Genomic DNA, 72,089 nt, shown 5'->3' with positions numbered 1-72,089 from the left:
TCAGAAAAGGGGCCATTAACAAAGTGTTAAAGGATATTGCGAAGATTCAGCCAGGCTAGTTCAGTACTTTATGAGTTGTGAACAGGTCCCTTGAGTGAATTAGAAAGGGAGTGATGAGATAGGATGAAAAATCATAGAGCAAGCTCACAGGCAAGGGGGGAGACAGAGACAGAAACAGACAGATGCAGACACACACACACAGAATTCAATAGCTTTTGATACAACTTCCTAGAGCAGAGGAGGAATGTTGTACTGGGCATCTGGGCAATAGATCAATAATAGTGATTCTGTATAGGCTATATTGGCTCCCTTGAAGATATTTTACTTGTTGACCTTATGGATTCAACTCACACCTCTATTGCAGATCATTCTCAGATCTATTGTTCAGCCCTAAACTTTCTGCTGATTTTCAGTCTTTCATGTCTAGCTACTTATTTGACTACCTAGAGCTGGATGTCTTTTAGACATCTTAAGCTCAGCATATCCAACACAGAATTCATTATCTTTCCCCTAAACCTTCCTCATTGCTACCTTCTTGCTTACTTTAGGGGGTAACGCCACCCTCTCAGTCTCCCAAACTTACCCCTTAGGAGTCATCTTGCACTCCTCACCATCTCTTACCCCTATATCCAAGCTGTTGCCAAGACTTGTTGATTTCACCTCTGCAGCATCTCTTGTGGATTTCACCCCCTGCAGCATCTCTTGTGGATTTCATCCCTGCAGCATCTCTTGTGAATTTCACCCAATGCAGCAGCTCTTGTGGATTTCACCCATTCAGCATCTCTTGTGAATTTCATCTGTTAAATATCTCTTATAGATTTCACCTCTGCACCATCTCTCCAACACACCCCCTTCTTTCCTCTGACACTGACCCTACACTGGTGCAGTCCCTCATTACCTCACAGTTGGACTATTTCTATAGCTGCTGGGGGGTGGGGAATCTGCCTGTCTCATGCCTCTCCCTACTCCAGTCAGTCCATGCTCCATTTAGTTGTCAGATTGATCTTCCCAAAGTGGAGGTTTAACCATGTCACATTCTACCCCAAGCTGATTAACTCCTGTGGCTCCCTATCACCTTCACCATTAAATATAAAATCTTCTGATAGGCTTCTAAATCCCTACGAAACCTGGCCCCTTCCTACTCTTATGGTCTTCTTTCACTTTCTTCCCCTTTATGCACTGTACTATGTATCCTGGCCTCCCCATCTCCTAACTCCAGGCATTCTCTTTGGCTTTCGCCTAGGATGTTTTTCCCTCTCATCTCCACTCCCTAGCTTCACTGGTTTCCTTCAAGTCTCAACTAAAGTCCCACCTTCTACAGGAAGACTATTCTGATCCTCCTTACTTCTAGTATGTTAATTACTTCCAATTTATTCTGACTCCATACTTGTTTGTATGTTATCTCCACTATTAGACTGAGCTCTTTGAGAGCAGAGACTGTCTTTTACCTTTCTTTGTATCTCCAGTGCTTAGCACAGTGCCTGGAACACAATAGGCACTTAATAAATGCTTTAAACCCCAATATTCCCAACTACAGATCCAGCAATCTAGCCATTGTACTGCATTGTCTCATTTGTGTTTGTGTATATATTATGTGTATATGTATATGCACACTATATATACACATGTATACCATACATGGAGATATACATGAACATGTATGTATACATAATACACTCTCTATCCACATAATGTATATATGTATATATATATATATATGTATATATATATATGTATATGTTTATATGCACATATATAGTGGATATATGTGTATACATATGTGATTGTTTTATTCCAAACTTCTAATTTTATAGGTATAAGGAGATGCCTACTCTGCTACTTACAGTTTTAGAGAGATTTGGGGGGCATTGAGGGTTAAGTCTTTGCCCAGGATCAGAAGGCCAGTATGTTCCAGAAACAGAATTTGAATCCAGGACTTCCTGAATCTGAATCCTTATCCACTATATGTTGCTTTTGTGGGGTGAGGGTAGAGTGAGTGAAGGAAAAAAAGAGGAAGAAGAGGAGGAGGAGGAGGAGAGAACAGGTGAAAGAGGAGAGAGAGAGAGAGAGAGAGAGATTCAATAAGCTTATAAGAAAACAACTAAAATTAAAGTCAGTCCACTAATGTTCCTCCTCAAGAGTCTGGATTATTCACCATTTTATTTCAATTATTCCAAGGATGACATACTCCTACCATTTGTTTAGGAGTTGTGTTTGGTGTTGCGCCCCATTGGTTTGGAATCATTTCCACTAACAGACAGAAAAGGAGCAGTGAACCCTATTGGAGTACTTGTTCTCAATCTGGGTGATTTCCCTCAGAGCTTTGTCTGTTCCTACTGTACTGGGCATCTGCTGCCCACCACAGACAATGGGACTCATTTCTCCCTACAGAAACAGCTCCATTGCTCTTATTAAAGCACCATTTTTTTTTTACACAAATGAATGCAGCAAAAACCACTCAGCTTTCTGCCCTCTGCCTGCCAGACAATGCATGATTGGGATCCTTTGTGCGAGAAGTTGCTGAGAGGTATGGGGATGGGGGTACAGGCCTGGCGAATTAGATCAAATGACTGTGCTCCACCCAGGCTTTCTTAAGAGGACAGGCCTTGGTCCAAATGAAAGCTGCAGAACCAGAGCCACAGTAGAAATAATAGGGCAGGGGCCTCTCCGGAAGAGGATGCCTGCTCAGGGACAAGAATGTGTTCCGTGTTATTGACCTTCCATGCCAAACCTGAATGAACCCTGCACAGATTATCTTATGAAAGCCAGCACCTTTGCTGAGGCAGCAAGAAGGAAAGAAAGAGTCATTTCATTTTGGGTGGGCGTTACCTGGAACTTGGAATCATTTGGAGACTGATTGGGCTTAATGAAATTTAGGAAAGGGACCCTGAAGACAGCAGCAGTTATACACAGAAAATAGGTTAAGAATCATAGTAGTTACTCATTTGTATGTCATACTTTAAGGTTGGCCAAGGATCTCGTGATCCTCATGGCAACTCTGGAACAGAGGTGCTATTATGATCCCCATTTTACAGATGAGAAAACTGAGACAAATAGGAGTCAAATGACTCAGTCAAGGTCACATAGCTAGTGTCTTAGAGACATTTTGAACCCAGGTGAGCTATTTATAGCTCACATTATACTATGTTATGTTAAATTATAGATTGTTTATTGACTGACTACTTATGTGCCCATTTTACAGATGAAAAAACTGAGACTCAGAGAAGCTAAATGAGTTGGGCAGATTGTGTATTGTTATGAAATAAAATGACAAAAGAATTTAGCCTCAGGACAAGGAAGATTGGCAGATTTGTCAGCATTTTACTCTTATTTTCTTGTGAGATGCTGTGAGGTCTTTGCTTATTTGTAGGGGTGAGAAATTCCCCCACAATGCAGATCAGGGTCCATCTAACCTTCTTAGATAAAGCATGAAGAATTTCCTGCAGCTGAGAGATTAAATCACTTCCTCATCGTCACGTCCACAGGGAGATGATGTCAAAGGGGGATCCCAGCCCTTGTCTTTCTGCTTCCAACTCCAGAGCACTACCCACTGCACCATTCTTACTCCTTGGGGTTTGTTCATACACTTGTACATTGTGTGTGTTTGTGTGTGTGTGTGTGCACACGTATGTGCAGGTATAGGAAAGCTCCCATTTGTGTAGACTTGTAAAGTCTGCAAAGTGCTTTAAATGCATTATCTCAGCAGATAGGTATGTGATAGATGGATATAGATAGGCAGATAGAAGCAGATAGAGACAGATTGATAGAAACGGATGATATATAGATAGGAAGATAGACAGGTAGGTAGGCAGACAAATAAAATAGTAGTTAACATTTATACAGTGCTTCCTATGGGCCAGATAGGGTGTGCTAAGCTCTTTCCAAAGATTATCTCATTTGATCTTGAACAACCCTGAGAGGTAGGTGCTATTATTAATTCCATTTTACAGATGAGTAAACTGAGGCAGATAGAGGTTAACTTGCCCAGCTAGGGTCAAACAACTACTAGTAAGTATCTAAGGCTGGATTTGAACTCAAGTCTTCCTGACTCCAGGTCCATCTAGAAAGTTAGACTGATAGATAAATGGTGAAACTCATAATCAATCTTGTCCGAGGCAAGACAGGAATCCAGGTTTCCTGAGTCTAAGCTCAGTGCACTGCTACTATGCTTCTCATGCCATTATCAAAAGAAGGCAAAGAAGATGCTTCTCTTTGTGTAAGGACTGATGTGTCAGACGGAGCCAGATTGTCACATATCTGACCTTGGTACCTTTCCTCCCTGATCCTTCCTCTTTGGGGTGTCTTTCCCTGTGAGTGCTGGGGCCTCTGGGTATTGATTCTTCTCTCCATCAAAAGCCTGGCACTAGGGCTATGCTAGGCCACTCCATTTCTGCTGCTGTCACTTTGTGGCTCTGGATAGCAGGGGAATGTTGTCAAGGTGCATGCAGGGGAGTCATTGTCACATCCTTTCTGTCAGCGCGCACTGAAGGAAGCTTTCATCTACCCAAAGCAATAGAAAACCTCAGTGGCTGGGCAAAATGTGAAGGAATTCTTATATGACTTCTCTCAAATAAATAATATGATTCCTCAACTCCACCTAATGGCTTCTCTTAAGTCCCAATCCAAATCCCACATGTTCGAGGAAGCCTTTCCCAGCCCCTTAATTTCAGGCCCTTCCCTCTATTATTTTTTTTCTATTTGTCCTCCATATAGCTTGCTTTGTAACTGACTGTTAAATACACACACACACACACACACACACACACACACACAGAGTGCTTTTTTTTTTTTAGTTTCAATACAGTATTTCAAGATTTATTTCATTTTCAAACTTGTGGAAGAGAAACTTTGACTGGCCTCTTGCCTCTTCATACAAATGATGAGTATTAAACATTTGTTAAATATTTACCAGGATACCCTGATGGCATTCCTAAATAGGAATCCACCATTTGATTTCTGGCATCTCTTTCCGGCTCTGAGCTTTGGTGTTCTGTGAACTGATCCATAGCACAAAGACAACAAAAGGCAGCCTGGTGGAATGAAAAGGACACGTATGTGAGATTTAGGAGGCCTGGCCTCTTCTTATGGCTCCACCACTCAAGAGCTGTGTAACCTTGGGAAGTCACTGGGGCTCTCTGGGCTTCTGAGTCCTTGCCTGCAAAATGAGAAGGTTGGGCTAGAGTTGGTCTCCAAAGACTCTGCCAGGTTTGATGTTGTATATTCCTATTTCTTGTGATATTCCTATTTCATTGTGAGATTCTGAAGTGCCTTTGACTTGTCAAAGAAAGATTAATTAGGTTCAGGACAGATCTGTGCTTCACTGGTAGTGATTAAATATTAAAAGAGCAAGAGAAAAGATTTCAGCTCATTGGAGGATGTTCAGTTTAACACAATTTGATTAAAAAAGAAAAGTCAGTAAAGGGCCTGCTCTGTTCAAAAACCGTGTGCTAGATCCTGGGAACACCAAAATGAAAAATGATGGGGCTTGCCCTCGAGGAGCCTGCTGCCTGCTTGGAGGCGTCTGACATGGATCCAAATAAATACAAAGGGCAAAGGAAAGGGACATAAAAGCAATCTGGAAAAATTGAGATTAGATAGAGGATGCTTTTTTTGGATGCAGGGAGAAAGGGCAGAGGGCAGGGGAGAATCAAGGAAGCTTTCACGGACCTGATGGTCCCTGAGTTTGTCCTTGGCAGTAAAGAAGGAGTCAATGGCTGGGGCCAAGGAGGGAATGCATGCTGGGGAGGAGGAATAATCTTTGCAAAGGTGCAGAACTGGGAGAAAGCATTTTGGGTAAAAATCTCATGGTCCAGTTTGGCTACAACATCAAGTGTGTGGAAGGAATTAATAACTGATTGGATGTGGAAAATAAGGGAATAGGAAAAGTTAAAGATGACCATGGTTTTGCTGTCAATAAAAATAGTGAAGATGAGGGGTGGGAGGCATTTATGAGCCCACTCTTGGATGTGCTGACCATGAGACATCAAAGGAAGTCATCTGCATGGAGGTCACAATAGAGTCCATGAGAGGAAATCACTCAGACAGTAGGGTAGAGAAGCAGACCAAGTAAAGATAGCACTGCCTTAGGGCAGGGCTTCTTAACTTCTTTTGTGAACTGAACTCCCATTGGGCAATCTGATTAGTCCTCTGGCTCTTTCCCAGACTAATGCTTTTAAATACACAAAATAAAATGTATAGGTTACAAAGAAAACCAATTATATTAAAACACTTCAAAATAAAAAAAAGTTCATGGCTCTTAAGTTAAAAACTTCTGCCTTATTCACATTTAGGAGGTAGGGCAATAGCAAAATACTGAAGGAAACGAAACAAGAAGGAGGACATAGCATGGCTACTGCCACCCCCAAAAATTAAAAAGTTAATTCAACAGACTCAACATTCACAGAAAGGTCAGTGTCAGTGATGGACTGAGAAAAGGCCATTGATTTGATAGACCACTGGTGACCAATGAGAACCATTTCAATAATATGGCAGGGCTGACTGGAAGCCATATTGTAAGGGGCTGAGAAGTGAATGGATGGGAAGGAAGCCTCAGAGAAAGATGGGAGCAGGGGTGGCAATCATATGGAATGAAATATGGATAAGTTGTGTGCTGCTCTGATGAGGAGCTTACCCACACTTGCAAGATCAGTGCTCAGCTGCAGCACTGAAGGATAACACTTGTGCTAACTGTATTTTAATTTTATTCTCACTCTAAAAATCCCTGCTCAGTTTTTGGCTTATGTAGTAACTCTTTTCACCCAATTATGTGATTAATGAGTATATACTATTACATAGCAATGCCAAAGAGTGGGGAGTTTATTAGGGTGTGTTTAGGGAAAAGCAGAAAGTACATATTTTTGTTTCAGAAAAATCATGGCACCATGGGAGAAGCTTAGGACATGTTAAGACTGCTTTTCTTGGCTAAAATGAGAAAGGGCAAGGGACTTATGAGGGCTTATAAATTAGTAGCAACAACCTCACTTTAAAATATGTTATCAGATTGCCTTTGTTTAAACATCACAAATTCTGTACCAATGAAAAATGTATAGGACATATGCTTTGACCCAAGTTATAAAGGATGGAACATAGGAATGTTTTTTTCCTCCCAGTGTTTTGTGGAGGATGCTAAAGGTCCATTACTTTTCTTTGTGTCCTGTGGAGCTGATCTAACTGAATAACTCTAATTGACTTCAAAGGGAAGCTTTGAACTCATAGCAGCACTGCAGAGAATGGGGAAAAAGATGAAAAATAGGTTTACTCCTTGCTTATCAACATCAAAATAAGCTATACTATAACACATCTTGAATTCCATCTTAACATTCTCCTTACATCATTTTCACTTTGGATCATCTCCCAAATTTCTTTCTTCTCCCTTCAACCTTAAGAAAGAAAACAAGTATTGAAGGCCCCTTCTAGAATTAAAATCCTCTCACTTCAAAAGAATTCTGTAAATTCCCTATTGTAGAATTGAAAGTCAAATGAAAACCCTTCACATAACTGAAGAAAGCAATCATGCATGTTCCCATTGCTTCTCTTCTACAATCTAAACATTCCCAGTGCTTTCTTTGTATTGTATAATTTCTAGTCTCCCATTATCCTAGCCACCCTCTCATGAATGAACTCAATTTTTCAATGCTCCTGCTAAAGTATGGCTCCCAGAGCTCGATAATCCGCTAGAACAAACAAAAACATCGTTTCTTAGTCTTAACCCTATAACTTCTATTCATACAGCCTGTGTTTGAGAGACAATGTTGCACGGGGAATGGACATCTAGTCTTGGTGTCAGGAAGACTACAATTCAGGCCTTGCCTGTGACATATGCTAACTGTGTGAACTCAGACCACTGGACCTCAAGAGGTGCCCCAAGGCAACTTCTAAGATAAGTAGCTGAGCAGGTATTGTCATGCATTGATAGAGAGTCCTCCCTTGAAGTTCTGTACACCAGTGAAATAATAGATGTAGTCCCAACTCCCCCAAAATGGTTGAATTAACTTTTTAATTTTTTTGGGGGGGCAGTAGCCATGCTATGTTAAAAAACCATATATTGTACTTATCAAACCCATAAAATCTTCAACTTTTCCTAAACTTTCACTTCTGCTTTTTTTCCACAGGCCTTTATGTTCATCTCTAATAAATACAGTTATATGAGATCCTTTGTTCCAGTCTGGCACTGCCTCCTTGCTTTCTGATTCTGTCATTGACCGTGTTAGTTACCCTTCCTTGCTTCATGCCCTCCATAAATTTGATAAGTATGTCATTTATATCTTCATCCAAGTTGTTGATTAAAAAAAAAAAGAAACATTGGACAGGACAATGCCAAAGACAGAATTCTGCAGTGGCTACATCACTCAAAGATTGCATCAATCCATGAATAAGCACACCCTTTGGACATAGTCATTCAACCAGTTATAAATTCACGGCATTTCCTGAAGCTTAGCCACAATGATATATCAAAGGTTATTCAGTTCTTTGCCGAAATCCAGGTACACTATTCCCACATACTTTCTTCATTTTATCTTATTATTTTCCAATGGTCTGTGCCAAGGAAAATGATTTTTGGACAGGAAAGACTAGAATAAAAGTAGTTACTAGGGAATTGGAACCTAAGAGAAACGAAGAGCACCTAGCTGCCCTCAGTGGTTCAAGTCACCTGCTGAATTTCTCCCAAACCATTAAAAGGTCTGGCAAGTGTGATTGCTGGCAGTCACTGATCTTTGAAAAGATATAGGAGAATAAGAGAGGTTTTATTGTTGTTTTTCCTTCATTTTTGAAGAGGACCAATGACATCACAGGGTGATGTCTTGACTCTCACATAAATTGGGTTTAACAGAGGAAGAGTTGCAGAAAGTCATTAGCTTTACTCTCTCTTCCTGAATCACTGAACTCTAGTGGCAAGATAAAAGTCAGGAGGGCAGAGCCAAGATGGCAGAGTGAAAGCAGTGACTTGCTTGGGCTCTCCCCCAAACCCCTCCAAATACTCACAAAAAATGGCTCTAAACAAATTCTGAGGCAGCAGAACCCACAAAAAGACAGAGTGAAACAAATTTCCAGCCCAAGACAACCTGGACGATTGATCAGAAAGGTGTATCGCGCCGGACTGGGAGTGCAGCGCAGTGTGGGCGTGCAGGCCGCAGCAAACCTGGAGCAGGCCTCAGAGGACTGAATCGTGGGCAGCTGTGGAGGTTTCCAGACTCCTCAATCCATGAATGCCAAAGACAACTTAGAAGGTCAGTGGGAAAAGTCTGTTTCTGTCGGTGCTCAGAAAGGAAGGCAGGGTTTCAGCTCCATTCCCCAAGAGCGTGGCCCTGGGGTGGGGGGCAGCTGCTTCCCGAGCTTCCAGCCCACAGAATGAGGGGGAATCCAGTGGCTGATCAGAGAGGGACTGCAGGGATCTGTTTGCCAGTGCTGAGGCAGGAATCTCTTGCTTTGCCCGTGTGTGGATCTGGGTCACAGTTCTGGGTGGTGGTGCTGGGCTGAGGAGGAACGCTGGCGTGGTGGAGCTTCTAGTGGCTGTGAAGAGAAACCCCTCCTCACAGTTACGGGACAGAAAGGAATACTTGTGGTCACAGGCCAGGAAAGGAGTAAACACCTCGCCCCTTATCATACCGCCTTGGAATAACTGAAAATTTACGGGTCCTTACAAGTATCTCTGAAAATAGCTGTACAAACCCCCGAAGCTTGGGACAGTACACTCTCCACATTGGAAGCAGACTCTTACCTTAACAAAGAGTTTAAAACTCAAGTAATTGGCTGGGATCATGAGCAAGCAGCGCAAAAAGAGTTAGACTATATTATCTTACTTTGGTGAAAAAGAAGATCAAAATATACAACCAGAAGAAGACAACAAAGTCAAAGCTCCTACATCCAAAGCCTCCAAGAAAAATATGAATCAGTCCCAGGCCTTGGAAGAGCTCAAAAGGGATTTTGAGAAGCAAGTAAGGGAAGTAAAGGGAAAACTGGGAAGAGAAATGGGAGTGATGCAAGAAAATCATGAAAAACAAGTCAACAGCTTGCTAAAGGAGACCCAAAAAAATACTGAAAATAACACCTTAAAAAAAGCCTAACCCAAATGGCAAAAGAGGTCCAAAAAGCCAATGAGGAGAAAAATGCCCTAAAAAGAAAAATTGGCCAAATGGAAAAGGAAGTCCAAAAGATTACTGAAGAAAATACTTCCTTAAAAATTAGAATAGAGCAATTGGAAGCTAGTGACTTTATGAGAAATCAAGACACTGTGAAACAAATCCAAAAGAATGAAATATTAGAAAACAATGTGAAATATCTCATTGGATAAACAACTGACAAAATAGATCCAGGAGAGAGAATTTAAAAATTATTGGACTATCTGAAAGCCATGATCAAAAAAAGAGCCTAGACATCATCTTTCAAGAAATTATCAAGGAAAACTGCCCTGATATAGAACCAGAGGGCAAAATAGAAATTGAAAGAATCCACAGATCTCCTCCTGAAAGAGATCCCCAAAGGAAAACTCCTAGGAATATTGTAGCCAAATTCCAGAGTTCCCAGGTCAAGGAGAAAATATTACAAGCTGCCAGAAGGAAACAATTCAAGTACTGTGGAAACACAATCAGGATAACACAAGATTTAGCAGTGTCTATATTAAAGGACCACAGGGCATGGAATATAATATTCCGGAGGGCAAAGGAGATAGGATTACAACCAAGAATCACCTACCCAGCAAAACTGAGTATAATCCTTCAGGGGAAAAAATGGTTATTCAGTGAAATAGAGGACTTTCAAGCATTCCTGATGAAAAGACCAGAGCTTAGAAAATTTGACTTTCAAATACAGGACTCAGTGGAACATGAAGAGGTAAACAGGAAAGAGAAATCATAAGAGACTTATTAAGATTGAACTGTTTACATTCCTGCATGGAAAGATGATATTTGTAACTCATGAGACTTTGTCAGTATTAGGGTAGTTGAAGGAAAAATTGTATATGTATATATTATTATATATATATATATATATATAGATAGATATATATATATATAGATAGATATAGATATATAGATAGATAGATAGATAGATAGATAGATAGATAGATAGATAGACAGATAGAGGGCACAGGGTGAGTTGAAGATTAAGGGGTCATATCTGAAGAATAAAATTAAGGGATGAGAGAGGATGATACTCGAGAAGAAAGGGAGAGGTAGAATGGGGTAAATTATCTCACAAAAAAAAAAAGAAAAGAAAAGTCTCTCACAGTGAGGGAGGGGAAACAGGGGAAGGTGAGAGGGAATGAGGAATCTTATTCTCATAGGATTTGGCTTAAGGAGGGAATAACATACACATTCAATTGGGTATGGAAATCTGTCTTACCCTACAGGAAAATAGGGGGAGAAGGGGACAAGAGAGGGGGGTGATAGAGAGGAGGGCAGGTTGGGAAAGGGGGTAATCAGAAGTAAATACTTCTGAGGAGGGACAGGGTCAAAAGAAAGAATAGAATAGAGGGGAGGGCAGGATAGGAAGGGAGGAAGAGGAGGTTTTTCACAACATGTCTACTAAGGAAGTGTTTTGCATAACTGCACATGTACAACCTATATTGAGTTGCTTGCCTTTTCAATGAGGGTGGGTGGGGAAGGAGGGAGGGAGAAAATTTGGAGCTCAAAGTTTTAAAAACACATGTTTTAAAAAAATGTTTTCACATGCAACTGGGAAATAAGAAATACAGGAAATGGGGTACAGAAGTCTATCCTGCTCTACAGGAAAATAGAAGGGGAAGGGGATAAGAGAAGGGAGGGGAGAGATAGAAGAGAAGGCAGACCAGGGGAAGGGGTATTCAGAATGCATGCCATCTTGGGGTGGGGGAGGGGTGAGAAATTTGGAACTCAAAAACTTATGGAAGTGAATATTGAAAACTAAAAATAAATAAATTTATTTAAAAAAAAGAAAAGAAAAAAAAGACAAAAGTCAGGAGGAGTGGTGATGAACCCAGACGCAACAGATGACCTTGGCATCTTTGAGCTCTAAGCATTGCACAATGCCTGCTTCAGCTGCCTTTATGGCCATTAGAACAAATTGTTCTCATCTACCCATTTCCCTAACTCACCAATAGGCTTGAGGCCTGTTGGATCCAGGAGTGGGGAACCTGTGGCCTCAGGTCCTCAAGTGTGGCCCTTTAACTGAAGGAAAACTTCACAGAACAAATCCCCTTGATAAAAGGATTTGTTCTGTAAAACTTGGACTTAGCTGTACCCAAGGATCTAGAAGGCCACATGTGGCCTTGAAGCTGTGGATTCCTCACCCCTGAAACCTGGGTTAGCCTTTCTGCTTAGATGGTCTTACGAGGGTGTGGCTGCTGCACAAGCTATGGCTTCCTGGAGCCACAGGTGAGAATTGGCTGAAAGGCAGACACCTAAGTTGGATGAGCAGCCCTCACATCAGAGGTGCTAGCTCTCTTTGAACACCCCATACACCCCAAGAGAGGTGTTACTGACCTGTCAAAGGTCAATTGTTAGTTACCTAGAAAGAAAAAAAATAAAAGGAATGGAGCTGATTCTGCAAACTATGGGCCAGTCAGCTTGACTTTGATTTTTAGCACAATTCTAGAACGTATCATTAATGGGAAAGCTGTGAGCATTTAGAAAGAGTCAGCATGGCTCCATCAACAACAGTTCGTGCCAAACTAAACTTAATTCTTAGATTCATAGATCAGAGAAATGCAGCAGATTCTGTATACCTAGTTTCCAGCAAAGCAGCTGCCAAAACCTTTCTTGTTCTCCATATAGACAAAATGGAAAGATGTGGGTTGGATCACAGTACATTCAGTGGATTTGGAACTAGTTGAATGAGCAGACTTAAAGGAAATGTATTAATAAATCAATTTCAAATTGCAAAGAACTCTCAAGTGCCAGGAATTTGTCCTTAGTTCTATGATACTTAATTTTAAAAAATCAATTCTCAAGATCCAGGCATAGAGAACATGGCTATCAAATGTGTAAATGACGTAATGTTTGGAAGGAAGGATAGCTAACATTTTGGATGACAAAATGTGAGTCCAGAAAGAGCTCAACAAGTTAGAGTAATAGGGTGAAATTAAACAGAGGAAGCTTAATAGACATAAAGTCTTAGCATTAGTTTCTTTTATTCTTATTTATTTTTAGGCAGTTGGGGTTAAGTGACTTGCCCAGGGTCACACAGCTAGTAAGTGTCAAGTGTTTGGTCTGAGGCCGGATTTGAACTCAGGTCCTCCTGACTCCAGGGCTGGTGCTCTATCCACTGTGCCACCTACCTGCCCCTAGCCTTAGTTTCAAAAAGCCAGCTGCACACATCTGGTTAACCAATGTGGATTTCAGTGTACTGTAAGCTCAATATGAGTAAGTGGTGTAATATGGCAGCCAAAAAAGCAAATGCAATCAGCCTACCTTAAGAAAGGCAGAGTATGCAGAAGAAGGGAAGTACAATCGGAATGCACTCTGCCCTGCTTCAACCACATCTGGAATATTGTATTTAATTTTAGGTTCTGTATTTTAGGAAATGCATTCTAATATCTCCTTCTCCTGGAAGAGGGTGACAAGAATGCTGGAGGAGTTTGAGTCCATGCCATACAAAGATGAGTTTGAACCTGAAAAAGAAAAAAATGAGGGGGGACCTGATAACACTCTGAATATTTGAAGGCCTGCTACCTTGAAGAAGGTTTATTTGTTCCACTTGTCCACAGAGCCCAATACTAAAAAAAGTGGGCTGTAGAAAGTCTAATTTTGGATGTAGTTAAGGACAGACTTAATAAAAATTAGAGCTTCCCCAAAGTGAGATGAACTGGCTTGGAAAGAAGTGGTATCTCCAAATTAGATTTTGTTGAGATGATTTTTGTTCAAATGCCAATATATGAGTTCTACCAGATTGCTTCTGTGGTCTTTTTCATCTCTCAGATTCTGTGATTCCATGATATCTGTCTGTCTGGTAACCAGCTCAAAAAAGAAAACGAGGTTATTTTGATTATGTTTTTTTTTTTTAGTTAATCCATACCAGCTTCTGATGCTTATGACTTTCTTCCTTCAATCCTTTTTAAAATGTGCAAATATAATTTCATTTTTAAAAAGATTCTATTCCTGTTGAGCCACTGTCCCTTTTAGAGTTTTCTGCCATCGGATCACACTTATCTTTTCCTGGAACTTTAGAAATTTGCTCTCTAACAGCCTCGGGTACATGCTGAAGATGCTCAAGGTTTCTTTTCTTGAATACTGTGAACCCTGATATAAATACGTGTTTCCCAAGTTCACTTGTCTTTCGCTTCACCAGCCAAGTAGCCAAGTCTTCTTAGTTGGTTATAATTGGGTCCAGAGTAATAGTTCCTTTTACATTTTAGCAACATAAGAAAATTGATATCACTAACAAGGCAATTTAGTAATTTCCCAGATTTTTGACTTTTAGTGGAATTAGTCTTCTAAAAGAAGTTCGTTTCTCTTGTGGCCAGTCATAAATCCCCCTACACCTGCTGTTACCTATGGATCCTGCCTGGTTATGCCGTGGAGCATGAGATGCTATTTCTTCCTCAGAATGTACAGATGAGATCTAAAAAGGGAAGGAAAGGGCTGTTGTATAGCTCCTATGATTTAGTTTCTTCTCTTCCCCTCCCACCTTCCTTTTTTGTGTTCCATGGAGCCTAACATTCTAGGCTTCTTCCATGTTCAAGTCTCCTGATGTGGATATTATTTCCCCTCTACTTACTTAGAATCTTTAGGTCATCCCCCACTCTTTCTTCTATCCTGACTTCCCAGGAATCCTTCATTCTTGCTATTAAATCAAAATGCAGAGAAACATTCCTCAAACCCTTTCCTGTTCTCAATCGAGGAGACCAGGGATCATCTAATTACACACAACCTTGGAAATTGCTACCAGTCATCTCCAGAAAGTCACATCTTGCTCAGTTTCTCAGAGAAACCCTGGGCTCTGTGACTCTCTAATCCACTCCCATCTGAACATCCATCCCCCACCATGTGGTCATCCAGCCTTTCCTTGAAGATCCCCAGGGAATCAGTTTACTTCCGCAGCAGCTCATCTGCCTTTTAGACAATTCTAATTCTGAGGAAGCTGTTTCTGACATCAAGCCTCTAGTTATCTCTTTGCAAATTTCATCCACTGCTCCGGTTTTTCCTTTTGGGGCTAAGCAGAACAAAACTATTATGCTTCTTCCATGAGATAGCCCTTCAAATGCTTGGAGAAAGCTATCATACTTCGACCTTTCCACCCACTCTCAACCCTCCAAGTCTTCTCTTCTCCAGGCTAAATATACCCTTTTTTTTTTTAACCAGTCCTCATGTAACATGAACTCAAGGACTTTGCCTGACTAATTGCCTGCCTATCTCTTTGGCTTATGAATGCCCTTAATAGTGGCTACCTAAGCAGATTGCAATATTCCAGATAAGCAGGACATAGTACCATCACCTTCCTCAAACCAGATCATCTAAGTAAGTGCTGCCCATGTAAGGATGCATGTTCTCATGGATTTCCTAAATGTGGCTCATGATAGGCATCAATAGATGTCTCTAGAATCTTGCTCACCCCCCCCCCCCAAGACAGATTGTGTGACTCCTGCCTTGAGGGAAGGAGAAAGCACTAACCTTTGGAAGCTTTGATCTCTAGGCTCTGAGGCAATAGTAGGCCAGAATTATGTGTTGCCTTAAATATTGTTGGTATGAGGATGCAATTTTGGTTTAAAAAAAGCCACTTCCCTGAATGCTCTTAAAGGAGTGGGAGGGTTACCCGAACTTAATACCTGTAGACTTAACATCAAATGCTAGTTACATGAGAGATTGTCAAAATAGTGAATAATAACTAAACCCATTGATCGAAGTGAACTGCAAAGAGAAATTGGAGAAGTTATACAGATTAAGACATACCAGAAAATATATAGAATGAATGAGCCATCCTCCTTGGGACTTCCCCCCGCCCCCCGCCACAAGATGCCTTCTGTGTGCTTTTGTTCACATGTTCATGTTATGTGTGCTCTTTCCTCTGAGCTCTGAGAGGGCAGGGACTGTCTTTCCCTTCCACATTTGTACCTCCAGCATTTAGCCCAGAGCTACAGTAGGCATGCATGAATGTGAATTGGCTGATTGATTTAAGAATATCTCTACTTTCCAAAGCTCAATAACCTACTGCACGTTTTGCACATTCCTCCATAGCCAATGTTCTTTCTAGCAATCTACAGTCATGCCTACAAAGAATGCAAAAAAGCCCAGTCCTGGTGTGAGCCAAGTTACTGAGCTATGCTTCTTCTCTGGCCCCCCCAAGACTCATTAGCTTTTGTGTCTGACACATCATACACTAGATTTGGATTGAGGTTTTAGTCCCGTAAAACACACATCATTCTTAGTTCTGGACTCTGTCATCAAACAGAGCGTGTCTAACCTTGCTTTTAAAAAAATGTTTTATTGACTTACTTTACATCATTGTCACTTCTGGGTCATTTCTTTTCCCCAAAGAACCTTCCCTGGTCGTACAGCCAAGCTAAACAAATCAACACCTTGGCTGTTTCTTACAATTTTTTCCTCATTTCACATCTACAGTCTACTACCCATCTGCCAAGAGGTGCACCCCAATTTTACCGCCAGAAATTTTCTCATGGGTATCTGCAGCGAGCACTGGCCTGCTGATCATTAGACAGTCACTAAACTGATCACCCCTGAGATGAGATCAGCACATGCTGAGACCCTTCCAGGACTTTCATTTTGTTGGAAAAATAACTCAGTACTTGGCATTTCTCTGGCTTAGCCAAAACACTGCTGTAAAACAAATTTTTATCGTCATATTTTATTTTTAAAAGCAAAAACCTATATTTTCCCCTGTATCTGTCTTCCTTTTCTCTCTTACAAAGCCAGCCCACATAACAAAGATTTTGTTTAAGAAAAAGAGGGAAAAAGGAGAAAAATCAGTGAAACCAATCAATACATCCAAAAGGGAAGTCTGAAGATATGTGGAGTTTTCCTCATTCAAAGACCTCCTCACCTCTGCAAAGGAGGGGGAAGGGTCTGATTTCTTTTTATAGCTCTTCTTTAGGGCCAGCCTTGTTCAGCAAAAAAACAAAAAACAAACAAAAATTTATTTCTTATATACACAAGGTCAGAATCATTCCATGGACAAATAAAAAGGGAAGGGAATAAGCATTTATATAGCACCTATTATGTGTCAGGAGCCATACTAAGCTCCTTTTACAAATATGATCTCGTTTCATCCTCACCACAGCCCCTCGAGGTAGACACTGTTATTATCTCCATCTCACAGTGGCAGAAGTTGAGGCAAACGGAAGGTCAAGTGATTTATTCAGGGTCATGCAGCTAGTAAGGGTATGAGGCTGGATTTGAACTGAGGTCTTCTTGACTCCAGGCCCAATGCCCTGCACATTATCATACCATCTACCTTTAGGAATAAGTCTTAAAGGCCTGATCTTCTCCCAAGTGGAATATGCAACTGAATTCAGAAGATGACACATGGAGGTCTAGATCTGAAAGATGAATGGATAGGATTGTGATGGTCAGGAGGGGGAAGCAGGAATGTAAGAAAGTGAGGAAGGCGTGGTTGGGGGGGTGGATCACAGTGTTCAGGTTGTGTTTGACACATTCTAGGAAAAGGTACTTTCCATGGTGTTTCCTAGGAGAAAATAAGACTCCATAGTTCCTTCAGGTCAACCACAGCTAATCTTTATATAGGCCTTTTTCCAGGAGGTCAGGTTCTGTAGAAGCACCCCAAAATAAAAGAAGCCTCATTTCCTGATTCCACAGCTTTCCACAAGCGATGAGCATTTTTACTTTCCCCTTCCAACCTTTTTTTGGGGCCTAGGAGAGAAGACATAAAAGAACAGGCCACATGTTCATGTGAGATAAACTATTACCAAAGTGGAAATCTTACGAAAGACTTCTGCAAGTTATTATCCTTAATTGGAATCAGGGGCCTCTGATCATTTATTTTTGTGAGTATTCAGAATGAAATTGTATTGAGCCTTTGTAATGCAGAAGATTCATTTAGTGGGTGAGGTTAACTGAATGTCAATAATGTTGCTGGTGTTAATGTTGGGAAGGGAGCATGCAGTTACCACACAGAGCTTTGGAGCTGATTGTCTCTAATGTGCTTACTAGCATTTAATTTCTTAGCCAGGAACCTCCTTGATGTTGGGAAGTCACTGGAAAGAAGAATCCGAGATTACCGAAAACAAGTTTCTTCTCAATATTTTTTAAAAAATTAAATCTTTCATTTATATATTTGGTTTTGTGCTACCTTCATTTCTGAGTATCTCCATTTGAAGCCTGCTCAGCTGCTTCCTCTCTAGGAGTTCCTAAGCAAGTCCTTTACCTTCTCTACCGTCAGTTTTATCACCTGTAAAATGAGATTCATGTTAACACCTTCCTCAAAGAGTTGTTGAGAAAAGCCACGTCCTAATCATGGGAATGCACTCAATTTTGAGTAAGAGGACATGGGACCAAACCTTACCTCTGCTCCTGACCTTAGGCAAATCACTTCATCTCTCCGGGCCTCAATTTCCTCATCTGTAAAGTGAAGGGTTGGACTAGGTGGCCTCTACAATGCTCCTCACTTCTAAATGTCTAACCCTAAAGAAGGTATTACGTGAAAAGCATTTCACAAGCCATCTGCATCGTCTGTTAGCTTGGTCTCTCACTGAGTCTTCATTTCAATGTTTCTGTCTCAGAATATAAATCATACTTTCTCCCTTCTTCAAAACCAGCTCTCAATTTAAGTAAAATTTAATTTATTTTCCCAGTTATTAAGCATTTACAAAAGCAGCACCTACAGCCCCTCTAATCCCTAAATATGTGACCACCTGCATTATATGGGCTACTCCTGGCTGGCTCTGAAAGGTGACTCCCTCAGCAACAGAGGGGCAGTGATCGCCTGTTAAGGGTCCCGCTGTGAGCTTCCACAGCAGCTGCTGAACTCTCATTCTAGAGAAGTGCTAGAAAATGACTGCTGTTTGAGCCGCAGCAAGCACTCTCCATCCCTTCCTTCTCCTTTGGCTTTCAAAAGGCCAAGGCCACCACAGAGATGTTGAGGACTGAAGAAGTCTTGGCAGGTGGTCCTGACTGTGGCTGCAGAGTCAGAGCCAAGTTCGACAGCTGGGTGGCCCGGCAGAGGGGGGTGCACTGGAGAGGGAGGAAGTAGCAACAGGCCCTCTGGCCAGAGCTCAAAGGTTGAGTGGCACCCTTCCCTTGTCCCATGAGGTAATCCTGGGCATTGTCATTATCAGATACCTAGGAGAAGATGAGTTTAGGAAAAGAGCAAGATATATAGTGTCTTCCTGATGTCACACAGGACTGCAGCATTTAGTCACAGTTTTATTTCTGGATGGGAATTTTCTCTGATTGTCTCCCATCCCTGGAGCAACCATTGTCCCTCCTCAACTCTATCTACTGACCTTTCTGGCTTCCTTTAAGTTCCAGCTAAAACCTCACTTTTTATGGGAAGCCTTTCCCAACCCCTCTTAATTCTAATATCACGGTCCTCTTCGAGAAGGAAGGATAAACATAATTTGTGAGTCGTCCAAGCTGCCTAACTGGGGATCCATCTGGCCAGTTCCAGTTGGGTAACTCAGCTGGTCCTCCCCTCTCCTCCCCACCCCTCTCCTCTTCTCCCCTCCCCTCCTCTCCTCTCCTCTCCTCTCTTCTTTCCCCTCTCCCCTTGCCTGAGGGTGTTCTGTGCAAAGGAAGGTAACTTTTGATGGCCAAAAGCTGCCTAGTTAACTTGAGGTTTACTGCCTAGATTTCTTTCTCAAAGACCAAGCCTTAAACCCAGTTCACTCTGGAGCTCATAGATTGGACAAGAGGTCCCTGCTCAAGCACCACTTAATGGTTATTTTTTGGGCCCTGCTGGCTCTGAGTGAATGTAAATAGTAACTGTTTCTCCTTTGGCCAGCAATCCTGAGGGTCTTCCCCTCCCATTTTGACTCTTTTTTGATTAAAGAGGCCATTGCTTGACTCACTTCTTAAAGAGGCTTATTCACTGAATGGGTGTTGCCTCACTCAAAGTAAGAACCTGAAAAAACCTTAGCTTAAAAGGGGCAGAGTCTCTCCCTCTATCCTGGGCCATCTCTAATTCATCAGGAATATCTGGCCACTGGACCCAGGCGGCTCCAGAGGAAAAGTGAGGCTGATGACCTTGCGCAGCCCTCCCTCACTCAAATCAAAGTCAATTGCAAGTCATGTCATCATCTCCCCAATGACATGGACTTCTTCGAGAATGAAGGACAAACACAACAACAATTCTAGTGTCTTTCTTTTGTTATTTTCTATGTATCCTGTAGATAGATTGCTTTGTAAATATTCATTTACATGTTGTCTTTCCCCTTAGATTGTAAGCTCCTGGAGGGCAGGTACAATTTTTTGCTTCTTTTTTCATCTCCAGTGCTTAGTCCCTGGCACATAGTAGGTTTGCAATAAATGTTGATTCATTGATTGCATCAAGTCCCCAGTGCTTAGTATGGGGTCGGGTGCCTGGCACATAATAGGCACTTAATAAATGCCAATTGACAGACTGACTAACTAGTGTTTGGCCTCTTCCCAATGGCAAATTTCTTCTGCTTTTTCTCTCTCAGAATATCCTTTTCTCTTTAAAAGAGGGAAGAAAGAAAACTAGGGCAATAGCTTTGGATGGTGAAAATGGCTTGTGTGGTAAACTAGCTTGTGCAAGAAGTGAATGTTGGCTTTGAAATGGGGTTTGGGGAGAGAAGAGATCATTTTTTTCTCAGAGTTTTTAGGAGAGAAGGTGAAAGAAACCTGGGACAGTCTGAGAGCAGCCCAGAATTAGAGAGAGCTGGTTTCAAAGGGTCCAAATAAAGGATAGGTGGGAAGATCCCATCGACTAAAATTCTACAGGGCAAGTTGGGTCACTAAGCCTGGGGAAACCCTTAAGAGTAACATTTTGAAGGAAAAAAGAGAATCAGTTCCAATGAGAAGGAAGAGAGAGAACTGACAAAAAAGAAATATTATGCATAGGAAAGTCATTAATGAACACAGATTTTTAAAAAAGAAATATGCAGGAGAAGGAAGCAGGGGTAGGTTAGAGAAGATGATGACAAATGAATATTGTCAAGGGCACTAACATAGAATGAGTTGAGGTTAGGGAGGAAGGCTCAATCCACCAGAAAAGGGGTTCACAGTTATATGGGGGCAAAAAGGAAGATCAAAGGAGGTTTAGAACTCTAGGATGTTGGCAATGGATGATGGAGAGAAGGTGGTGTGGCTCATTTGATTTTTATTTTGCATTAGCATGTCATTTATCATGGTAGCTAATATCCTTTTCCTGGGAAAATAAAGAGGTAGAAGAGAGACGATATTATAGTAGATAGATGCAGTTCAGGACTTGTTGGATAGCCTTTTCTGGAGAGTAGTCATGCATAGTTTAATATCAACTTGGAAGGAAGTCTCTTATGAAGTGCTCCAAAGATGTATGCTTGACCTGCTCTTTAACACTTTTGTCAATGACTCGGATAAGGCATGGATACCATGTTTATCTGATAGGCAGATGGCACAAAGGTAGGAGGATTAGCTAAGACAATGAAGTCAAGTTCCAAAAAGATTCCAAAGTCAGAATATTGATATGAACCTAACTGAATCAGATTTAATAGAAATAAATGTAATTTGAAAAAAAATTAATTTATTTACTTTTAGTTTTCAACATTCACTTTTATAAGATTTTGAGTTCTAAATTTTCCCCTTCTCTCACTTCCCCCCTCCCCAAGATTACATGTAATATGATATAGGCTACACATGTACAATCATATTAAACATATTTCCACATTAGTCTTGGTGTAAAGAAGAATCAGAACCAAAGGAAAAAAAAACACTAGAAAGAAGAAACAAAAAAAAAGGAGAGAAAATAGTGTGCTTTGATCTGCATTCAGACTCCATAGTTCTTTCTCTCGATGTGGATAGCATTTCCACCTTTAGTTTTGGAATTGCTTTGTTGAGAAGAGCTAAAGCTATCAAAGTTGGGCATCACACAATTTTGCTGTTATTGTGTACAATGTTCGCCTGGCTCTGATCACTTCACTCAGCATCAGTTCAATGTAAGTCTTTCCAGGTTTTCTGAAATCTTCCTGCTCACCATTTCTTATGGAACAATAGGATTCCATTACATTCATACGCTACAGCTTATTCAACCATTCCCCAATTGATGGGCATCCCCTCAATTTCCAATTCTTTGCTACCACAAAAAGCAATGTTATAAATATTTTTATACAGGTGGGTCCATTTCCCATTTTTATGATCTCTTTGGGATACAGACCTAGAAGTGGTATTGTTGGATCAAAGGACATGCACGGTTTTATAGTCTTTTGGGCATAGTTCCAAATTGCTCTCCAGAATGGCTGGATCAGTTCATAACTCCACCAATAATGCATTTGTGTTCCAATTTTTCCGTATCTTCTCCAACATTTATCATCTTCCTGTTTTGTCATGTTAGCCAATCTGGCAGGTATGATGTGGCACCCCAGAGTTCTTTTAATTGGCATTTCTTTAATCAATAGTGATTTAGAGCATTTTTTCATGTGATTGATAGCATTAATTTCTTCATCTGAAAACTGTCTGTTCATATTCTTTGACCACTTATCAGTTGGGGAATAACTTGTATTTTTATAAATTTGACTTAGTTCTTTACATATTTTAGAAATGAGGCCTTTATCAGAGACATTGGCTGTAACACTTGTTTCCCAGCTTTCTGGTTCCCTACTAATCTTGGTTGCACTGACTTTGTGCAAAAATTTTTCAATTTAGTGTAATAAAAATCATCCACTTTTCATTTCACAATGTTCAGTATCTCTTGTTTGGTCATAAATTCTTCTGTTCTCCATAGATCTGACAGGTAAACTACTCCTGGATTTCCTAATTTGCTTATAGTATCACCCTTTATGTCTAAATCATGTACCCATTTTGGCCTTTTCTTAGTACATGGTGTAAGATGTTGGTTTATGCCTAGTTTCTGCCATGCTATTTTCCAGTTTTCCCAGCAGTTTTTGTCAAATAGTGAATTTGACACTCGAAGCTGGAGTCTTTGGGTTTATCAAACAGTAGATTACTATAGTCATTGATTATTATGTCTTATGTACCTAACCTATCCCACTGATCCACCACTCTACTTCTTAGCCAGTAACAAGTAGTTTTGAGGATTACTATTGTATAACACAGTTTCAGATCTGGTATGGCTAGGCCATTTTCTCTTACATTTCCTCTCATTAATTTTCTTAATATGTTGGACCTTTTGTTCTTCCAGACGAATTTTGTTATTTTTTCTAGCTGTATAATTTTTTTTTGGTAGTTTGATTGGTATGGCACTGAATAAGTAAATTAATTTAGATAGAATTGTCATTTTTTGTTACATTAGCTCAGCCTATCCGTGAGCAACTGATATTTTTCCAATTATTTATCTTTGACTTTATGTGTGAAGCGTCTTGTAATTGTGTCCATATAGTTCCTAAGTTTGTCTTCGCAGGTAGACTCCCAAATATTTTCTATTGTTGATAGTTACTTTAAATGGAATATCTCTTTCTAATAAATGTAATTTCTTACAGTTGGGCTAAAAACAAAACCAATTCTACGTGTGTAAGTTGGGGGAGGGGTGCCAGCTAGATAGTAGCTCATCTGAAAAAGACCTGGGGGTTGAAATGAGCTACAAGTTAAATATGAGTGAATAGTGTGCTATGGTATTGAGAAAAAGCAAACAATCTTAGTCTGCATTGAGAGAAGAACCGTGCTTAGGATCATGAAGATGATGGCCCTCTCTGATCAGACCACATCTAGGGTACTGCATTCAGAATTGAGAGGGTGCACCCATCATGAGAGGTTGGTTTTGTAAATATTGTTCTTATTATAGGATATTAGTATATACCTTTTTCTAAAAGCTAATTCTGTCTGGCTAATAAAGGTAGGGAACACACTTGTGGGGCTTGAAGCGACAGTATCAGAAGCCCTAGGCCTAGGGCAGCTAGGTGGCACAGTGGATAGACCATTGGTCCTGGAGTCAGGAGGACCCGAGTTCAAATCTGGCCTCAGACACTTGATATTTACTAGCTGTGTAACCTTGGGCAAGTCACTTATCCCCATTGCCTACCGAAAAAAAAGTAAAAAAAAAAAAGAAAGAAACCCCAGCCCCTCAGGTTTACCCCTAGGACACTGAGGGGAGAATAAGTCAGTCACCTTCTGGGGAATCAGCCTCTAATAATAATGGGAGTTGGGGAATTGGGGGGGGCATTACATAAATAAGAGGCATCATGGATTAATTGTCTTCATGAGAACTTTGAAGAACAAAGTTGCATCTTATTTCTCTACTGCGTGGAAATGCATGTGCATTTATTTAATTTGCATCTTCAGCTATTACAGCAGCATACATTTGCAGAACTGTTCCCAAAATAGTGAGGAAAAGGGGGAAAAACCCAATAAAGCAGGAACTTCTAAAACCTAACTTCCTGATAGTGAATGAATAAGACTGAAAGAAGGTGGTCAGGATACAGGTAGAGTGAAATCCTGGCAGTTGGGCATGTATCCAGATAATTCAAATGTTACCTTTTCTTGACTGCATTTTATGAAATCTGTCTTGATGTCTCACAAATGCCATTAGTAATGAAGTCTGGAAACTGGTCTCATAACACAACATGGGGTTACCTTGCTGCCCAAGTAGTGGGGCCATAATTTGGCCAGACACATGACTGGATCATCTTTTTTTTTTTTGGCTAGCTCCTTCGTCACTAGGAATTCCTGAAGAAATAGCTATTTGGTGGTTTGGTTACAGACCTTATCCTCCATCATATAAAGGGGCGTATTTTATATTATACTTTCTCCAGAAACAATATGGGGGTTGGCAGTGGTGTACATAGTATGGGAGTTCAACCAGAAATAAGTCTGCATGAAGATGTCTATTTTCCTTCCCATTTCTTTGTGGTCTTTCCGTGTTGGTATTCTTAAAGAAATAACATCCTGTTAAGACTGAGGGAAATGAGGTACAGAGGTCATATGGAAGCCAATTTGCATACCAAATCACCCTCCCTTTTCTAGCTTGGCACAGAGAAGATTATCTATATATGTCTTAATATACTGGACATTACTAGAGGGCAAAGCCTTTGTTTTCTAGATGGTTAGTTATATTTTATTCATGGTGGTTGTTAAATAAATCCTAGCTATTCCTGATCAGGAATGGCCCTAGAAGTAAGTAAAATAATAGAAGCTTAACTTCAAGGTCTTAGGATAAAGTTGGAAGGGACCTTAGAGCTCATTTAAGGGACAGGCAGATGGTATAGTGGATTAAGTGCCAGGCCTAGAGTCAAGAAAACCTGAATTCAAATCCAGCCTCAGACGCTGTCCAGCTGTGTGACGTTGGCTGATGTTTGCCTCAGTTTCCTTATCTGTAAAATGGAGATCATAATAACAATAATAATAGCACTCCCATGGTTGTTGTAAAGTTGAAAAGTGCTTAGCATGGTTCCTGGAACACAGTTAAGTGCAATATAAATATTGTTGTTGTTTTTATCCAGAGCAAGTCCCAAATTTAATAGATAAAAAAATCTGAGGTCCAATAAAAAACAAGTGATTGCATAAATTCATGCAGTAGGAAGTCAGGACCGTGAGGGTTCTAGCTTAGAATTTCTATTTATTAGTTATAGGCAAGTCGCTTTCTCTTTGCCTCAGTTTATTCATCTGTAAAATGAGGAGGCAGGTCTAGATAATCTCTAAGGTCTTCTAGGTCTAAAGTTTCATGTATGCAGTCCCTTAGAATGATTGTTTCTTTCTTTTAGATGGTCAATCAGTCAGTTAGCATTAATTAAGCACCTACGATGTTCCAGGCACTGTGCTAAGCATCAGGGATACAAACAAAGGCAAAAAAGCAAATCTTCAGAAATACATCAGATTTGAAGCTGTAGGTCAAAACATTAATTTTCAAGGTAGGGAAACTGAGGCCCAAAGAGGTTAAGGTGGAAGTTTGTCTAAGTTTATACAAGTGATAGATAGCAGTGCATGATTTGAACCCAGGTCCTCTGATGGCAGATACAATGTGCTTTCCACTGAAACATGTAACCAAGTGGAGGAAGAATTCAATCCAGCTATTATTACCATCAAAATCTTAGGCAGATATACATATATTTTTTACTAAAGAATGTTGGGAAACTAGGCATAGAGTAAAAACCTAAATGTAACTGGAAAAGATTTGTTTCTAGTGGAGTTCAGGAACAAGATCGTCATTCCTCTGTTTGAAGAAAAGAAAGGCCAATGGTGTGTTTCCTGACTTCTCGAAGTCATTTATTGCCTACAATAGCAACCATTCAGCAAGTACTCATTAAGAGTTCACTTTGTGCCCAGCACCGTGCTAAGTGAAAAAACTGCAAGAGAGGGCTTTCCTGCTCTCAAGATACTCAGAATTTGGTTTAGGGAGAAAACAAGTACATGTATTGGTATATAGGGTAGCTAGGTGGTGCCAATATTCACAGAGTGCCAGTCAGGAAGACCTGAGTTCAAATTTGATCTCACTTACTAATTGTGTGACACTGGGCAAGTCACTTTACCCTGTTTGCCTCAGTTTCCTGTACAACGTACAGGAACTGTACAAACCATTCCAGTATCTTGGCCAAGAAAACCCCAAATGGGGTCATGCATGGAGAGTCAGACACCACTTCAATAACTCAGCAACAGCAGCAGCAACAATTCTGGTATATAGAAAATGTATTCAAAGAGCAGCCATGAGGCAGTATGGTAGGGGAGGGCACTAGGAGCTGTAGGGATCTGGGAAGATTTCATGTAGAAGCTGTTTCAGAGTTCAATTTTGAAGGAGTCTAAGGAATAGAGACTGTAAATGGAGCGTGCTGGATGAGGAAGAGGAAGACCATCGGTCAGTCTGAATCGAACAGAGGGACTCTTTGTGCCTTTCTCGGTACTCCCAGTTTCTGGCACATAGTAGGTTCTTAATAAATACTTGATTTGACTTGGTGACTATAGAGTACATGAATGGAGTAACGTAGTTTAAGAAAGTCTTTAAATGAAAAAAAAAAGTTTGTTTGCTCCCAGAGATCTTGGGAATCATTGGAGTTTATTAAGTGGAAGTGTGATATGAGACAGACCTTCACTTCAGGAAAATCACTTTGACAGCTGTGTGGGTGGGGTGTAGGGTGGTTTGGAGAAAGAGAGGGAGTGGAAGCCCTGTTGTAATAGCCCAACTGGGAGTGTCTTGTAATAGGTGAGAGGTGATGAAGCCCTGAAAGAGAATGGAGGTTGTGTGGGTGGAGGGAAAGGGAGGGATGGGGGAGATGTTTTGGAGGTAGAAATGCCAAGATATGCCATCCAAGTGGGGTGAGTGTTCCTACTTTCATTATTGTATGTTGCAGGAACAAATTTACTGCCAAAGAGGAAGGGGTCATGAGAAAATATTGGCAGCTCAATAAATCCCAGTACTTGAACTACGTACTTTCAGAGGATAGCTGGGTGCTTCATGAGGAAGTGGGGAGCAGGAAGAATAGCTCACATTTCCCTACCCAGTCTGGTAGAGTTTTATGGTAGGCCCTGTTTGTTAGAATGCATTCCTCATCAACAAATGAAATTGTCTTGAAAATGCTTAGCACAGTGCTGGGCACATAGTAGGCACTTAAAAATTGGTTGTTCTCTTCTTGCCCCCCCCCAAAGCTCACAGCACAGTTTATATATATATTTATATATATATTTATATTTAGAGAAGGCTAGCAGAACCAAAATAATTATTTTGGCTTATTCTTCCTTGTTTTAATTCTAGAAATTGTTATCTATTTTAATTCTAGATCATTTCCTAGTACCTCTGCTTCTTATAATGCCAATTCTCTCTTGCACAAGGCTTTTCCTGATCCCTCCTAAATCTTGGCCCCCTTCCTTCCCTCATTTGCCTTTTTGTCATGTTGGGTATCTCATGTCTGTGCTTACTTAAGAATGTGTTGTCTTTCCTGATACAAGGTAAACTTTTGAGAGCCCAGAATCTTTCATTTTCATCTTTAGGTCCCCACAGCCTAACACAGAGCATGGAGTGAGGGTGAACATATTTATGCTATAGATAAGGATTACGATAAGGAGACCAGGGAAATTAAGGAATTTGTATAGTCACAGATAAAAACATCTGAAATGCCATTTGAACCTGAGCCCTTTGTCTATAGAGCTAATGCTTGTTTCATTGTACTTAATTCCAATCCTCTTACCTTACAGATATAGAAACTGAGGCCTGGAAAAGGGAAATTGCTTGCCTAGGGTTATATGGGAAATAAGTGACAGAGCCAAGATTTGAACCCAGGCCTTCTCATCCGAAGATGCAATGCTAGTCCTTTGGCTTGTCAAGAGTACATCTGGAAAGGACCTTCATGGCACCCAGTCCTCTTATTTGACAGATGAGGAAACTGAGGCCCTGAAAGGTTAAGCACTAGACCCAGTTCACAGAGCTAACTTGTGCAGTTGTTGGGACTAGAATCTCAGTCTCTTACCTTGCAGTGCAATGATCTTTCCTCTACAGACTACCAAAATCACAAAGATTTTTGAAGAATTAACATCACAATCATGTTGAATGCTATAATTTTCTTGCCCCATTAGGAGATGATGGATTTCCTCTGTGTACTAGTTGGATCTGTGCCCAGTCTTATTTACCAAAGGAACTAGAGATTGGACAGGTGTCTCTGGAACAGATTATGTTAATGCCTGAAGAAAGTGAATTCTGACAACTATTGTTGAAATAAGCAGAAGCCCAGCTTTGCTTTCTGTCTCTTGCCTGCCCAAAGCACCAAATATCCTTAGATGCAGCTTTAGCTGTTCTTCTGTTGGCCTACAAAACATAACAAAACCAAACCAAACCATCCCGCCAATTACCCTATCAGTGCCGCTGGCCTGTGATCTTATTAGCAGCTTCCCAGATCAGTCATCTTCACTCCTTGGGAAAGTTTTGGGAAAGTTATCTGTGAGCCAACTAAAAGGACTCAGGGACCCCAATCACCTTTTAAAAGTCAAGGAAGTCTGGGAACGTCATCAGCATTGTTGATGGAGACCACATGTCAATACTGACTCTCAAGCCTTTTTTTTTATCAGGTTCATGGTCCGACTGACCTGGCCAGAGGCAAGACTATTCATTGACAGTCACATCGACTCTTTTTGAGATCTGAAAAGAAAAAAAAGGAAAGTTGAAAGTTGTTCTCTGCAAGCCCTTTGAGACATCTATGTGGAAGAATGTGAACAGACAGAGGGCTACTGTGTTGCTGCTGACTTTGCATCTCCAGTGCCTGCCACAGTGTCCTTGAACTTCATTAAGCTCCTCCTTTTCAACCTTAGCTGATGATAATGGTAGACGTCATGGAATTTCATTGCTCCGGCACCAAGATGGGCAAAAGGATCTGTCCTCTCATCCACTTTAATGTTCCCTCTAATGATACTTGATACAAGCCATATGTGTCCACCTATCACCAGTGTCTGACACATAGTAGGTATCTACTAGTGCCTGTAATAGTATCTAGCCCAGTATCTGGTACATAGTAAATACTTCTTAAATGTTTATTGACTGACTGCCTTGGAAACCTATTGCCCATGTCCTTCCAGAGGAATACTCAAAAAGGCGGAGCCCTCCTTGCTTTCTCTTGATAACGTAAGAATGACAATGGATCACATGGGCTATTACTATTTTTTTTATCATTTATCCCTTACTCTTACCATAGAAATAGCTCATCTTCATTTTTTCCATCACACATTATTTTTAATGATATCCTTCCTCCCTCCCATTTCCCTTTTGCAATTCCTTTTTTTTTTTTTAATTATGTGTTGCAGCCTGTTCAGGTCCACAATGAACTTCTCTTTTGCCCCTTGGATGCGCCTCAATTTGAATTCTTTGGAGACTTTGGAGTGTTTGCAGCCATACAGCAGAAGAAATATTGGGTCTTTGTTTTAAAACACGAGGAGAAGGAGGAGAGTTTCAAAAGGAAGTTTGTGGTCAAATGTGACCGTTTCCTAAGGCTGACAGAAAAAAAAAAGGAAGACGTTCCAGGTGTATGCACTAACCACAACTCTTGCAAACTCATAGATATCAGGGAAAGCATAGGAGTAGAAAGAAATTCGGTTGGTGAGGGTGAAAGAATACTGTGTTTGGAGTCAGAAGACTTGACTTAGACCTGGTTTAGAATCTCTGTTTGGCCACTTGCTAGTATGTGACATCGTACAAGTTATTTAATGCCTGTCTACGAGCCTCAAATGCCTCACTTTTCAAAAGGCTATCGTGAGGGGCAGCTAGGTGGCTCAGTGGACAGAACACTGGTTCTGGAGTCAGAAGGACCTGAGTTCAAATCCAGCCTCAGACACTCGATATTTACTAGCTGTGTAACTCTGGGGCAAGTCACTTAACCCCAACTGCCTTGCCAAAAAATAAACAAATAAGAGACTATCATGGTACTTTCACTACCTGACTCACAGGGTTGTCAATAGGACAATAGATTTATGGCTACAAGGGGCTTTGAAGAACATTTAGCCCAGGAGTCAGCAAACTAGAGCAGATTTGGTTCCCATCTGTTTCTGTATACCCCTGAACTAAGAATGGTTTTAGCATTTTTAAAGTAGATTTTTTAAAATGTAAAAACCATTCTTAGTCGGTGGGTCAAATTTGATACTCAGGTATAGTTTGCTGACTCCCTCATTTTATAAATTAGAATGCTGAGGCCCCCAAAAGGTTAAATAGTGCTCTGGTTCACACAGGTAGCAAAATCAGTGACTAGAAGAATATAGGTTCTCTGACTCTCTCTCTCTCTCTCTCTCTCTCTCTCTCTCTCTCTCTCTCTCAATATATATTCTACAGAGTTAAGCAGAATATATTATGCTTCACCTGAAGTAAAAAAAAAAGGGGTAGCAATCCTGATCTTAGACAAAACAAAAGCAAAAATAGATCTTATTAAAAGAGATAAGGAAGGAAAATGCATCCTGCTAAAAGGTACCATACACAATGAAGTAGTATCATTACTAAACATATATGCACCAAGTGGTACAGCATTCAAATTCTTAGAAGAGAAGTTCAGGGAGTTATAGGAATAAATAGACAGCAAAACTATACTAGTGGCAGGACCTCAACCTCTCCCTCTCTGAACTGGATAAATCTAACCACAAAATAGACAAGAAAGAAGTTAAGGAGGTGAATAGAATTTTAGAAAAGCTATATATGGTAGATCTCTGGAGAAAATTGAATGGAGATAGAAAGGAATATACTTTTTTTCTCACCTGTACATGGTACTTACACAAAAACTGACCACGTACTAGAGCATAAAAATCTCACAATCCAATGCAGAAAGGCAGAAATATTAAGTGCATCCTTTTCAGATCATGATGAAATAAAGTTATGTATAATAAAGGGCCATGGAAAGATAGACTAAAAATTAATTGAAAACTAAATAATATAATTCTGAAGAATGAATGGGTCAAACAACAAATCATAGAAACAATCAATATCTTCATTCACAGAAACAATCAATAACTTCATTCAAGAGAATGACAATAATGAGACAACATACCAAAACTTATGGGATGCAGCCAAAGCAGTTCTTAGGGGAAGTTTTAAATCTCTAAATGCTTACATAAATAGAATAGATAAAGAGGAGATCAATGAATTGGGCATGGAACTAAAAAAAACTAGAAAAAGACCAAATTAAAAATCCCCAAATACCAAACTAGAAATACTGAAAACCAAAGGTGAGATTAATAAAATTGAAATATTCTACAGAGTTGTCTAAAAGACTGTGACTTGCCCAGAGTCACAGAAACCAGAAAGTGTCTGAGATGCCACTTGAACCTAAGTCTTTCTGACTTCAAAGACTAATTTTATATCTTATACATGGATCTGCTGTTGTAAGGATCACATGAGATCATGAGTGCCTAAGAGCTTTCTACAAAACACTATTTTTACTAAGCACGCTATTTTATTAAAAGTAGATTTGCTAATCCATTTTTAGGCTACTAATGAACTTCTTAGCTCTGAAGACTAAGGAAGGAAGTCTATTCTGTCTTCTTAGAATGAAGATCTCAACAGGCTTATCTATTTCTTTAAGCTACTCCCAGAGCATGAGACAGAAAGATACATGAACTCTCCTGGATCCCTCATGCACTGCTCTTGCTCATGGTTTACTGATCAGTGCATTATCCACAATCCCAAGATCCTTCAAATCCTATGTGTGTTGTGGTTTCCTTCTCAGGATGGTCTGTTGGTTAGGTCCCCAAAGACCCTTAGAATATTGTTGTCATGATGCAGTGAGCCTTGTGTTGGTTGGTGTTTCTGGAATGAAATTGATCCAATGATGAGAACAGTGGAAAGTTACTAATAGTAATATTTTTCCATGTTCCAGATGTTTTTCCATCAGTCATGATGGATTCAAACTGACCCATCTTCACGGCCTTTCTCTATCTCCTATGCAACCAGTGGCATGGATTATGGAGATTAGAATTTTGCTATCTGCTAGTCTCATTGACCCATATAAGGATCCAGTACATGAGCTTGAATGATCTCTTTCACATCTTTTTTTCTTTTTCAAATTTATATCCCCGGTTCTTGGCACATAGTAGGTGCTTACTGAATGATTTTTGACTATTGGCTTTAAATCCACGATCCTATGATCTCTCAGGCTGCAATAATCTATGTTTCTGCTTCCAAAGCATTTTATCATTGCAAAGTTCTTTTTACATATGTCTTCACACGCTAATGGAGTACTTTCCCTTCTCTTCACCCTGTCCCATAGACTTCTCAAAACTAGGCATCACAAATTTAGCTGTGGATTTTTTTTCCTCTTTAAGTTGTTAAAACTCGTGATCTCTCCCTGTTTTTAAAGGCTGGTCCCAACTCTTCTTTCCCTGGTTGTTTCTGTTCTAAAAAGTCGAGGGCTTTTTTAAAATGAACTTTCTTCCACTAACTTTTTTGCTATTTGTAACATTCAGTCATACTTAATACCTAGGTGGGAGAAACATAGAGTAGAAGGCATTGAAGTTAGCCTGAGCAACCAAGTCTAGTTCAATTTGAACTGAATCTTATGGTCCTGAGAAACCTAGAACAAAAGTAGATGGGTTTTCCTTATTGCAAATTCCTACACCAGTGAAATCTGAGCCTTGCCAAAAAGCGAACATGCCAGACATTGTGAGAAGCACCAGTGTTACAAAGGAAAAGTCCCTGCCTTCAAAGAGCTTCCACTCTGTGGGGAGGGATGGAGCGACAAGGAGGAGTAGCAATCTGAGCACACACCCACCCACACATGTGTATGAGTGTAGACACACTGTAATTTTAGAGGTTTGGAATAATAGGAATAAGAACTGGGGGAACCAGGAAAGGACACGTATAAGATGTGGCATCTCAGCTGAACTTTTGAAGGTCATTTGGAAAGCCTCCTCTTGCTTGCTGATACTTGAACTTTCTTTAAAAAGTGGGGCAGGTAATAAAGCACTAGTGTGTCCTGAAGACAGGAAGACCTGAGTTCAAATCTGTCCTCAGACACTTACTAGCTGTGTAACCCTGGACAACTCACTTAACCCCATTTACCTCAGTTTCCTCATCTCTAAAATGATTAGTGCATTATCTTGAACTTGCACTTGGAGAAGAAAAGGGCATACCACTCCAGGATCTTTGCCAAGAAAACCCCAAATGGGGTCACAAAGAGTTGGACACAACTGAAATGACTTAGGAACAACAATAAATGTTCAGTCCACAAGTCAAAAGAAAACTAAATATTATCTCTGGGCTTCACCTCCTATGCCTTTGGGGAAGTTTTGCTCATCAAGGGCCCTCCCCCATAGGCCCCCAGCCCCCAGCTCTGTTCTAAGCCCACCATTACTTTGGTCTCAGTTTCCTCTGCCTCTTGTGGCTCGTGTCCACTTTGAGCCTTTGCCAGAACTTGCAGCCTTTCTGGGACTTCAGTAACGGCTTGTTATGCAGCTGATATTTCCTGTTTTTATTTTTGCACGGGCGGCTTATTTCTCTTAGCAGATCTTTTCTTTCCTGATTGACCCAAAATGGGTGCAGATGTTACGAGCATCTGCAAACAGCTATTGAATATTACTTTCGCCATGAAATAAAGCCCAACATAAGCAGTTTCACAAAGTGGGGAGGGAAAAAAAAAAGGCCAAACCCGTGTGAAAATTTCCCACTTTGCTACAGCCTTACGATACTTAGGATCAGTTGCCAGTGATAACAGAAGCAGGGAAAAGACCTTGGGAGGTAAGCCACGTGTTTACTTAGTCTATAATGCTGGTCCAGCATGCTGCTGGATGTGGGAGCTTGTAAAACCCGGAGGTGTAAAATAGAGTTTACTTTTCCCACTCTGTGTGAAAAGGCACCTGGGGCTGCAGGACCTTCCCTTAAAAGCCCAGATGTGGACTTTGCATCAGTTGCAGTGTAAACAATCCTTTCCCCCTTCATGCATTGGTTTTCAAGACTATTTCTTGTTTTGGTTGTTTTACCGCATCCTCTGGCAGGTAATATGGTCTAGTGAAAAACCATTAATCTGGAAGCTAAAAAAAAATCTCCCCCCACCTCCAGTTCTGCCAAGCTTACAGAATGACCTTTGCAAGTCCTCATTTGCTGAAAAACAGGGATAAAGCTATCTGCACTCTGCCTTGTGTGCTGGGTTATTAATGCTCATAAATCCCCTTCCGACCTTCAGAGAAAGGTGCTAGAAAGGACATGCAGCCTGATGGTGGTGTAGCTGCCAAAGCCATGCTCCCATATCAGCTCTCCAAGATGATCCCTTTATTCTTTGCCCCCCATCCACAAGGAAAACTCACTGGGTTCGACTGCAAATCTTATCCCTGCTTGCTCTGAGGGTCAAGTTAGGCAGTCAGTCAAGTAGAATTTATCAGGTTGATCAGAACTATTTTCAATAACTCCGTCAATTCAAATTCTGGATGTGTCCATATCTATGTCATAGCTCCCTCTCACCTCTACATATGAACCTGATTAAAATAAGATGGAATGACAGCCACCGATCATCATTGCATTATAGACAGCTTTCTGGTTTGCTCTAATGTTTGTTTTTTAGAGTAGTAAGGCATGTGTGTGTGTGTGTGTGTGGGGGGAATTTAGTTGATGACTGTGAGTGCCTGAAAAAGTTAGCTGATCCCACAAAAATTCTTCATTTGCCCCCTAGGAACAAATGCTACATAAGAATGGACCTGAACTCACCCAAGGCTGCCTGGAAGTCATGAGCAACACCTGCATTCCCGTAGTTATCCAGAAATGATCCGATATTTAAAAGTTATTTCTCAGGGATGCTCCAAGCTTGAATGTGGCCACTAAAAATATAGTGGCAACTCTTTGCTCTAAAGGATGTCATGTTCAGAGTTGAAGGTTTGTTTGGTTTGGCTGGTGCAAGGGTCAAATCCATGTTGCAAGAAGGAAAACAGATGATCTTTCTGAGATAGGTTTCAGATTTCCTTTGCCAGCTGAAAGGGGATGAGTCATTCTTGACTTCCTCCACTAGGACCAGAGTTGCATCAAAATTACTAAACCTCAGACGATCTGTCCCTGATTATTTGGAATTCTTATCTCATTTTTTCAGTTTTCTCATTATGCAACCTCCTTCTCTTCCTTCTCAGGACCCTCTTCACAAAACCGTTTATGTACCTTCTCATAGTGTCTTGGAGAAACATAGTAGCAAAGGGCATCTGGGCCCCCAGTCTTATCCCGCTTGGATAAATGAACCATAAAACCATAACAATGTAGGGGCAGAACATCTCCCCTGGACTTAGATCTGGTGCCTCCTTAGTACATGGCTACATGTACTAAATACGTGTGCCTGGCACAAGGACAGCATTACTGGCCTTCACACACAGGTCATTGTCTCCTGTCTCTATATCTCTGTACAGGCTGCCCCCCATGTCTCATATATACTCCTCACCTCTGCTTCTTAGAAGCCATAATCTCCTTCATGATGTAGTTTGAAACCCACCTCCTACATGAAACCTTCTGTCATCTTCCCATTTGTGAGTACTTCCTCCCCAAATTATCTTGTACTTACCACCCATCTATCCATCCATCCATCTGTCCTTCCATTCATCCATCCGTCCATCCATCATCTATCTAGTAAACTCTGTCCGTCTGTCTATACATGTATCTAACTTTCAAGCAAACTATATTCATGTATCTATCACCTATACAACATACACTCTCTGTATCTGTCTGTGTCTATTTATCTACTGTCTCTGTCATTGATCTGTCTATCTTGCTATCTACCACACACAGTAGAGTATAAGCTCCTTCAGATTCATGGCTTTTATTTCTATCCAGCACTCCATAGGCACTCACCGATTTTGTGGATAGATATGTTCTCTCAGCTTTCTGATGCCTCACCATGCATAAGTTACTGAAGACAGCCAGTCCTGGTTACTGACATGATTTTCTGGGATCCCTATCTGAAAGGGAAATTTTGGTGCTCACTCATTAGTTAGGTTCAGGGATATTGTCTCTTTCAAATTAGACACTGGCTAACTAAAAAAAAAAGCCATCTTTAAAAACTTCTTTATTGACTTCCAGTGACAAGATAGTGGGATGAGGAAAGAACCATCTGAAGCCCTCCAAACAGCTAGAAAACCACCTCAGAACTGGTCTAGGAGCAGGGATGCAGCTTATCAGCCTGGTAGGAGAGGTCTGTCTCACTGGGGGCAGCAGCAGTGCCAGCCTCACAGCAGGAGGCCCACAGCAAAGCTCCAAGTTTGGGGCAATTCACCAGGGACACCCCACCCTCCTGCAAACCAGCAGCCCCTTAAGCAAGTGAGCATCTCAGTAAGTCCCCACCCCAGTGACCCAACACAAACCACCAGCAAGGCCTTGACCCTATTTCTGACCAGTAGTAAAGCCCCATCTTGGGGCTGGCCAATATTGAGACCCTTCCCCTGGGGCCTGCCAGCAGAAAGACCCTGTTTCCATAGCAACTCAGAAGCAGGCCCCACCCCTGGGGCAAGCCAGTAACAAGATCCCTCCTCCAGGGACAGCCACTAGAAAGAGTCTCTTACCATAGCAACCCAGCAGCAAAGCGCTACCCCTGGAGCAAGCCGCAGCTAAACCCCTCAGCCAGGGGAGACGAACAGGGAGACCCCCTACCCCAGTACAAGCCAGAAAGGGAAGCCTACCCTCCAGAAGCTAAGCCTTGAAGCCCAGGGAAAACCAGCAGTAAGACTCAGAGCCCCAGCACAAAAAGCTTGGGACAGTGCAGAACCAGAGCCCTCTCTGGTCTCACATAAAAACACCAAGTCACAAAAAAGGCAGAAAAAATTGAGCCAAAAAGCCCCCCCAAAAAAACAAAAAAGAGATTGGCTATAGAAAGTTATTATAGTGATAGGGAGGATCAAGTCATAAACTTAGAAGAGGACGATTGTGTCAAAATGGCTACATGTGAAGCCTTAAAGAAAAAATGTAATTTTGTCTCAGGCTCCAAAAGAATTTCTGGAAGAGCTTAAAAAAGGATTAAAAAAAAAAAAGCAAATTAGAGAAGTAGAAAAAAAAATGGGAAGAGAAATGAGAGTAATGTAAGAGAATGATGAAAAGAGTTAGTAGCATGGCAAAAGATATACAAAAATTTACTGAGGAAAATAACTATTTAAAAAAATAGAATTGGCCAAATGGAAAAGGAATTACAAAAGCTCACTGAAGAAAATGAAGAATTGAACAAGTGGAAACTAATGACCCTATGAGACATAAAAATATGACAAAACAAAATCAAAGAGTTAAAAAAAAGAAGAAAATGTGAAATTTCTCATTTGGAAAAACAACTGACCCAGGCAATAGATCTAGGAGAGATAATATAAGAATTTTTGGACTACCTGAAAGCTATGAAAAAAAAAAAAAGCATGGGCAACATCTTTCAAGAAATTATCAGAGAAAAATACCCTGATATATTAGAACCAGAGGGCAAAATAGAAACTGAAAGAATCCAGCCATCACCACCTCAAAGAGATCCCAAAATAAAAACTCCCAAGAATATCATAGCCAAATTCCAGAGCTCACAGATCAAGGAGAAAGTATTAAAAGCATCCAAAAAGAAATGATTCAAATATCATGGAGTTACAGTCAGGATTACACAGGATTTGGCACCTTCCACATTAAAGAAGTGAAGGGCTTGGAATATGATATACAGGAAAGCAAAGGAGTTAGGATTATAATCAAGAATTAGCTACTCAACAAAACAGAATATAATCTTTTAGGGGAAAAATGGATATTTAATGAAATAGAGAACTTTCAAGGACTTTAAAAGACCAGCACTGAATAATATTCGTAACCCAATAATTTTATTACGATAAGAGAAATTAGAAGGAGTATGTGTAGACAGAGGGTGTGGATATAAGGTACCTTTGCTGGCATGATACCCCCCAAAACAGAATAAAGAGGTGAGAGAGAAAATTGCACTGGAGGAAGAAGAGGGGGAGATTGAATGGGGTAAATTGTCCCACGCAAAAAAAGCATAAAAGAGCCACTGTAATGGAGGGGAAGATAGGCGGCAGTGGTGGGCAAAGTTTAAACCTTACTCTCAACAAAATTTGCTCAAAAAGGGAATAACAAGCACAGTTGGATATAAGGAAGTAAAAAAAGACAGTGATAATAGGGGGGACTGATAAAAGGGAGAGTATATTGGTGAAGGCAGTGATCAGAAGTAAAACACTTGTGAGGAGGGAAAAGGTGGGGTAAGAGAGAGAGGTGGATAAGTAAGTAAAAAATAGCATGGAGGAAAATACACTTAGCTATCATAGCTATAAATGTGAATGGGATGAACTCACCCATAAAATGGAATCAGATAGCATAATGAATTAAAAATCAGAATCCTAAAATATGTTGTCTATAAGAACCATATTTCAAACAGAGATACACACAGGGTAAAGGTAAGGGGCTGGAGCAGAATCTATTATGCTTCAGCTGAAGCAAAGAAAGCGGGGGTAGCAATCATCATCTCAGACAAAGCAAAAGCAAAAATAGATCTAGTTGAAAGAGATAAAGAAGGAAATTATATCTTACTGAAAGGTACCACAGACAATGAAGTCATATCAGTAATAAACATGTATCCACCAAATGGTACAGCATCTAAATTTTTGAAAGAGAAATTGAATGAGTTACAGGAGGAAATAGATAATAAAACTTCACTAGTAGGGGACCTCAACTTTCCCCTTTCAGAATTAGATGAATCTAACCAAAAAATAAACAGGAAAGAAGTTAAGGAGGCAAATAAAATTCTGGAAAAGTTAGATAAAATAAATCTCGAGAAAATTGAATGGAAATAGAAAGGAATACAGCTTTGTCTCAGCAGTACATGGCACATACACAAAAACTGACCGTATGTTAGGACATAAAAACCTCACAACCAAATGCAGAAAAGCAGAAATAGTAAACACATCATTTGAAAATAATAATGCAATAAAAATTACATTCAGTAATGGACAATGGAAACAGAGATTAAAAATTAATTCAAAACTAAATAATCTAATCATGAAAAACAAGTAGGTCAAAGAACAAAGCATAGAAAAAAATTGATAATTTCATCAAAAGAAATGACAACAATGAGAAAACATACCAAAATTTATGGGATGCATCCAAAGTAGGACTCAGGGGGAAATTTATGTCTCTAATTGCTTACATCGATAAAATAAAGAAAAAGTAGATCAATGAACTGGGCATGCAACTTAAAAAAAAAACTAGAAAAAGAACAAATTAAAAATCCCCAATTAAACACCAAATTGGAAATCCTGAAAATCAAAAGAGAGATTAATACAATTGAAAGTAAGAAAGCCATTGAACTAATAAATAAAACTAGAAGCTGGTTTTATGGGGAAAAAAAGATACAATGAAATAGATAACCTTTGGTTAATTTGATTTAAAAAAGAGAAGAAGAAAACCAAATTACTAGTATCAAAAATGAAAGGGGTGAATTCACTACCAATGAAGAGGAAATAAAGACAATTGCTAGGAGCTATTTTGCCCAATCATATGCCAATAAATTTGAATGTAAATGTAAATGAAATAGATGAATATCTACAAATATATAAATTATCCAGATTAACAGGAGATGAAATAAAATACTTAACCCAATATTAGAAAAAGAAATTGAACAAGCCATCAATGAACTTCCTAAGAATAAATCCCCAGGACCAGATCGATTCACAAGCAAATTCTACCAAATATTTAAAAAACAATTAATCCCAATGCCATATAAACTCTTTTAAAAAACTGGGCAAAGGAGTCCTACCAAATTCCTTTTATGACACATATATTGTCTGAGATCCAAGCAAACAGAGCCAAAACAGGAAAAAAAAATTATAGACTAATTTCCCTAATGAATATTGATGGAAAATTTTTAAATATAATACTAGCAAAAAGATTACAGCATCATATTACAAGGATCATATGCTAGGGCCAGATGGGATTTATACTAGGAATGCAGGGCTGGTTCAATATTAGGAAAACTATCAGCATAGCTGACCATATCAATAACAAACCCAACAGAAACCATATGATTATTTCAATAGAGTCTGAGAAAGTCTGACAAAATACAGTACCCATTCCCATTTAAAGCACTAGAGAGTATATAAATAAATGGAGCTTGCCTTAAAATGACAAGTAATATTTGTCTAAACCCATCAGCAAGCATTATCTGTAACGGGGATAAGCTAGAAGCCTTCCCAATATGATGAGGTGATGTAAGGATGTACATTATCACCTCTATTATTTAGTATTGTATTAGAAACATTAGCTATAGTAATAAGAGATGCAAAATGAAATAAAGGAATAAGAATAGGCAATGAGGAAATGAAACTATCACTTGTTGCAGATGATATGATGTTATACTAGAAAATTCTACAGAAAGAACTACAAAACTGCTTGAAATTATTAACAACTTTAGCAAAGTTGCAGAATACAAAATAAATCCACATAAATCATCACATTTCTGTTTATTACTAACAAAGCCCAACAGCAAGAAATAGAAAGAAAAATTTCATTTAAAGTTACAGTACACATTATAAAATACTTAGGAATCTACCCACCAAGACAAACCCAAGAAGTATATGAACACAACTATGAAACACTGTTCATACAAATAAAGTCATATTTAAATAACTGGAAAAATGGTAATTGCTCATGAGTAGGGTGAGCCAATGTAATAAAAATGACAATTCTATGTAAATTAATCTATTTATTCAGTGCCATGCCAAACTACCAAAATTATTTTATAGAACTAAAAAAATAATAACAAAATTCATCTGGAAGAATAGAAGCTCAAGGATATCAGAGGAGTCAATTTCAAAAAATTGTGAAAGTAGGTGGTCTAGCCATACCAGATCTCATACTGTATTATAAAGTGGCAATTATCAAAGCAATCTGGTACTGGTTAAGAAATAGAGTGGTAGGTCAATGGAATAGATTAGGTACAAATTCTATTGTAGTAAATTAACATACTAATCTAGTATATGATAAGCCCAAAGATAACAAGATTTTGGAATAAAAATTCATTGTTAGACAAAAACTGCTAGGAAAACTGGAAAACAACATGGCAGAAACTGTGTATAGACCAACATCTCACATTGTATACCAAGGTAAGGTGAAAATGGGTACATGATTTACACATAAGAGGTGATGCCACAAACAAATTAAATGAGCATGGAATAGTTTATCTGCATTATTTATGAATAAGGGAAGAATTTAGGACCAAAAGAAGATATAGAGAACATTACAGAATATAAAACAGATAATTTTGATTATATAAAATTTAAAAGTTTTTGCACAAACAAAACCAATGCAACCAAAATTATAAGGAAAGCAGAAAATCAGGAAAAAAAACCTTTTTTTGAAACAAGTATCTCTGATAAAAGCCTCATTTCTCAAACATACAGAGAATGGAGTCAAATTCATAAAAATAGGAGCCATTCCTCAATTGATAAATGCTCAAAGGATATGAACAAGCAGTTTTCAGACAAAGAAATCAATGGTATCTATAATCATATGATAAAAATGCTCTAAATCACTATTGATCAGAGAAATGCAGATTAAAAGAAGTACCATCTCACACCTATCAGAGTGGTTAATATGACAAAAAAAGTAAAATGTTGGATGTTGGAGGTGATGTGCGAAAACTGGGACACTAATGCACTATTGGTGGAGTTGTGAACTGATCCAACTATTCTGGAGAGCAATTTGGAACTATGTCCAAAGGGTATAAATCTGTGCATACCCTTTGGTCCAGCAATTCCACTACTAGATCTGTATCCCAAAGACATATAATAAAAAAGGGAAAAGGACCTATTTGTACAAAAATATTTATAGCAGCTTGTTTTGTGGAGGCTAAGATGCCCATCAACTGGGGAATGGCTAAACAAGCTGTGGTATATGATTATAATGGAATATTATCATGCTATGAGAAAAGACAAACAGGATGATTTCAGACAAAAAAAAAACCCTGGAAAGACTTACATGAACTGATGCAGAGTGAAGTGAACAGAACCAGAGGAATGTTGTACACAGTGACAGCAACATTGTTTGATGAAGAATTGTGAATGACTTAGCTATTCTCAGCAATACAATGATCCAAGACAATCCCAAAGGACTAATGATGAAGTATACTACCTGCCTACATAGACCTCCATACAGACTGAAGCATATTTTTCTTTATTTTTTTCATGTTTTCTTTTATTTGTAGAAATGTGTGTGTGTGGTTTTTTTTTTTTGCATAATTGCACATGTATAACCTATATCTGATTGCTTACAATCTCAGGGAGAGGGGTGGGGAGAGAAGGATATAATTTGGAATTCAAAACTTTAAATAAAAATGTTTAAAAAATTGAAAAAAGTCCTTCTTTATGAAATATTTTAAATGTGCAATCAATTTATCAAAACAATGTTTGTGTAATCTATTATTTTAAGAAAAACGATGCTGTTTCATTAGGTTAGAACCAATGGCCATTAATTGCTACTTTGCTTATGGAGAATCTGGTATTTCAAAGTAGAATATCTCTACTATTTATTAGAGACAAAATAACAACAACAGCAAAAAAAAAAAAAACCAAACAAACAGTGGTATAATATTCAGGTACCTGAAAATGAAACACAGTGCTATTAAAAGGTACTAATGTTTGGTCAGTTGTGAAAATGACTGGGTGTGCAGAGGGTGACTGATGGCCTTGGCAAAAAGCCAGAGGGTCAGGGATTGACCCCGAGAGCTACAGCTCTGCACTGGGGTTTTCTTTCCCCTAAAACCTTATGAAGTATGACAGTTTTCACTAGGATCATTCCTTCAGGGCTAATGCCTGTGGCTTCATGTGGAAGAGTTTCATTCCAAAGAAACAGGGCCATCCATCATGAAAACAGTGTTCAGTTTAGCCAGATGCCAGATGAATTAGCAACTGTTATGCAGTGTGCACATTCATCAACACTGATGATTGCTCAAATAAAATCGGAAGGATATTTTTCTGGGAAACACTGGTGGGCACTGAGAATATTTTAAAAATGCCCCCAGGCAATGATGTGCTTTACTTACTTAGTGGTTTCCAAAATAGAGATAGAAAAAAGGCAGGGACCTGCTTCCTTAAATATTCAAGACAATACATAACCTGTTTCAGGGTTCCATAAATTTGGATGATACTGACAAAGGCCAAAGATAAGGAAGTGGTGGGGTTTTTTCCCCCTTTTTCTCTGCTTGGTCCTATAGTAATTAATGTTTTGAATATGATTGAGTTTCCTTTGTGACAATTTAAGTCTCTTGCTTTCCTTCCTAAAAAGTTCAATCAAACAAATAGTTAACCCTCTGTTTGCATGGGTTGGTTGATATGCCCAAGTGAAGAGTACAAAAATATGGCTGATGCCCTGTAGGAGATTACGATTTAAGGACATAACAAGTGAGACAGGCAAACACAAACATGCCAAAAAGCTAGCAAGTCAGAAATAGGGAGGTTAAGCATTATTATTTTTCATTTTACCTCTGGGAAAATTGAGGCTCAGATAGGCTAGCCCATGCTCACAAAGCTAGTAAATGTGGTTGCTAATATTTCAACCCAGTTTTTCTGACTCTAAGGTGAGCAATTTTTTCTTTAAAAATACCATCGCTGCTGGAATTAAGAAGACCTGGGGTAGCATCCCACCTTTCAAACTTAATGTGTCAAGTCAACTTCTCTGAACCTTAGTTCTTTACTTGTAAGTTATGAAAGTGGACCAGATTGCTTCTAAAGTCTTGTCCATCTCTAGATGCATGAATCCTATGAATCTGCGTGATGAAGGGGAGAGGATGGACAGACTTAGCAAGTCTCTTCACCTTGTCAAACTACAGTGTGTTTCCTCACTTATAAAATGGGGACTGCAAGTTAAGAGTAAATGCAGTAAGTAGATGGTCTCCAGTGCTGACCTTCTATGAACAAGAAACATTTTAAACAGACCTTGCTAAGGGCGCTTCCGAATGGGAACAGGTTCTCAGCCCTCTATGACTTAGTGGCTGAGCCCTAGGGAGTTGTTTGAAGTAGACAGAAGCTAACCAACTTGCTCAGAGCCATTGTAATTATCAGAGGTGAGCTTGAATCCAAGTCTTTGTGACTTCATGTCAATATGCTGTCCTAGAATAGGGTCATGGGTCTTGGGTTCAAGGGTGAGAAGGGCCAGTCTGCTTCCTTACTTTTGGAGATGAGGAAACTGAGTGCTTGAGGGGTTCAGGGATTTGTCTGAGGTCATAGCTAGCAATTGTCTGTGGGGGCCTAGCACATACTCTATGATACCATCTTGCCCTTTACTGTCTGTTACTATTGGATAACTTATCAAGGCAAGGCAAGGCTTCCTGTAAGTGTTGGATAGCAGATAAAGGAGATGACTGATATGTTTGGAGATGTGACCAAGTCAGGCCCTTGAGCAATTCTCCCTCCGACTTTCGTAACTCATGGGCAGACAGCCTCGTGCTACATGAGAAACCCATTATGAAGGCTGGTGGTGAAGAGAATGAAGCTGTCAGCAACACTAACGATAGCTAACATTTAGAAGTCATTTTCAAATTTACAAAGCACTCTACATATGTACCCATTTAGAGGCTGAGGAACAATTCTCACACTGATGAGTTGAATTCTGGGGCAAAACTGCCTATCACTCTAAAAATTCAGGGTACCCTTATGGGTACTACTGAGGGCTGATACTCCATCAGCTCAAGCACCTACCACTGTGTTTTCCCCCAAGATAATAGATGAGAATCCATTTACTTATCCAGCTTTTAGAAAGGGGCATTTGCTAAAGTGGTAAGGCGAGAATTGCTGTTTAGTTGTTCTCAGTTGTGTCTGACTCTTTGTAACTCCTTTTGGGGTTCTCTTGGTAAAGGTACTGGAGTGGTTTGCCATTTCTTTCTCCACATCATTTTACAGATGAGGAAACTGAGGCAAACAGGGTTAAGTGACTTGCCCAGGGTCACACAGCTAGTAAGTGTCTGAGGCTGGATTTGAACTCAGATCTTCCTGACTCCAGGCCTAGCTCTCTATGCACTGTGCCAGCTAGCTGCCCTGGATGAGAAGAGTTGATACAGATCATTCCCCAAGCCCATGATATCTCCTTCACAAGTATATTCTTTTCCACAAGTATATTTCAGGTCAAAGGGAAAATGGATTCATTTGGAGAACAAATGTTCAAGAAGGGTCACAGCTCTTCCTGGTTGCTGGAAGTCTTTTCTTCCCATCTGTGGGGTGCTCAGGAAGTGGCCCTTTAAGCATGGTGAGTCTGCTTCTGGTCTGTCCAGGGCTCCTGGTGCAGATCCTGCTGCCGGTTACTGTGGTTCTGGGATAGCAAGGGAGGGAAGGCTAATGTGAAGACACTGATGTGATGATGGGAGGCCCCAAATCCTCTGCATTCGTTGATGACTGCAAGGTTCTCCTCCAGCCAAAGTGGATGGTGTGGATGGAAACTCAACACCATAGTCAAGGCCTCTCTTTTTCCTTCTCTTCTTCCTCCTTTTCCTCCTCCATGATTCCTTCTCAAGGAGTTTAGCTGGAGTACCACACTTGTTCCAACTTCTGTAATGACTCCACTTCTAATAATTAATAATTTGTCACTGACCCCTTGGTTTGTCCAAATTTCCTTAGTCTATCCAGAAATGATTCTTATGCTCTATGACTCCAGTTCTAAGAACTTAGTCTAAAGCCTTTGGTGGATTGGGATCTCATGTCACTAACTTAACAAGGCGATCACCCCATGCATGCCACATGATTTTGTTTGAACCTCACATTAGCCTTGCAACAGGTATTATTATAGCCATTTAACATATGAGGGAAATGAGGCGGGAGCAGCTAGGCGGTGCAGTGGATAGAGCACCGGCCCTGGATTCAGGAGGACCTGAGTTCAGATCCGGCCTCAGACACATAATACTTACTAGCTGTGTGACCCTGGGCAAGTCACTTAACCCCATTGTCTAACCCCCCCCCAAAAAAAAAAGAAAGAAAGAAAGAAATGAGGCTTGAGAGGTTTACTATAACCATATCATCACAAGGCTTCTCAAAGACTGGCTGAAGGAAGCTGGAGATTTAATACAAATTCCTCTTGCCCTCTATAGTACTGGGGACAGGCATTCTGTAGATTACATCTAGGCAAGCCTCAGAGCTCCTTTTCAGGGGAGCCAGGGTTATCTGGCATGGAAAAATCTTAGTCTGAGTCTTATGACTTCTAAAAGTGGGATAATATCTCTTTGGCCAGGGGGTGTGAGGGGTGTTTGTGTGTGTGTGTGTGTGTGTGTGTGTGTGTGTGTGTGTGTGTGTGCTTCTTTCCACTGGTACACTGTCTCACAGGGTCTGAAACATTGTGGTGCTTATAAGTGTTTGTTGACCCATTGACTGCTGCCCATCAGCTTCTCTACTTGCTTTCAACTCCATGGAATATCATACCCTTGCTTGAGGTACCCCCAGTATCCCCTTCTACTTGTAAGCTTCCTTTTGTCTGTTTTCTTTCCCCACTAGATTATGACCCTTTGAAGGCAGGGACTGTCTTTTTTGTATTTGTATAGTGCTTAGCAGTGATTGATACATAGTAGGTACTTAATAAATGTTTACTGAGTTGAATTCTCTTTTAAGACTATTGTCCATGTCTACATAGATCTCCACAACTTTTTGGAATGCTTTCACTAGACTTTTTAATACTTTTCAGCTACCCATGCAATTCTTGGTCTAAGAATCCACACTAGATTTACTTTTACAGCTGACATTGCCAGTAGGTGAGAGGATTTCCAGCATCATGAGAAAGGGAACCATTCCTGTGTGAGCTATTACTTCCTGACCATGCAAGCTCCAATCAAACCAAACCAAAGCAACTCCCAGATCTACATTTCTTGCACCTCTAAGAAAGAGAAAGTTTGTTAAACTTCAAAATGCAAGCAGAAATGCAAGTACCAAGGGAGGGAAGCAGACACTTAGAATCCGAGGTATCAGCTGACGGGAGGGGCTCACAGGCAGGCATCCACTCATAATTGGGCTTTGGGTTGGGCGGGATTTCTGGTTGAAATTTACAGTTGTAACTGACCACATAAAAGCTGTGATCAGATTTATTTGTATATTTCGAGCCGGTAAGGCCATCTAGTCCATTCCATTCTTCTCATTTTATAGATGAGGAGATTATAATCTGTGAAATTCATATGCTATGATTTGTTTAACCATTCACATTAGGCACCCATTTTGTTTCCAGTTCCCCCCTCCCTAGCATAAAATGTGGCAGTATACATATTTTGGTGTACCTGGAACCTTTTTTTTTGTCTTTGATTTCCTTGAGTTATTTGATCAGATATGAGATGACTAGGTTAAAGGGTATGAGGTTGAATAACTTTATATTTAGGCCAGGTACACATTTAGAGCTCTTTGTAAATATGGCATAAGATGACGGACTTAGTCTACTTTCTCTTGTATTTAGGGGTTTTATTGGATCATGACCTCAATAAGTGTTACAATGGGAAAGAATTAGTATGATCTTAGGCTTTCTCAAGGCTACTCTTGGTGTATTGTGTGTGGCTCTGAGCACCAGATTTTCCCAGGATGTTGATAAACAGGAGAGTACCCAGAGGTGATCAACCAGCCTGGTGAGTAGCTTTGAGTTCATCACATTCAGCCATCTGTGGGAAGTCAGCTATGGTGCTGAATTAGTCTTGGGGTTGTTGTTATTTAGTGTTTCGGTCGTATACAACTCTTCATGACACCACTTTTGGGTTTTCTTGGCAAAGATACCGGAGTAGTTTGCCATTTCCTTCTTCAGCTCATTTTACAGATGAGGAAATTGAGGTAAACAGTGATTTGCCCAGGGTCACACAGCTACTAAGTGCCTGAGGCCAGATTTGACTCAGGAAGATGAATCTTTCTGACTCCAGACCTGGTACTCTATCCAATGCACCACCTAGCTGCCCTCAGTCTGATGAACTCCATTTAAAAACCTTGTTTTTGGGGCAGCTAAGTGGTGCAGTGGATAGAGCACTGGCCCTGAAGTCAGGAAGACCTGAGTTCAAATCCAGCCTCAGACCAAACACTTGACACTAGCTGTGTGACCCTGGACAAGTCACTTAACCCCAATTACCTAAAAAAAAAAATAATAAAATAAAAACCTTGTTTTTTTAACCTTGAAAATGTGGCAGGCAGGTGCTCCATCTCCCCATGATACTGTAGTGAGGGAGGAGTTGAGGCAACCCTAATCCCACCTCCTCCTTGATAACTTGAACCAATAAAGAGCTGAGAAGACATTAGTCCCCAACTCCTCATTTGAAACATGGACCAAGATTGTCTTTCTCTTATATGGAAACTGCTTACTCCTCTCTACAAAAAGCAGAACACAGATTGAATCCTAGCCAGTCTACCAGCCATGCTGCTTGGTGTATTAATAAATTCCTTTTGTCTTGCTTCCCAAGTCTGCCTTAATTGATCATGGCTAGGTTTCTTTTAACAGAATCATTGAAGTCACTGAGGTTGTTCAGCTTGGAAAAGGCGTGGTGTTTGTGTATGTTGTGTGTGGGAGGGTGCCAACGAGGTGGCATGATTGCTGTTTTCAACCATAGGAAGGACTGTCATACTTGTTTGCCTTGGTGCCTAGCAGCAACCCCATGCCCAGGGTTGAGTGGTTGATACACCCTGACTAAGGTTTAGACTTAGACTGTCTGACCCCAAAGGGCAGAAAGAGTAGCAGCGGGTGGAAATTTTTTTACTTTATATCAAAGCTTCCCCAAAGTGCAACGGGCTGCTTGGGTTACAGGGGTTTTCCTCTTACTGGAAGTCTTTAAGGAAGACTGGGTGACCACTTGTTGAAAATGTTCTAGAAGAAGATGGCATTTGAGGTCCCTTCTACCTCCTAGGCTTGGTTAAGCACTCTTGGAATCATATAATCATCAAATGCTAGAGCTAGCTGGGACCTTAGCGATCAGGCAACCCAGTCCTTTTATTGGGATAAGGAAACCAAAGCATTTCAGTTGGTTCATCACATATAGATCTATGGGGAGGGTGGCACGGGTGGCACTGGGCGGGGTGCTAGATCTAGCTACTTGACTGTGTCAGGGTGAGTCCAGGGTCTGGTTTTCTGCTTGGCAGTTTTGGGGAACTCAAATTTATGAGTTCACTAGGGAGTTAGAAGTCTCTGAGGAATTAATTCACTCTAAGAAGTCACTGTAGTGGTCACATGAGACTGGCTGCTTTATAAATGAGAATGCTAATCTATTAATTCACAATATGGGAAATGCCTTGCCAGTGACTGACTGGTATGCTCCTGTTTGCTGCCCCAGTAGCATCTTTGTTAATATCAGGGAACTGGGAAATGGAATAAGTAAACCGACATATGAGGGTAAGACCCAAAAGCATCTGGTGGGATACTTCACCCAGGTTTCAAGAAGGAAGGAAAATAAAAGGAAAGAAGGAAGGAAGGAAAAGAGGAATGAAAAAAGAAAGGAAGGAAGGAAGAAAAAAAGGAAAGAAACAGGTATATATGTAGTGCTTACTATGTAGGTGCCAGGCACTGTGCTGAGCTCTGGGCATACAAATACAAACAGAGGAGAATCTTGTTTCGTCAAACAAATAATCAAATAAAAAACAAATCTATTGCCCACAACTATGGAAGGCACAATCTGTCTCTACAGAAGAAGAGAGCAGTGGAAAGGTAATGATCCCTAGTCCAGGCTGTGGAAGAGGAAAGGTGATTGAATGTGTTGGGGGGGGGGCTGTGTGTCAGATACTCCTGGCTCCCCTTCTTCAAGAGACTGGAAGAGTAGATCACTAATGGGTTCATGACTATGGAGGACGTATGGCCCCTTAAGGAACTTATATTCTAATTTGGGAAGACAACACAGGAAAGGGAACAGAAAAGCAGGTGGGTTCACATTGTTTTGTCAACACACTAGTGTTTTAATTATTCTCTGTAGTAAATTAGACAACATTTTTATTACCACAAAACAGAATTCTTTAGCAGAATTCTTCACATTAATTGTTCCACTTTGGCTTCTGGAACCCAAAGGAAAAAAAGAAAGAGAAAGAATAATCTTGAAGGTTAAAATGTTTTTTAACCCAACTTATATGTTATGGTATCAGAGAAAGTGTAAAGAGAATTTAGAGACGATCTAGTCTAATTCACTTCGACTCCATGCCCATTTTACAGGTAGGAAAACAGACCTAGAGAGGGAAAATGACTCGTCACACAACTAGAATTGGCAGTGAACATTTCTAATTAAGTGCAAAGTTTACAAAGTGTTTCCCTCACAACAAAATCCCTAACTAGCAGAGGACAAATGAGGTGCCCACATGGGAGGTACTTCCTCCCTAGGCACACAGCTTCCTCCCTGGGAAAGCAACATTCCTATGGCAACCACAGTAACCTGCCTTTGCTGATAATCCTCTCCTGGTCAAATGCCCTTCCTCCGTAGCTTCCAAGGTAATCCCTCTCACGGTTTCATCTCTTTCCTAGAAGAAGATCCCTCCACTCAAACCTCTGTGGTCTCAAGAGTGGAACCATCCTTTCTCCTGGCAATCTCCATTCCCAGCCAGAACTTTTTTGGACCATGATGAAAATACTACAAACTGTGGCCCTGACAGCAATTATGTGAGTGCACATGCACGTGTGCCCCCCCCACGTATGCATGCACACACATGCACATATATACACATATGCACATGTACACAAGCACACACATATATAAATGTACACAAATATAGACATATATGATACAAATACTACTATTTCTGTTATGACTTCTTGTTAAAAGATGAGACTCAGAAGGATTGACTATACTCTTAATCATGTGATAAGAGCCAAGATTGAAACTCCTATCCCCTAACTCCAAGTCCACTGGGGTTCTCCCTCTGCCATACGTCCTCCATAGTCATGACCCCATTAGTGACCTTCTCTTCCAGGCTCTTGAAGAAGGGGAGCCAGGAGTATTTAACACCTGACCCCCTTCCTATCCCCCTCCCTGACCCATTCAATTACCTTTCCTCTTGACAGCTGGACTAGGGATCATTACTTTTCCACTGCTCTCTTCTTCTGTAGGAACAGATGGTGCCTTCCATAGTTGTGGGCACGAGATTTGTTTTTCATTTGGTTATTTGTTTGAGGAACAACATTGAAATCTATCTGAGAGATTTCTCAAATGACATTTTGAACGGCAGACTTAGCTTCCCGGAGGCCTTCTTTCCACATCTCCCTTTCAGGGATGTTGTTGGCTTCTTGGCTTCTTTTCCTGTCCTGGTAGTTCAGCCCTTTCCCTTGCCTCCCAGCTGCCCTCATTTGCATTGAATGACTTGATATGTCAAGATTTCTTGATTCAGGTCTATCAGTTACAATAGTAATTGTTCACATTTACTTCCTATTCACATGGGCCTCAGTTTCTCCATCTGTATAACATGAGGGGGTTGGATTATATGGCCTCTAAGGTCTGGATCTAAATCCATGATCCCTGTGAACCTTCATGTTGGTTATAATTATGGTTGATAAAAGTATTTTCCTCAAATCAACCTTATACGATAATTACTTCAATCTTTATTTTCATTTTACACACTAGGAAAGTGAGATTCAGAGAAGTTATCTCATTTGCCCTGGATAACTAATGTATCACCATAGAAGCTGGGATATGGAACTTGATGTGAAGTGACATTTTCCCTTGACTAATACCTCACTCATGCAAGTGGTCCTGCTCAGGGCAGGCCAGTCCTTTATAGTGTCGTATCTGTTTAAATATCAACCGATATGCAGTTGAGAATGGAATTTAGCTGCCCAGAAGCACAACTTCCATTTACATAATTATTTCTATGGGATTAATTGCCCCCTACAATGTCATTTCATCTGAAACTATGGTTTCATAGAACTAACTGGTGGAATTAAGAATGAACCTGCCCAGAGGTAAACATAGGCTTGGAATAGAATGAGCTGCCTTGAGAGGTTCTGCTCTCCTCACCAGAGGTCTTCAAGAAGAGACTGGGCCATTTGGGAAATTGTAGGGGTGATTCTTTTTCTTCTCTGGGTTGATTTTGGTGGCCCCTGAGGTCCTGCTCAGCTCTGAAATTCTTTGATGTTGAGAATGCCTGTATGTTCCCATCATATCATTTTCCTAGACTTACTCCATAGACACGTATGGAGAAAGAACCAAAGGAACAGAGCCCCATTTGCTCCTGTCCACCCACTCCAGTAGCTGATGAATTCTAGGTTTTGCCTATACTGAGAAAAATGGGGTCCCAGACCTGAGTCTGTCCTGCTTTCACTATCCACTTTATAATTAGTAGACCTGACATGATCAAAGGCAAAGCTGTTTGCTGCAGGCCCTGACAAATATAAAACTGTGGATCACAAAAATAGTTTGTGTAATTATGAAAAAGGCATTTTATTTACTATGCATTGCAGCCTGAGGCAGAATCACAAACTTATTTTTAACTGAAAGGATTTCAGAGCCTGGGATTTTCAAGGGTCTTGGTAGTGTTTGTGCCCTTTAAAAAAAAAAAGATTACATTTGTGTGTATAAGCAAATGTTAGCAAAGCATGTAATATTTTCTCTCATGTTTATCTTTTAATGGAAAGATTAAAATAAAATAGCACTTTAAATTGAACTCGTGCAGCGTGTTTTTACAATTTTTTTCCAGCCATATTTCTTGTTTTATCTTTCCTGTCCACATTTGAATTACATTTTTAATTGCAAATTCAGTACTGTTCCCAAAATGTATGCTGCCTGAAGGACAGGCCATTTGGGTGGCGAGGCTGGTGACTACCTCCGGATTCTCTGAGTGCATTGTCAGAAGATGTTGGCTGCATGAATAGTGTGTGTGTGTGTGTGTGTGTGTGTGTGTGTGTGTGTGTGTGTGTCTGCATGTATGTGTGTGTGTGTGTGTGTGTGTGTGTGTGTGTGTGTGTGTGATGTGAATGCATTCCATTCCCCACGACGTGAGGACTGTCCTTTATCCTTGTCACACAGGGTTAGCTGTTCTTACAGATGGTGAAATTAGTTGCCTGTGTGCTACAGGTTTGAGAATGGCCTGGGCAGAGGCACAGTGATGGTGGCTTACCATGAAGGCCTGGGGAGAATGTTTAAAGGAAAGGAGGATCACAGAAGGTGAAAGGCTTGTGTGCTTTTATATCGTCTGTGGTTACTGATTTCCACGTCAACCTTGTCTTCATCGAGTTCAATTTGGGAATCACAGAATCTCAGAGTTGCCAGAGAGCTCAGAGGCCACCAAGTCCAACTCACAGTTAAAGGAGAATCCCTTCCCACAGCATATCTAAGGTCATCCATCCTTTGCTGCAAGACCTTTCATGAAGGTGAACCCATTACTTCCCATGGCAGTCTATTCCACTTTTGGACAAATTGTTAGAGAACGCCCCCGTCCCACCCTTATATTGCCTTTCTCATCCAGGGTCACACAGGTAGTCATTGTGGGAGGGTGGATTCAAACCCAGGTCTCTCAAGGCTCTACAACTAGCCTTCTTTCCGTCATGTTGCATTCCTTTTTAAAAATGAGATTATTAATTGGATGGACCACCATGAAATATGGATTACAGGAATCTCTACAAAGTAGCAGAAGTACTGCAAAACTTGAAAGGAGTCAGGAGTGTTAACTGGTGCCATTAGTTGAGCTCCCATTGGATCCATTTTTGACCTTGCCAGATTCTTCAGATCAGATTGTACGTCTCTATGGCCAGGTGTCCCCTTGGCCCATACCAGTCCAATATGGTGATTATCACTGCCCTTGCCACAGGTATTATCTTGAAGGATATCAAGGGCAGGTGGAACCACTCACAGATAGGAATGGCTGATCACCATCCATGGTCCAGTAGAGTTGTAACTTCCTTGCTTTTCTTAACACACACACACACACACACACACACACACACACACATACGCACACATATGCATGCACCCACATGATTCCGATAGTTTTGATGTTGGTGAGAGAGTTCAGGGTCTGGCAGGGCTGGCATTAGCATGGATCACTTCCAGGACATGCTTCTACCTTTGAATGCTGGTGATTTCCCCTGCCTTCTCTGAATTGTGCAATGCTACCCAGTGCCTCTACAGTTGCCCTTGGAAGAAAGATAATGAGTTATATTTGGGCTGACTACTCCTGACTTGGACCCCTGGTCTGAAGTGGCCTGAACCAAAGTGGGTTCACCCATGTTATAAAAGGCAATCTGGTCTAGTGGATGGAGCATTGAACTTGGGGCCCAGGAGACCTAGGTTCAAATCTCACCTCTGAAGTTAATAGCTTTGTAACCATGGACAATTCTCAATCTATATCAGCCTCAGTTTCCTCATCTGTAAAATGAGTAATTTGTATTAGATTTTGGGATGCTAAGGTTCCTTTCAGCTCTAAGACAATGATTCTATGTTTTGACTACCATAGGACAGGGAGAGGTTTAAGGGAAACTAGTTCTAGTACTTGCATAGACTTAGTACAGAAAGTTTGAAGAAGACTCCAAGGCCACCAAACTTGAACCCATAGAACTTGGTGGTTTGGAAGTTTGATTTTGGCAATCAGGAACAGATGTGTGGTATAGTGATGGGTTAACCTGAGGACAAGTTATAGGGGGGTACCATGCTTTGTGGTAAATGGAACTCATCCCATTTCCCCCAAACTTATCCCTTCTTCAAACTCCTTGGTTCTGTTGATGGTGCCACCATCTGTCCAGTCACACAGGCTTACAACCTTGCAGCAAATCTTCCTCTCCCCAGACCCAGCAGTCAATCATTTTCCTTTTTAGAATGTCTCTTGTATTCCTTCAGTTATCTGCCCTCACACAACATTTAGTCTAACTTTATGCTCTCCTAACCACTTATCTTGACTGTTGCAATAACTCCAGATTGGTTTCTCTGTGCCAAATCTACTCCCTTTTTAACCCAATTTCCACGTGATATTTCTCAAAAGACACTTGACTATGTCCCTTTTCCTTCCCACAAGTGCTTTTTGGATAAAAAACAAAAATCCTTTGTCTGGAATTTGAAGACTTCCATAATCTACTGATGATCATGAGCAGATTGGTAAGTGGGTGGGTCATTGCTTTTGAGCTGAATCCTGAGAGCCATGGTTAAACCATCAGCAATCTTGATCTCATTTTACTTTACTCCCTTTCCATCTTTTCTCTTCTTGTCCAATTGGACAGCTAGCTGTTCACCTTGGGTGAAATGCCATCTCTGTGTGTCTTTGCCTGAGGGGCACCCACCCCCGAGCCTGAATTGGACTCCTCCCTTAGTTCTGTGTTATGGAATTCTGAGATTCCCTCCTCAGGCACCTTCTGCCCCAGGCCATTTCTGACTCTCCTTTCTTCCCAGTTATCCACATTCTTCCACTGGAATTTACTTCACATTATCTTGTTTGTATTTAGTATTTCATTACTTGTAAATTCACTTATTTGGTCACACTACACATTCCTCTTTGAAGATCAGCTCCCGGACCTGAAGTCAGGAAGACATAGATTCCAGTTCTGCCAGGTGTATGGCCCTGTGCATGTCACTTAACCTCTCTCACCTCAGTTTCTTCATCTGTAAAATGAGAGGTTTAGACAAGCTAACCTCTCTGATCCTTTCCAATTTTAGGTTATGATCCTATGATGAGGGCATGCATGGGCTGAAATGGATCTCAGAGTCTCATACAAAGACTCCCCTCTCCACCCCTTTCAACAAATGGTCATTTGGCCTTTGCTTAAAGACCTCTAGTGAGAGGCAACCCTCTACCAAATGAAGTGGCTTATTCCACTTTGGATAGGATACCTTGTACAACAAAGTGAAATGTGCACCTCTTACTGATTACTCCTAATTGTTTCCTCGGGGCCATGTAGAACATATCTAATCCTTCTGCCATGGGATAGCCTTTCAAATATTTGGATATAGTTATCATGGTCCCCTTGGTGCTTCCCCTCTCCAGGTTAGATATCCATAATTCCTTCAACCTAATCTTATAAGCCATGATTTCAAGATGGTTCATCCTGACTGCCTTCTGAACAGCCAGCTTGCTAATTATAGAGCCTTATTATTCCTTATTAATCGAAGCTTGTTTCTTTAGAACTTCTGTTAAATAACAACCCAGCCTGGTTCCAGTTCCTATGTGTCCTTGAAAGTAAGAAAATGGAATTTCTTCTCAAATACTTTAGAACTGAGATTTCTCACTGGTTCAAACTAGCTTGCTTTCTTAGTCCAAATGAATGAGATTTTATGTCATCTCCATCAGAAGCCTTTGTTATTCCCAGACTCTCCAAATGATTTCCAAGTATTATTTAAGACGACAAGGAATAAACAATCATACCAAGTCAAGCCAGCAAGCTTTATTAAGTGCCAGGCACTTTACTAAGTGCTGGGGAAAGAAAGCAAAGCAAAAATCATGGTCTCTGCCCTCAAGGAGCTCATAGTGTAATGGGGGAGATGATATGCAAACAACTGTGTGCAAATAAGAGATACAAGAATATATTGGAGACAATCATCTAAGAGAAGGCACCAGCCTTAAGGGGGATCAGGGAAGGCTTCTTGGGGAGGGTGGGGCCAGAAGGAGACTGGGAAGGAAGGCCATATAGCCTTTCTGCCAGAGATAGAACACGTCGCAGCACAGCCTCTGCTAGTCTGATGCCAATACTTTCCCTAACATTTTTTATTTCCTACTTGACTGACTCTCTGACCAAAGCAAAGTCAGCCATTTTGGGGGATTAATATTTAACACTCATAGTTTCACTTGGGCCTCTGAAAATCTGAGCATTCTGACCTGTAACCTCCGTTACTCCAAAGGGGCTTTCTGCCTTGGAGTTGACAGCCAGCCTCTGAGCAAACCCCTTTCTTGTGGCGTTCCATTTAGCTTCAGATAAGTAGCCCAACAGAGACTGGGGAGCAGAGTGTTCTTAAAGGAAGTGGGCAGGGTTGCGGGTCACAGGTAAGGCACTGAGGAGGAGGAGGAGGAGGAGGAACATGGGGAGGGAAACATAGGGAGAGATGGGTTTTCCAGGCCACAGAAGAAAGTGGAGCCTGATTTCATTTTTTTAACCTCAAGGTTGAAGTTTGGTTTCAAGAAAGGTCATTCATTCATTCAGGGAAAAGAGCCTGCCTCTGCCTTTGGTCAGGAAGTTTGATACTTCACTTTTTACCCCTGTCGAGTCGGTCAGTTAGCTGTTCACCTTGTGCAAAATTCCATCGCCTATCTTCTGATAATTAACGTGTATACAGTCAGGATGCTGTAAACTGACCTTTGCATTTTAAAGTTCTTCATTAAAATGCTCCAGACTCATCACCAAGTAGGAATCAAGGAGACGGATGAGGTTTTCAGCCACACTCAGAGAGTCACTAACTCAACAAGCAGTTATCAAGCACCTACTTTGTGCCAGGCTCTGTCCTAAACACTGTGTGTGCAAAGGAAGTTAAAAAAACACCTAGTCCCTGCCCTCCAGCAGCTCAGATTAATGCAAACAACTAAGAACACACAAGTCACAAACAGCATAAAAGGAAGTTTCAGAGGGCGGCCTCTCTCAAAGACCATCTGTTAAATTAGAAGTGGGGGGAGGGGATGTAAGCTGTGATGGCCTTGCCAGTCCTGGAAGGGTTGCAACAAGCTTAGGCCTGCTCTGAGCCCTCATTCAGGTGAGCAGGACCCTGGGCTTGCAAAGGCTCCAAGGCCAGTGGAGTCCCTGGTCCTCAGGTTGAGTGAGCCGAGAAGGACCTGAAACCTTCCTTGATGACTTGGAGGGCAACTAAAGATGGGTGGGATTTTTGGCCACAGCGGCTCACCAAGGCCATGCATCGAGGTAGGGAAGGTACTCAAGCTGGGTCGAATGAATGGCTAAAGCCTGATTGAATGTTTAAGGTGGAGCAAGTGTGGAGGTTCCGTTCACAGATCTAGAACCAGAAGGGACCTCAGAGGCTAGCTAGCCTAACCCCCTCTTTTGACAGGAGAAAATGAGGCATAGGAAGGCTACATGACTCTCCCACGGTTACACAGGTAATAACTACAAGAGGGAGGACTTCAAACCAGATTCTCTTGACTCCAGAGCTTCTCTAATACAAAAACCCTGTCACTCACTGGCGAGATTTCAGATATAGGAGGGTGGTGGCCAGGGGGCAAAATTTTGTTTTTGGAAATGAACAGGGATGGTGGAGGGGAAGGAGGGGAATAGATTGGCACACCCTTTCCTGCTGTGATGGCAGTACTGACTGGATTATGTTTTCAAAACTAGAAGGCGGGGAGCAGGGATGCTTGGAGGGTACAGAGACAAGGCGGCTAGGAAAAAGAAGCAGGTTTGCACCTCCCTCCCTTATAAACACTACAGCACTATCAGAGGCCAAATTCAAACCCAGATCCTCTAATTGCAGAGCCAATGCACTTTCTTCCATACCATCGTGTTAGGAGGAGCTTATGTCGATTTAACTCTCTCCCGTTCATACCACCTAAGTATATGGAACTATTTCAAGAAATAGTGATATTTTAAAAGCTGGAGGTCACCAAACTTTTGGCATTATAAATAACCAAGAATTTAAGGCAACTCAGGCACTCACTTATCAAGAGGTAGAGGGTGGTTTATCGCATCAATTTGGGAGCCAAAAAGATTGAATCCTCTCTGGTGCGGCCTCTGGTCCCTCATGTGGAGGGAAATAGGATTGACAAAGAGATAGCTAGGGATTGTTGGAAGACAGAATGTCCACATTAATCAATCACTGCTCCTTAAAAGTATTCTGTATATAAATATATACATATATATATATATGCACACACATATATATACACACACATATACATACACATATGCATATACATATACACATACATGTACACACGCACACACATATATATATATATGTAATTTTGTTGAAATAAAAACTCTTGGGCAAGCACAGATTTCTATATACAAGAGACTCTATAAACCTAAAGAGAATAATAACAAATATAAATATATATGTATCTGTGCATATGTATACATATATATAATATATAAATATACACATACACATACATACATACATACATGTGGTGTTCAGTCATTTTTCAGTCTCTGACTCTTTGTAACCTTCTATCAAATTGACATGAGTGCCAGAGGATTTGAATTCAGGCGCTTGAAGCAGAGGACCAGTGTTATTTCCACTCCCCCATGCTACTATGAGGTGACCGCATTAACTCTAAAAGTCGTTTCTCCCTCAACATTCTAAATACCGATTCACGGGACTCTCACGAGGATTAGTGACTTCGGTTTGAAAGCAAGAAGTCACAGAATTTATTTTACTAATAAATATCCAGCAATGCGTTATCAGCCTCCTTTCATCCTCCCGCCTGTTCCGACAACGAATCGAGACTCCAGCCTCTCCTTTTTATCTCATTCCTTGCTTCTTAAAGAAGTCTCATTGATTTTGTCTCCTCTGTCCCCATTTCTCATTAGATCTGGGACTTCTATGATTTTGACCTGAAATGATCTTTGTTAACCATGGCAATGACAATGTGAGGTTAAGTCCTCCTATTACCACTATGAATTTAGCAGCCATTTGAAATGATGACCAATTAAGTGACTAAAATGAAATTGGTCATCATTAGGAAAACAGACACATCAACAAAAAGCCCACTCCTCTCTCTTATGAAATAAAACTACAGGATGGGAAACATTTAAGAAAATAATTTGGACAGTCAACATCTAATTGATGCACCTGAATTGTTAGGTCATTTTCTAAAGGAAATGTGCATTCCAACCCAAGAAGGTATCTCTTGGAGAGGTTATGTAACTGACTTCTGTTGATTAAAGTAAAAGAAAATGAATCGGTTGCTTCTACGGAAAATGGCATTTCATATGACATAGCAGTAAAGCTAAATTCCATCCAAATCAGCTCAAGCAGGAGGTAAACAGCTGGGATTCTTACAGGCAATAAATGAAATGCCTGAAGGCAGCTTTAATACACTTTGCTAAATGCTTCCCCTAAATGCTTCTCTCTTGACTCCAAATTGCCCAAAGGGCTCGCATCTTTGAACTAAACCATGCTGAGTTTATTAAGGAAACTCCAAGTAGGTTCGGGCTGGCTTCCTGTTTCCATGCTGTGGGAGCCAGGGCAGTCAGATTCTCTCTTCCCCTCCTTCAAACAAAGCAAACCAATGAACCTACTGATTTCAACAGGAGTTCTGCTACTGGATGGCACAAGGATTGGGCATTGAGGGTTAAAGCCAAAAAATGATGGGAATGGTTCTTAATGCCTTGATAAAATCTGGGGGTTTTGACAATATGACCACTCAGGCTTTCTATGACTAGAACAAATTGAGATGTTGATTGATTCAAAGAGCTGAGTACCTAATTCTGTGTGTGTGTGTGTGTGTGTGTGTGTGTGTGTGTGAGACAGAGAAAGAAAGAGAGAGAGAGGAGAGAGAGGAGGAAGGGAGAATGAGACAGAGACAGAGACAGAGAGACAGAGAGAGAGCTGGGGAGGATGTTTAAAATAAAATGACTCTGCAAGCATTGGTAGAGATTGTCTGTAATGATAGCTTTGGCTTTCACCTGGACAGCAGACATAATTAAAGTGTTTGAGGTTAATCATTTGAAAGCACTTTTGGATTTCATTGTTGAGCACGATGTGTGTGAATAATTTTTCCCCCCTGAAAGCATGGAAATGTACCTGTGTGACTGTGTCTTGTCACTTGGCTAAATTGAAGATTGGAAACTTGAACCCAGGCTGAAAAATGAGTCAGAGAAAGTCTCCTCTTGCTGCTTTTACCATAATGATACCTATTTTACATCCATGGTTTTCTTTAAACAGATTTATCAACCTTAAACAACATCAGAAAAAGTCTATAGCTTGATATCTGTTTTAAGATAGTGTTTTTCAACTTGAAACAGAAAGGTGATGAGGCATAGTGGATAGAACACTGAAACTGGAGTCAGGAAGACCTGGATCCAAATCCTACCTCAGAATATTACTAGCAGTGTGACCCTGGGCAAGTCATTTAACCTTTCTCAGACTCAGTTTCCTCACCTGCAAAATATCTTGTTTGGATTCAATGGCTTCTAAGATCCCTTTCAGTTCTAAATGTAGAGACACGACTTTTGATCTTGACGCAGATTTAGAGAATCCACTCCAAATGTTCACACCGACTCTTTGTGTCCCACCTGTGGTAGAGCATTCTGAGTTCGTATTGGTCTGATCAGCCACAGTCGGCCATGCCGTACCTTGACCCCGACATGGTGATGCCATTTTGGTCCTCTTTCAGAATGAACCAGTGGACCAACCAAAGTTAGAGATCGCTAAGTGGCACAGCACATAGCTTGTGAGTTTGACTTGGAGTTATGAAACCCTGAGTTTGAATCCTGCCTTGGGCAGTCAACACACATTGGTTAAGTACTTGCTATGTGCAGGCACTATGTAAAGTGCTGGACATATAAAGAAAAGTTTTCGGGAAGCCCTGGTCTAATGGAGATGATAACAACATGCAAACAGTTACGCATGTAGATGATACGTATGGGATAAATGTCATAATCAGCAGAGGGGAACAATTAGAATTAGGAGCATGGGGAAAGCCTTCTTGGAGAGAGTGGGATTTTAACTGGGACTTGGAGGAAGCCGAGGAAGCCAGGAGGGGGATGAGGAGGGAGAGCCCTACGGGTGTGAGGGCGGCCAGTGAAAATGTAAGGCGTGGAAACCTGGAGGGTCTTCTGTAAGGATCAACAAGGAGAACAGAGTCACCGACTGAAGCGCGGTGAAGCCTCAGACACCTACCAGCTAAGTGAGCCTGGGCGAGCCGAGTCGCTGGCTTGAGTTTTCTCGTCTGTCCAAGGGAAAGATTATAGCACTTCCCTCAACAGGGTTGTCGTGTGGATCAAAGGGGTGGACCTCAATAAAGCCCTTGCAAATGTTAAAGAGCTACATCGATGGTCCCTATTGTTGTTAAATCTATGATCATCTGCAGTTGTTTCTGGGTCGTGGACCCCTCGGACTCTCTGGTAAAACCTATGGACTCCTCAGAATCACTCTTTAAAAATTCCTAATTGAAGGAAATTAAAAATTTCACTTTCAGTTTAGTGAAATAAAGATGTGATTTTGTTTCCCAAAGTTCGTGGACTCCCTGAAACCTGAGCCCCTAGTCTGAAGTCTTCTTCCAATGCTTCATTGTGGTGAGATAAGAAGGTGGCTCCAGGTTCTTAAAGGCTAGGCCAGTGTGGGGAAAGGGCTGGTGAATCCTGCACCGAACTGGAAGGCAGCTGGGCATGAGCCTGGCAGCAGCCTGGGGAGGCTGTTGTCTGAAGAGGAGCATGACTCACTTGAAGGGACTCATCCCCCAGAGGTCAGTGGTCAGGTGATGGATTTTTATAACCACAGTTACTCATGAGGGCTGTTTACTGAGTACTATGATGCATAGTGATGGATCCCAAAGACAGCCTGAAAATGAGAGCAGCAGGGGCCGTGGGTCACTGTTTTACTGCTTATTACAATGCATATTTTCCCAGGACACAATCTGTTATAGCCCAAACTAATTTATTTTAGTGCCTGCCCTATTCTGGCCTGTGCAGCTAACATTGGATCATGGCTTAGAATCAATGTGCCTCAGTTTTTGTTGCTCATTGTTGTCCTTGCTAGCTTTTAAATGGCTCCAAAGTAAACAGACAAACAAACCCTAACGACCATCACCCATTGTAGTTGTATTTCAAGCATGGGGTTTGGCATCACAGGACCATAGCTCTGCTTCTCTACTAAGGGCACCTTAGGCAAGTCACTCAATGTTTCTGGGCCTCAGTGTCCTCATCTGAAAAAAGAAGGGATTTGGACAAAATAATCTCTAAGCTTCCTTTCAGTTCTATATCTATGAAATAACTGGAGTGTGAGCTGCTAGACGTCAACAGGTCTAGAAATGAAAAGAGAATTTAGAAGACAGAAAGCTAACGTGTGATAGCTTATATTCCTTTATTTTCAGTGAAAATTCTTTTCTCAAAAAAAGTTTCCATTTCTTTGAGGAGAAAACAGAAAGGAAAATCATGTCTGTCATGTACGTAAGGGTCTACTTCTATATCAGTATAGTCTATAGCTATATATCAATATTAATAGATATATACATATATGTAAATATACACATATGTGTACATATGTATACATGTGTGTATGTATATATATATGCCTTAGGAGTTAAACAGCACTGAGACTTTGGGAGTCTCTTTTGTCTATAGGTGTGTACTTATTCCTATGCTTTAGTAACTCTGTGATTTCACTAATGTAGGTAAGCCCTTCTATGGTAAAGGTTGCCATCCATTTGTGTCTTCTCATATAGTGTGATATCTTTCATCTTCTTCCCCTAAATCAAGAGATCTCAATCTGGGGTATATGAACTTGTGCGTGTATGTTTTAATAGTTTGAGAATCATATTTCAATGTATTTGGCTTCCTTTAGAAGCCTAGGTCCTTTATTTTATTTATTTCAGGCATTTTAAGACTGTCATTCTGAGAAAGAGTCCATAGACTTTACCCAACTGCCAAATGGGCGGTGGCATCCATGACCCCAGCAGTTACGAGCCAGTGCCTCAGACCCTCCGCAGACAGTGCTCAATGTGCTGGAGACCTTCAGAAAGACCTTCGGGCCCGTGGACATTCAATGCGCCAGCCGCGTGCCTTCCCAATCTCTTGACTTATGATCGGCTTTACTTGCTTTTTCAGGCCTCCGTTCCCTGAGTGGCGACATTGCTGCCGCTTCTTGCTCGCGACTCTCTGCCTACTCGGGCCTCCCGGAGATCTCTTCATTGCTTTCTAAGTGACTCTGGGGCTGTGGTGTCCCATGATAGCTTTTGACTGATTACTTGATGTGCTGCATAATTTTCCAAATTCAATCCAGCTCACTTTCTTCCTCCTTCTTAACTCTCGTCCCAGTTTATTATAAATCTGTAATGCCTGATCAAGATGCCTGTCCTATCTTGTGCGGATGGTACTGTTTGATGTTCGTAGTCACAAGAACCATCATGTTGAGAAGAACATCGTCTTCCTTCCTCCTCCCTGGAGGAGTTACCTTGATAGTTTTACTCTCTTCCCCGTCAGGTCCCAAACTGGGGAATCATCTTTGACTCTTACCTCTCCCTCACTTTCAACATCCAATTTTGTTTTTGTTTTTCTTTTTTAGGCAGTTGGGGTTAAGTGACTTGCCTAGGGTCACACAGCTAGTAAGCATAAGTAAGACTGTTTGGTCTGAGGCCTGATTTGAACTCAGGTCCTCTTGACTTCAGGGCCGGTGCTGTATCCACTGCGCCACCTAGCTGCCCCACAACATCCGATTTGTTGTCGTCGTTATTCCATCCTTTCCATACAATCCATTCCTACTGCCATGTCCTTGTTTAATCTCTGATCACTTCTTGACTGGAACCATTTAAATAGCCTTCCACATAATCTCCCTCCCTCCCTCCAGTTCTCATTTCCCCAGTGAATCCTTCATGGAGTGGTCAACATTATCATCCTGATCCACAGATGTGATCATTTTCAGTCTTGCTCAAAGTCCTTTGATGCTATTACTGACTATTGTCTAGCGTAAAATGTGAGTTCTCTACCCTGCCATTCAAGTCTATTCATAATAGAGCTCCCATAAACCTAGGGCACACTCTTCCACACCCCAGTGGGGAGAGTGGGCAAACGTAGAGATCACATGTGAAGGGTCTAAAGGTTGGAGGAGGGGAGAACATGTGTGGAGGAGCAACTTCTCACACCATGAGGCACCTGCTTTGGAAGTGTCTCTGTGATTTCTGAGGGCTGTTCCTGAGGGAGGACTCTCTGGGTGGAATCCTTCTCTTCCTTGAAGAATGCAGCTCAAGTACCACCCTTTTCATGGGTGGTTCTTTTTTCATTTTCTTTCCTTATCCCCCCACTTATGGTATGTTTTGGAGAAGAACAAAGCCTTCTGTTGTAGTTGCCTGCCTGACTTCGGGATGAAACTCGTTCATATTCCCATTGTTTCCCCTGATTTAGCTGCAAATGAATTTGAGTCAGATCAGGTAGGCTAGGGAGTTAAGGTCAGTGTCCTGTATGCATTTTGCCTAAATTCCTGCCATATCTGTCAACAGCAAAACCTAAGTGTTTTGCTGTTGCTTTTTACTCAGTGAAAATCTCAATCATTAGACCATGGAAATGGGTGAAATTGGGGACCAGGTGAGGGAACGGGGCAACTAAAACCAGTAATGGGTTCATGGTTTAGATGAATGGGAAGAGAAGAGTCAAAAAACAAAGGAACATATTTAACAGGAGTGAGGAAGTAGGAGAGATGAAGGGAAATGACATTGTAGTGAGAGGACAAAATTCTTAGACTGAGAGGAGGGAGGGAAGCTGAGTGATGTCTATGTTATAACTCTGGGTGCACATTTCAAAAACAGTGGAGATGGAGGTTTTAGTAATTGGGAGGGTTGAAGATCTATGAGGCCTGGGTGTTAGGCCATTTACATAGATCTTGAAGTGGCCAAAGAGGAGGGCAAGGAAAGTGTGGAGAGTGATTGTGAGTCACAGGATCAAAGGTAATGAAGAAGGTAAGAGAGTGTGATGAAGGTTGGTAGCTGCTTACAATGAGGATGGCACAACTGGGTGGTGGCAGTTGGGAGCAAGGGGAGTAGGGTGAGCTATGCTCTGAAGGCAGGATCAGATTGTTTTTGAACAAAGGAGTCTGATACTAAGTGAGCCCTAACAAGTTTCTCTTTCACGTGGGCATGAATTTTAAACATGAGTTAGGAAATGTTGCAGAGAAAGTTCCTCATGTTAGCCACCACTGTGTCTGGGCATATGTCAAAACCAGTAGGGTTCTCATAGAATTGACAACTGCCCAAAGATGCTTGTAAATAGAATCTATCGATCTGTTCCAATGGAATACTCCACAGGCAGAAAAGATTTAAAATGGGAAAGAAGAATTTTAGGAATGAATAAAAGGTGGAAGAAAAACAAGCCTTTTCTTACTACAAAAATGAAGTGGGGAATTTGCAGTGTGGAAGTTAAGTAAAGAAAGAACGAGATATAGAAATTTGCTTGCTGAGAATTCAAAACGGATATTTAAAAGCTTTTTGTTTAATTGTTCAGCTATGCTAGAATTGCTTAGGAATAAATGTAGCTCTTTAAAAGTTCCTTCATTGTTTTCACTGTCTCTTAACCCTGTCAAAACAGAGCATCCTATACCTGAGGCATATGTCTTCTTTCATTTCCCAAACGACAATTCATTTGGAATGTCCCTTTCTCCATTGTTTTTTAAGGTTCAGCTTAAATTCACTGTTTAAGATGAAAAAACAAAACCAAAACAAAATAATTTTCTTTATTCATAGACTATTATATGGGGAACCCACAACCCCCCAATTTTTATCTCTTTTGAATAAGAATGAGTCATTAAATCCCTCTTTTCCTCATAAATAAAACTGTGACAGACACATTTTATTATTTAATATATGACACGGCAGATTCTATATACATGTGCATAGATAGCATGGTGTAGGGATACAGACCTAGCCTTGGAGTCAGGAAGATCTCTCATGCACACTGACTACATTCTCTTGGTTTTCCAGTAACTTGTAATTATAGTTGAATGGCAGAATTACATTGGTGGCAGAAACTTCTCCACCGGGAATTCTCTACATTGATGAAATCATATGTCCTCACCCCTACCACATGTGGTATATCCATTTGTCCACTTAGGTTCTCTCTCTCTCTCTCTCTCTCTCTCTCTCTCTCTCTCTCTCTCTCTCTCTCTCTGTCTCTGTCTCTCTCCCCCCACCTCTCTCTCTGTCTCCCCCTCCCTCTCTCCCTCTGTCTCTCTCCCATTTTTCCACTTTCAGAGGATTATAGTATCATAACATATATCTAGAAGGATCTTCAGAGCTCCTATATTTCAACCCTTTCATTTTACTGATGACACTGTAGCCCGTGATTTTAAACAATATGTCCAAGGTCAAGCAAATATTAAGAACTTTCTCCAGTAAAGTCACGAGACTCTTACTAGTAGCTGAGCAGCAACATAGACAACAGATAGTGGGGGTTACCTCGGGTTGCATGCAGCATGGGTTAACTAGCCTCTGGGGCCAGTCTTTGGAGCATGCACAGATATTTCCAACCTCGTTTCAGACCCAGAAAGCTTGTGTGAAACCTACTTATGGCCATGCACAGGGACTTGTGCTGTGTGGTAATGAAGAATTTCCTAACTGGCTGCTGATCTAGAACTCAGTAGATATATAAAAGGACAGCTAGGTGGCTCAGTGGATAGAGCATTGGGCTTGAAATCAGGAGGGCTCATCTTCATGAGTTCAAATCTGGCCTCAGACACTTACTAGCTGTGTGACCCTGGGCAAGTCACTTAACCCTGTTTGCCTCAGTTCCTCAACCATAAAAATGAACTGGAGACGGAAATGAAGAACTACTTTAATATCCTTGCCAAGGAAACCCCAAATGGGGTCATGAAGAGTCAGACATTACTGAAATGACTGAATAGTAACAACAGATATATAAAAAGAGGAATTCTTCCTCCTATCCTCCTCTTTCCTTCCGGTGTCAAGAAAGGCAGGGCTGATTTGAGCTGTCTGCAGAGAAATGAGGGGTGGGGGTGGGGAGTGGGTGTAGTTGGCCCCATTCTGCCACCTGCTACAGTGACCATGAACATATGGCTGACTCTGTCTCCTCATGTTTGTTCTTTTCCAATCTTTGGTGAATGTTGTGTTTTGAGATAATAGATTCCAGGTAGTCAGGTGAGTTCTAAAAGGTTTGGAGATCCTGGGATGACAGGGAGACAGTAGCTGTAGTGTCTCTGGAGTAGGATTGGCAGATGGCCAGGAAAGTATCTGCATCAGGTTTGGACATTCACACCAAGGACAAAAGAATGCAGAGAGATATAGACATCCACAGATAAGCAACAATGTAACTTATTGGTACAGAGAGAAATGCTGGCTATGGATGCAAGACATAAACTGATCCTTAGAACCTCAATGAATCCATCAATCAGCAGAGGGCTTATACCTAAGGGTAGCTGCAAGAAAACAATGCAGGGAGAAAGGACTTCCAGAAGTACTAGGAAATGTGAGTTACCTATTTGCTATACATATTCTTCAGTAAGTGCCTCACAGCCATTATGATTTAAGTTTGATGTCCCTCTTCCCTTGAAAGCCGTGTGTATTTGTAGGAGTATGGGCAGTGGGAGGTGTTTTGTTCCAACACTTCTTACCATATTATCTTAGTAAATGCTTTTGTTAAGAAGTAATTAAATCTATGGCTTGATAGCTAATGGTGTAAACACTGATGGGGGCTCAGTAACTACAATGTTAAGAAAAGCCACCCACAAGGATATTTTTACAGCTTCCAGAGTAGTTACCTCTTTCTGTGTGCCTAACCCTTAAGTGCAAGTGGGAGTTGGGGAAGTAGTCTCAGAGGGGATGATAAAAAAGATTTAGAGCTAAAATAGATCTCAGATGCCAGATAATCTAATGGTGTTATTTCAGAGATGAGAACACAGAAGTCTAGAGTTTTAAGAGATTTATTCAAGGTCACTCAAGTAGTAAATGTTTTCTTCAGCTAAGTCACAACATTCTCGGTAGCACTTGAGCAGAAGTAAAAGGAGAGTGATATTAAGATTTACTAAAGTTTAAGAATCAACAAAGCAGGAAGTGGAGGACCAGAAGTCAATTAATAGAGAAATGCTGCTGTTCAGTTGTTTCAATCATGTCTGACTCTTTGTGACCCCACTGGGAGTTTTCTTGCCAAAGATATTGAAGTGGTTTGCCATGTCCTTCTCCAGTTCATTTTATAGATGAAGAAACTGAGGCAGCCAGGGTTAAGTGACTTTTCCAAGATCAGGCAGCTAGTCTGAGGCCTGATTTGGATTCAGGAAGATGAATTTTCCTGACTGCAGGCCCAGGGCTCTATCCACTGTACCACCTAGCTACTCTAGGGAAATAGTGAGTATTTAATTGAAATAGTTGACCATGGGGGTCAGACTGAGTAGGGAGGCAAATAAAGTAATAATATGACTAATGGATTGAGAGAAGAGAGGTAGGGATCAAGGGAGGGGTTAAGAAAAGACAAAAAACATGTGTGTGTGTGTGTGTGTGTGTGTGTGTTATATTTGTATTCACATATACGAATTTCAAATAGGTTTTGTTTCCAAAGATCATCTGTAAGCCAGATCTTTCCAACCTGGAATGGAATGTCTTTTCCCATGGGTACAATGTCACACGTAGGTGGTCAGTTCCCAGGCCAGCCCACAAAAGCCTGTCTGTAATTCATCACCCACACCAATGTGCATCACAATTCAGCTCTTCTATGACTTGGTCTTTGAGAGTTTCTGTGGGCAAACATATTTCATTCCCCATCTTCTAGCGAGAAGCCTCTTTGACCTGAGCTGGGCATGTACAATAGGGATCCAGCCCATCACTGGAATGATACCTGAGGCCTTTTCCTAGCTTTATGGGATCTCCAAGAAAATGCACTCCACTGGCATTTCCCTTGTTAGCCTCCATGCTAGGATGGGCCATCAGAGGAGGACTTGAGTATGGTGTCCCATAGGAGAACATTTGGTTCATTTCACTGGACCTTTGTGAGGAACAGATGAGGTAACACGAGCGGCAAAGCTTTGCAAACCTTAAAGCATTAGCTAAATGCCGGCTGGGATTACGTTATGGGGCAACAGATAGAGAACTTGCCTGGGAGTCAGGAAGAACTGAGTACAGTCCCACCATGGACACATACTATAAACGTCACCTGAATCTTACCCACTGCTTAACCCTTCAGTGTCCTAGGGACCTCTCTCAGACTATAAGGGTCAGAGAAAAAGGGAAAGAGCTGAGCAAAAATAAGGAATGCTATGCTACCTTTTAATTTTTAATTTTTTTCCCCCAAATTACATGTGAAGACAATTTTTAACTTTTAATTTTTTAAAAAAAATTTAAGTTCCAAATTTTCTTTCTCCTTCCCTTACCTCCCCCCTCTCTAAGAAAGTAAGCACTTAGATATAGTTAATATATGTGCATTCTTGCAAAACATATTTCCACATTAGTCATGTTGTGAAAGAAGAAATAGACTAATAAAGTGAAAAATAGTGGGATGCTTCAATTTGCATTCAGACTCCATCAGTTCTTTCTCTGGAGGCAGATAGCATTTTTCATCATGAGTCCTTCAGAATTGTCTTGGATCATTGTACCGCTGAGAAGAGCTAAGTCATTCACATATGTTACCTTTCTTCAAGGTACTCACATTCCATTAGGGAAGGGGGGATATTAACTACTGTTGTGCCCTGGGCCTCTTGGGTGTGCTGGTGAAGCCTATGGACCCCTTCTCAGAATAATGTTTTTAAATCCAATTCCATCAAAATAATTATGAGATTCATCATAACCCTGAATTAGAGCCATTATCAAATGTACACACAGAAATATAATAGCCGATGGGGCAAAGATCAGACCAAACACCTGAGGACGATATGAAATGGCAATGATGATGATGATGATGATGATGGTCATGAAAGTCCCAGGTGGGTGTAGTGAGGACTGCCCTCATGTAGACACAGAGTTTGCTGGTAAATATGGATATGGTCTTCAGTATGTACTTGTCAGATCAAAAATGAAAGGTGATTGCTTATCTTCTGGCAAACGATGTTTATTTGTATTTTTTATCCTAAGCAAGTCCCTTTTCTAGTTTTCAGGAATTTAACTGTACTAGATCCTTTATTTTAAGTGAAATAGCATGAAGTAAGGGTAGAGAACTGGCCTCGGACTCAGAAGAGATCCAGGTTCAAGTCCTGCCTCTGACACATCCCATCTGGGTGATCCTGAGGGAGTCACTTCATGTCTTAAAACTCTAAGCAACGTTTTAAGGCTCAATTTCCCAGAAGGTGCTGCCCTGCTTTTGTACAGTGAAATTCCTCATCTGGGAGTTCCCTTTATTAATGAAATCCCAGGTCGGTTTCCTCTCCTTTTATTTTAATTCATGTTTCAGATCAACAGAGGAAGGCGTAGAGATAGGATAAAATGGCCCTTAGAGCCCACCTTCAGACGATGTTATTCATTCATTCATTCCATAAGCATTTCTTAAGGACTTCCCATCTGGTAAGCACTGTGCTCGGCTCAGTGGGTACAGAGACAGCAATGAAACAATTCCTGCTCCCAGAGCGCTTACATTCTATTGACTGTTACGGTGATGTTGTTTGGTTCCCAGGTCACTCTCTGGTGGTAAAATTAGCACTTCTGATTGAAGTCAGGCAGATTGTGGCAGTCAAAACATAAATGAGACACACATTTTTCTCTTTCATTGTTTACCTTCTGTGACATTCGCCATTTCCTCCTGTTCTCCTCATTTGCCCCTTGGACTCTCCGTAAGGCAAAGGAAAATGTTTGCATTTGTCAATTATTTTCTCAAGTCTCCAAAAACCTCTGCAAAGATATCGATTGGAATAAGTGAGACACGCTGCCAGGGAATGAATATTTTGGAATACCCACCGAGCTAAATCTAACATCATCCAGGGTGGCGACACCCAGACTCGGAATCAGTACACTAGAGATGATGATAGGCAAAAGCCTATCAATTTCTACTGCAGGGGCCATCTCCTCGCTGAAATATCGTCATAAAAATGAGAAGTCAGTTTGAGGAGGGTAAATCGAGAAGGCCTAAAACTTGATTTTTGGTCTGTGGATTCTTGTTTCTGGATCTTTATTCTTCCAGATTTAAAATGAATCAATTTGTCTTCTATGAAGTGACCATGAGACTCAACTTATACATTTAATTTTAAGTCA

General features: G+C 40.8%; 1 long non-coding RNA gene across 1 annotated transcript; it reads right to left on the bottom strand.

The window, feature by feature from the left end:
* Positions 1 to 22,316: 22,316 nt before the first annotated feature.
* On the bottom strand, positions 22,317 to 35,523 carry LOC110210117 (uncharacterized). Its single transcript, XR_002325026.2, has 2 exons — positions 35,146 to 35,523; positions 22,317 to 29,115 (listed from the first exon to the last, which is right to left on the bottom strand). It is a non-coding gene; the product is annotated as an uncharacterized LOC110210117 (long non-coding RNA).
* Positions 35,524 to 72,089: the final 36,566 nt, after the last annotated feature.

This window comes from Phascolarctos cinereus, unplaced genomic scaffold, assembly GCF_003287225.1.
Source record: "Phascolarctos cinereus isolate Bilbo 61053 unplaced genomic scaffold, phaCin_HiC Scaffold_7;HRSCAF=346, whole genome shotgun sequence".
Lineage (NCBI taxonomy): Eukaryota > Metazoa > Chordata > Mammalia > Diprotodontia > Phascolarctidae > Phascolarctos > Phascolarctos cinereus.
The sequence above is the reverse complement of the archived record's forward strand: the minus strand, read 5'-3'. Positions and strand labels throughout refer to the sequence as shown.